The following is a 72,089-nucleotide window of genomic DNA, read 5'->3' on the forward strand; positions in this document are numbered from 1 at the left end:
TACCTTCACGCTCCAATACCGAGTTTGCCTTGAAGTAGCTTCGCTCGGTGATATGGAGTTAGCTTAGCTCTTCCGTAGCAACCAGTCTGCGGAAGCTATGGTTATGTCCGTAGCTCCTCGTGAGTGTCTGCGGTTTTGCATTACCATATTCGCTTGAAGCGGGTGTGTTGCTCGGATGTAGCTCTTGAAGGTTCAGGAGACAGGGTTGCTGATGTGCGTGCGCGTACATTCCCTTCCTTCTTTATGTTAAAGAAGGTGTTCATGTACCCTCTGCGGTTGTGAACCGGACAGGAGGGATTTGAAGCTTGAAGAGAATGAAGGCGATACGGTTTACCTGTGTCTGAGATGTGGTTCAGTCCAAAGAACAATGCTGGTTCTGAGCATCTGACACACCTGAACGGGCTCGTGTGTGTCATGTCCGCATACTCCACGTGTGCTCGTCGGTAGTGAGGATAGGTATTATACCCCCTTATAGTGTAGAGATATATATTTTTACCTATTTTTAGGGGTATGTTAAAAAACGACATGCGGTATGGGTTACGGTTTGGTACACCAGAGAAACCGCATGCCGCTTATAATTGGATAATGTAGTCGCTTTTTGTTGCATACGTGGCTGATCTCACGTGTGAGTTGGTGGAAGTTGGTGAGATCTTCCTGGCATGTGCTGAAATGAAAGGACGTTTGCACTGCCCGAGGCATTAAATGCACTGTAGCAAAGAGTGTAAACGTCTCTTATGTCAGGCGCGTGGGCGGCCACGCGCGCGTGATAACCGTCAGCGAAAACGGCGCTTGACACATGGTGTCACGCAATTCGCTCTTTTTGAACGTGATGATTCGTTTTCTCCCTCCGCATTAATTGCGATGGGTATATAAGGGGAAACCGTTCGTGGTTTCCCCTCACTTGTTCGAAATTTCAAAAACTTGCCGGTGAGAGAAAACTTGTTCTTTGTCTTCTCCGACGATATTTCTTGAAGTTCCGGTGAGGTTTTTAGTTTTTCCACTCACGTTCTTTCATTTCTTCGATATTTTCTGATGGCTGAACCATCAAATCCACACAATGTGGAGGGTGAAAACCCAGAGCCATCCTCGCCGGTGGCGGCGGAGGAGGAGGAGATAACCGCCGGTGGCGGGTTACCGGCGTTAAAGTGGACCAGGAAGAGCTTTGATCGTCTGATTCTGGATGTTCAAATGCCTCCTGAATATGGGGCCTGTTACCCATCGGAGGGTGACACCGGTGCCGATGCTCCGGCCGATTACGTGACCATGTGGGCAGATTTTTTCGGTGACTATAATCTCCGGTTACCTTTGACTGTTTTTGTTGTCGAGGTTTTGGAGTGGTACAAGGTCCACATTTCTCAACTGAGTCCGCTTGGTATGATCCGGATTCGAAATTTTGAATTCATCTTTCGTGCTCTTGGCATAGAGCCTACCGTTGGAGATTTCCGACGGTTTTATCAAATGACGTGCTCTTTGGGGTTCTTTTCTTTCCGTCAGCGAGAGGGTAGTCCCAAGCTGATGACTCCTCCCAAGGGGATGACGATGTGGAAAAAGAAGTTCTTCTACATCAAGGCTGCTGCCATTGTTGCAAAGATGACGTTTCGGAACGTGACCGAGACGATCATAGCAGAGACCATTGGGGTCCCCAGTTTGAAGACGGTGGAGTGGTTTCCGCGGTTGCAGACCATTGAGTCTGTGAAGTTGACCAACACCCAGTTGTGGGTGTTGCGCATGATGTTGACACGGAGGAATAAGAAGTCAAAACCCGTGGTGCGGGAGAAAAGTGGTGGTACGTACTTGTCATTTGTTTATCTTGCTAATCCCCGTATGCGTTACTGATTTGTGCGTTTGCTATCAGAGGAGGCTCCTGTATGGAGGATGTTTGCCCCGGACTTCCAGGGTCAGGTGGAAAAAGTTGTTTGTGCGGATGGCGAGGAGGAGTTTAATGTTATCATTCGAGATAACTTCCGAGTGCCTACTGAAGCCGCATTAGCAGTTGAGTTGCCGTGGGGTAAAGGTATGTTTAGGAATCCTTTATTCTTGTGATAACAATAATGGTTGCACTGACTCACCTCTTGCATGGTGTTCATGCAGGTGATCTTGGGGCCTTAGGGGACCCTGATGCGAAGGGTGTGCCTAAGAGGCAGACAGTGAAAGGCGTGCGCTTTCGCCAAAAGAAAATATCGGAGGTCCCTGCTGTGCCTCATTTGGTACCGCAGGCTGCAGGTATCTCTCACTCTTCTTTTCGTAGATACTTGGATTATGTGATAGTATCTGATACCCTTGAGGGTTTGGGTACAGCTGCGGGCTCGCAGTCTGGTGTTGGGAAAAGGCCAGTAGAAGAGACGGCTGCTGGTGCCGGTGGACCGAAACGTCGGAGGTTGCAGTCTAAGAGGACTGTTCCGACGTCGAAGAAACCTGCGGTTACTGTTGGTAAGTTTTGTTTAGCTGGTCTCAAGTGTGATGTATAACACGTGTTTTGACAGCTATTTGATTTTGTTTTGCAGAGCTTCAAGATAAGGATTTCTCTATCTTTGATGCTCCAGAGTCACCCCCGCATGACGCGGGTGCGGGCGTGACTGAGGAACCTTCAACACCTCCTGTCAAGGTGGTGCCCGAGTCAACCGTGCGGAAGGAGGGTACCGCAGAGAAGGTTGCGACCCAGATATTCGATACCGTTGACTCGTCCAACAATCTAATCTCTCCCAATGAGGGAGATAATTTGAGTGTGCGGTTTGCGGATTCTGAGAAGCAACAGTCTGATGCAGAACCGCAACAAACTGATGCGGAAGTGCGGCAGCATGATGCTGAGCCGCGGAGGTCTCCTGCTGGTGAGAAGGGTACCGGTTCGTCTGCCGGTGGTGCGGGTTATGATGGGCCTCCAATTCAGCCTGGGGAGTCTGAATTGGAGTATTACTACCGCACCTATACCCAGGGTCGAAGTACTGTTTATCACCGACCCCCCTGGACTGTTATGCAGGGGGATAATATTTCCAACGACCCTTCGGCATGTAAGGAGATTCTGGGTGGTCTGGGCACCCCCTTCGAAGTTGAACGTGCCCGTGCCGCACCTCGTGAGCTGCGTATAAACCAGCTCTCAACAATGTTAATAGGATCTTCCATTGTGGCGAATGCCATTTTGGAAGATTACAAGGTGTTGGGCCGCCGCGAGGAAGAAGCTGCTCGCATGCGGGCTGAAGCGGAAAAATTGGCCGAGGCTGCTCGTGCGGGTGCGGAGCAGCTTGAGAAGGATAGAGCTGCTTTTGAGAAGCAGAAGCAGACCGCGGAGTGGGCTGCCGCTGCTCAGCTGAAACAGGTGCGTACTCTTGCCAAACTTCTTTCTGATGAACGCAAGAGTTGGAACGAAAAGTTGTCCAATGAGCGTAAGAAGTGGAATGAATCTTGGGCTAAGCAGAATGACACTCTGTTTCGTGCTCGGCAGGAGTTAACGAATGCCAAGGCAGCGAACGTTGCCTTGGGCAAGGAAAAAGCTGCAGCTTAGGCCATTGCGGTTAAAGCGCAGCAGGCGAAGGCCGAGGCCCTAAAGGCGCTTGAAGACGCCAAGGAAGCCGGGGCGCGGGCTGCAAAGGCCCTTGAAGAGACCGAAGAGAAGGAGAGCCGTTCTTCTAAGGCTCTTGAAGAGGCGAATGTGGAGCGCATTCGTTTGGATAAAGTTGTTGCCAGCCTTCAGGCATGTTTCGTTACCTCTGTTGTGTATTTCCTTCATCGTTTTGAAAATGTTTATCGAGTAAACTGTTTTCTGTTTTTTGACAGGCTGAGATTCAGGCCCGGGAGGTCGCAGTTGAAGACCTTACTGCCCGCGTGTCGGTTGCGGAGGAGCGGGCTGAGGCCGCTGTTGAGGCCAAGGATGCCTTGGTGTCCTCTTTTGACCAGCTGAAGGCTGACCGTGAGTGGTTGCGGACTCATGGTATCGCGCGTGTAAGTATCCGTTGCCTTTATATTTGCTTGGATTATCATCCGAGACTTATGATCTTTTTATTGCAGATTGTGGAGGCTATCATGGATGCCCCTGAGACCGCAGCTGGCTTGGACTTGGTCAAGCAGCGTGCTCATGACGCTGGTTTTAAAGCTGGTTATAACCGCTGTATTTCCCATATGAACGTCATGTCCATAGGCGGTGATATCGAAGAGCGATCCGGCTTTCGGGACGTGGATACCGAGTCGCTTCTTAAAGCGGCCGAAGTTTCCTTTTATGATACGTCCCTTGCCTGTGTAGAGGAACTGGACAATTGTTTAGAGGCTGCGGACTATGTTGATCGCCTGCGGATGCTTTATCCGGATGCGGAAGAGGAAGATCCCGCTGGTGGTGCCGGAGGAGATGCGGGAACCAGCGGTACAAAATAGGGTTGAGGTTGGCTAGTGTGCCTCCGTTTTGTTTTCCTCTTGTATAGAATAGGAACTTTATGTAAATCCATTAAGCATCACGTGGGTGCGTGAATTTTTTGTATATAAAGTTTTTTGTTCAGTTTGTACAAGTGTTTGTAATTCTTGCGTGTCTGAACGTATGTATGCGTAACTTTACCCATTTGTAAATGGGGTCAAGTATACTCCATACCTTTGTCGTATAAGTACGCGTCAATTCTGTTATTTACCGCGTTAGGGTTTTAGAATTGTGTAAGCTTTGTAAAAGCTTATATATCCGGAACTCTACCCATTTGTGAATGGGGTCAAGTGTACTCCATACCTTTGTCGTATGAGTACGCGTCAATTCCCTTGTTTGCCTTTTTGGGCTCAGGAATTGTGTTAAGTGTTACCAAAAAACTTGTTTATCCGGCCGGATAAATATGCAAGTCTTTTTGCCTTCTGCTGGCCTATTACAATATTTGTGTGTGGTTACCACTTTGTATGGGTATCGCGAATGAAGATTTTGCCAATCTGTTTTTGGGATACCGCAAAGTGGAACACGCATTTGTAATAGTAGTAACAAACAATAATGTATAAAATTGCTTATTTATTTATTTGCAAATGGCCTGTGGCCCGATAGGTTACATAGAGAAATGTAAGAACATGGCTTACATATAACAGCGTCGAAGCTGTTGTGCATTCCATGTGCGTGCGATAGGTTCGCCTTCTAGCGTTTGCAATTTGTACGCGCCTTTCCCTAAGACCTCTTTGATGAGGTAGGGTCCTTCCCACTTGGGGGCAAGTTTGCCTAGGCGCTCGACATTGGATGCCTCATTGTCGCGTAGGACGTAGTCTCCTGGGTTGAAAGTACAAACGCGGACGCGCGTGTTGTAGTATTTTTCAAGTTTGGATTTATATTTGGCCTCGTTGATGGCAGCGTTTTCGCGCCTTTCTTCCAAGAGGTCCAAATCGATCCTGCGTTCCATGTTGTTGTCTAGTTTTTCAATAGCCAACATTCTAGGAGAGGGGAGACCTACTTCTGCGAGGATCACCGCTTCTGAACCGTAGACTAGGCTGAAGGGTGTTTCCCCATTGCTTGTTTTTGGGCTTGTACGGTGAGCCCATAAGATACTTGGGAGTTCATCGACCCAGCCACGCCTGGCCGTTCCCAACCGTGCCTTGATCCCTTCGACTAGGCTTTTATTGATACTCTCAACTTGGCCGTTCCCTTGCGGGTGTGCGACTGATGAGAATATGTGCTCAATATGTAGTTCTTCTAGCCATTTCTGAAATTCGTCGGCAGCGAAGTTGGTGCCGTTATCGGTGACAATGCACATTGGTAAACCGAAACGGCAGATGATGTGTTCCCAAATGAACTTTCTTGTTATCATAGCGGTGGTTGAGGCGAGTGGTTTTGCTTCTACCCATTTTATGAAGTAATCAACCGCTACTATGATAAATTTGACCGCACCCGGAGCGTTAGGGAATGGTCCTACAACGTCAATTGCCCATTTCTGAAAGGGCCATGCGGTTGTGACGGGGACTAAGTTGTTCTTTGGCCGCAAGGTTTTTGGAGCATGACGTTGACAGTCGATGCACTTGCGCAACTCTTTGACGGCGTCCATGTGCATGCCGGGCCAGTAATACCCGGCATTCATGATTTTGGCCACTACCATGCGTGGTCCAGCATGTATGCCACATATGCCCTCGTGTATCTCTCGGATGAGGTATGTGGCATCCTGGGGGTTGACACATCATAGTAGTGGCCCTAGGTATGATTTGCGGTACAAGATACCGTCTCCCATTTGATAATGGCACGCTTTGTATTGTAGCTTGCGTGCCTCTGACTTGCTTTCGGGGGTCATACCTGATTGCAGATATGTGATAATAGGTGTCATCCATGATGTTGAACCGTATTGAATGACGTTGACTTGGCGCAAGGGTACCGAAGGATTTTGCAGAATTTCGATGCGTATCTCCTTTGCCAAGTGTTGGAAGCTGGTAGATGCAAGTTTTGATAGTGCATCTGCGGACTTGTTTTCGCTTCGATTAATATGTCGGATATTAAACGAAGCGAATTGGGATGTTAGTTGCAGGGCTTGTTCAAGGTAGAGGATCATGATGTCCCCTTTTGCGGCATAGTCACCGCGTATTTGTCCCGCAACCAACAAAGAATCGACGTGCGCTTCCAAGTGTTGCACGCCGAGTTTGACTGCTAAACGTAGTCCCGCTAACAGGGCCTCATATTCTGCCTCGTTGTTTGTGCTTTTGAAATCGAGGCGGATTGCATATGTAAGCTCTTGGCCGTCAGGGCTGACGAGTCGCAGACCTGCACCCGCACCTTCCTCGTTGGAGGCACCATCGGTGAATAGTGCCCATGTTTCTGAGGAGGATGGCGTTGGTGCAGGAGTTTGTGCTTCTTCGCATTCTTGGATGCGATTCACCAGTACTTCGGCGGCGAAATCAGCTAAGATCTGGCCTTTAATCGCGGGGCACGGTTTATAGTGTATCGTGTGCGCGCCCAGCTCGATTGCCCATTTTGCTAATCTCCCAGAGATGTCGGGTTTGGATAGGATCGGGCCGATCCTGTAATTGGTTAGCACTGTGATGACGTGGTTTACGAAGTAGCGTCGTAACCGTCTTGAAGCGTGCACTAATGCTAGCACCAATTTTTCCATTATTGAGTATCTCGTCTCTGGGTCGTTGAGCATCTTGCTGATGTAATAGATGGGTGTTTGAACCCCCTTTCGCTCCACTATCAATACCGCACCCACCGCGTTATCCGCGGCGGATAGGTATAATATGAGTGGCTTATCCTTGCGTGGTGCGGTTAGAGTTGGGAGTTTTATCAAACACTCCTTCATTTCCCGGAAGACCTGTTCAGCCTCTGCGGTCCACTGGAATTGTTCTTTCTTTGAACAGCTCCGCAGGGTCTTGATGAACGGATAAGACTTAGCTGCATGGTTGGCTAAGAATCTGTTGAGTGCCGCTAGCCTGCCGGCTAGCCGTTGCATATCTTTCATCGATGAAAGCGATGGCATGCGCTCGATCGCCTGGACTTTCTCCGAGTTTACCTTGAATCCATCTTTAGTCACGATGAACCCCAGGAATTTGCCTTCTTCCATTCCAAACGAGCATTTTCCTGGATTGAGCTTTATGTTAACGCTTCGCAGAGTTTGGAATGTTCTTTCAATATCCGTGAGCATGGTATCCTCTTCCATGCTCATGACGACCAGGTCGTCCATGTAGATCTCGACACTTTTGCTTATTTGCCCGCGGAAAGTGTCGTTCATCAACTTTTGATAGGTTGAGCCCGCGTTGCGCAACCCAAACGGCATCTTTGTATAACAGTAATTTCCGGTGGGAGTCCGGAATGCCGTTTTGTCTTCATCCTCGATTGCCATTTGTACTTGATGGTACCCTTTGTAGCAATCGAGGAAACACTTCCACCTGAATGGTGCGAGATTATCGACTTTTTCGTCGATTTCTGGAAGCGCGTAACAATCCTTGGGGCAGGCTTTGTTAAGATATTTGTAATCGACGCACATGCGCTAGCCCCCGGACGGTTTTTCTACCATGACTGGGTTGGATAACCAAGTCTGGTATTTAACTTCCCGCAGGATGCCTGCGGAGAGCAGTTCTTCGATCTGCTCTTGCATCGCCTGATTTTTAGCGGACCCAAGGTGGCGTTGGCCTTGGATCACTGGCTTAATACCTGGCAAGGTATTCAAATGATGTTGCGCGATATCACATGGGACCCCGGTCATGTCCGCGGGTGTCCACGCGAAGATGTCTTGGTTTCTGAAGAGAAGCTGCTTCAGGTGCACTTTGGTGGTCGGCGATAAGGCGTGACCCAATGTGACCTTTTGTTCTGGGTATCTCGCGTTGAGAACTCATTTTTCTGGTTGGTCGTTGGGAGTGGGCCTTGCGACCTTGGTCGGACGTACTTCGTCCGACATCATGACGTCCCTGCGGGCATAGATTATCGCGACCCCCGATTCGGTTGGGAAACCAACCGCAGAGTGGGGGACGGACGTAATCATATTGAAATCTCCTTGGGATTCTCTCCCGAGGAGTACGTCATATCTGGAGGTGTAAGGTAAAACCATGAAGTTTACCTTTTCTGTCCTTGTGCGATTTCCGCTGGAAAGACGCACAGGGAAAGTAATTTGGCCCAGGGGAAAGACAGTTTCCCCTGCAAACCCAGCCAATGGGTAATCTACTGCTTGCAAACGATCTTTGTCCTTCTGGTCGAACTGGTTGAAGCATTGTTCGTAGATTATATCAGAAGTACTGCCCGGGTCAATGAATAGACGCTCGGTGCAGTAGTGTGCCAGTTGGCCTGAAATAACGACGGCGCTCCTATCGCGCGGTCCGCCTCGGACTTTTGGAAAGACGACTTGCTCGTCTTTCCAGTCACATTCCGGCCTTCTCGCCGCTTTGCGCGGCCTGCCTTTGCCTCCGTGGATCATGTGGGTGGAAGCCACGTACATGGTTCTCTTCCCGGAGGAGGTACCTTCGCCATGAGAGGTGATGCGCTTGGTGGGTTTTTGCCCACCTGGCAAAAGGTGTTGCAGTTTCCCCTCCTTTAAAGCCCGCTCAATCTCCAGCCGGAGACTGATGCAGTTGTTGGTGGTGTGGCCCGAGTCCTTGTGGTACTCACAGTAGAGTGTGAGGTCCTGATTTTTCTTGAACTTCATTGGTTGGGCCGGTCGCAAGAACTGTGGGTCTGCAAGGAGGACCTCACTTGGCGACATGGTGATCTCGGTCTAATTGCGGTCCCGAGAATCTTTTTTTGATGCCCGACTGTCTCGGGCGGGGTTGTAGTTCCTTGGGTCGAACGTGTTGGTTCGCGGGAAATACGGTTTGGAAATATCACGATTTCCAACGTCTCGGTTGCGTTTATTGTTACGCTTGTACCCTTGGTGAGACGTTTCGGCTTGGGGCTTTGCCTTTGCCACGTGCGGTTCGAGTGACCGCTGTGTCTGGGCGTATGTCTTGACCGCGGTCATGACATCCTCCCATTTTTTGGGCAAGCCCTCCTTGCCAGAGATAGTCATGATCATCTCTCTGTCTTTGACGGCCCGAATGAAGTGGTTCCGTGCCATCTGGTCTGCCACGTCACCTATCTCCAGGCACTCTTTATTGTAACGGACGACGAATGCCTCGAGGGATTCGTCGTCCCTTCGTCAGATGTTCATGACGTCCAACGAGTCACGTTCGTGGCGTCGCTGCTGGCTAAAATGGGCGAGGAACTTGGTACGCAAGTCCTCGAATGAATCCAGTGATCCCACTGGCAAAGAATCGAACCATGCCCTGGCCAGGCCCGTAAGGGTCTGGGGGAAAAAATTACACCAAGTGGTTTCATCCCACTGGCCGTTGATGCCCGCGCCCATGAAGATGTTCATGTGGTCGTCCGGGTCGGTCGAACCTCTGTATTTCCCAACATTGAATGGGAACTTTGTCGTGGTGACATGGGCGTTGGCGATCCGCGTGCCGAACTTGAAATTTTCGGCCGCTGCCTTTGGCCTGTATGGTTCATTCGCAGGGTGCTTAGCCGCCCTGAGGTATGTGTTGCGGGGGTGACTGGGAGGAACGTAGTTGCGTCCTCCCGGTCTGCTGCTGGTGTCATGTGAATCCCCGCGGTAGGTACAGTCGTCAGGGTCGGTATGACCGTACCCTTCGGTGTATGGTTGTGGGCCCAATCGGCTCTAAATGCCTGGGCCGCGTCGGGAGGTTGATCGCCTCCTGTCCTCGCCATGGGGGCCAAGGCGTGTATGCACTGGTCCTCTGGTGTGGGACCCGTATGAGGAATCGTCCTCGTTGAGGGTGTGGACCGAACAGTAAGACGATCCGCGGTCTTCACGTCGGCTTCTTGAAGCCGGGCGTGAATGTATCCTGCCGTCGTATTGTAAAATACGCTCAGCAGGGGTGTGCGGTGCTGGGGTAGGCCCAGCTTGTATATTCGCTTCCGTACAAGCGCGGTTGTATGCTGCTGTCAGCAGGGCTGCCTGCTGCTCGTACCAGGTATGAACGGTCATGCCTGGTGGGATCACAGATGCGAACTGTGATAAATCATGTCCAAACATAAAGGAGGGACTCCTTTGTGTGGACGTGCCGATGTGTCCGGGTTGGGAGGTCGAGGCATTGACCCCTACCGGAGGTGGGATTGGGGGATTTGGGTTATCCGCAGTGTTATTTTGGTGATCAGTCATAATCTTGAGAGAGGGAAAAAGATAGATGAGAAAATGCTAAGAGTAGCGGTGGGCGCCAATGATGAAACAATGGTTAACCGGGCAGGGTTAACACACTGGTCTCGTCAAGAAGGGTTAATCCCTTCCTCTCGAGGATCGCTGGCTGGATCACCGGTGGTTGATCTCCTGCACAAGGAAACAAGCCGTGACTCGTAACAAGGAGGATGGGGTGGGGGGTGCTCCTTGTTACCACTCTCCGGCGTGAGAATCAGTAGTTTGCTTGGGAAGCAAAGTAAGATAGTAGTAGTAGTGAGAGAGTTGTGGAGAGATACCTCAAACCTGGTTTGGGGTTGGTATTTATAGCCGAGGAGTGAAGGAGGATGATGATGGATGGACTGACGACGTGCTGCACCTTTGCAGGTGTGTCAGGCTTGTCGGTTGTGGAGGTTACGCCACGTCAGTCCATTGCTTACGTAGCTCTGACAGGTAACTGCCATTGGTGCCACTTGCACTGTGGTGTCAGTCCCACTTGTTGAGTGCATATGACGCGGTGCAAGCCGCATCGCTGCATGTGGTAACGTCTGAAGTTACCGCGTCTCCTACTTGTGATCAAGGAATACGCGAGATGCGGTGCTAGCCGCATCGTCGTCCGCGGAGACTATTTGCCTGCATCCCTTGTCGTGACGAAAATGCCCATATGGTGCGGTGCCAGCCGCACCGTTATGTTCATCTTCTTCTATGCCTAAGGTAAGGCTTTCTTGTATTGATAGAAGTGTTCACTGGATGCGGTGCGAGGCCGCATCGCTGTGAATACTTCCGTTTTCATACACCAGATGTGATGCTATGTCGCATCACTCTACCGTTCTCATGTTCCATGTAAGTCCTCCTTCGTTACTAGATAGATTGGATTCAACCCTTGTGCCGACGCGTTCTCGCATGGGCACAAGTAGGTTGTTAGCTAGTGGGGGTTTTGATAAGGGTAATGGTCACTCGCGGTCGATGCTGACGCGAGATCTGGGACCATACCCCTTCAACCGGCCATGGTCGCGATTCCAGTGACTTGGTCTCCGGTTCAAGTATCAGTGGCGGCGACTATGGTTGGGTTGAGGACAATGAAAATAAGAGAAATTTCTGAATTTCTTTTTGGATGTAATGTGATGAAGTATGCCTCGTCTTTTTCCTGTATAAGATGTTTTTATGAATCAATCAAGCTTGGGACTTCATATCTGCGGAACGGAGAATACTATTGAACTTCATTACAGAACGAATAAGATAGCTGATGGTGAATGAGGAAGAAGTGAGTTTAGGGTTTGGTTTGTGCTTTAGAGTTATAAAGAAGGGGAAGAAGATGATATTTTTTTAATTGTTTTGTTTTTAACCTTAAGGGTAATCTAGTCATTTCACACACATTTAACTGGATAACTTAACAGAGGTTAGTGATAAGGACCACCCGAGTGCAAAAATTGCAACCACTGGGACCACGCGTGTAATTAGTGAACCACTGGGACTAAGTCTGCAATTTTCACAAACCACAGAGACCAACCAAGCATTTAACTCAAAATAATAATTCGAGCTGAATCGAGCGGAACGGACCTTTATTCATGGTTGGCTCGTTTACAAACCAAACCGAGCGACTAGTTTATAACCGAGTGTCAAATCAAACGAATATTTTTCAAACAATTTCCAAACGAGCCGCAAACGATTTAAACAACCGTGGATTCAGTCAATTAGCAAACCACCTAACTTTCAAAACCTATAAATAATGGGGATGAAAGCAAAGCAAAATGATGACATCATGTGACAAGGTACCCAATTACACAAAATTCAAAGAATCAGCATCCAATAATCGTTAGATCCGTTCACGATTAAACTTCACGCGGGCTTTTAACGACCAACTAACATCATTCATTTTCCCCAAATTCCCCGTCGCAAAAATGTCGTTTCTTGAGGATTTTCAAGCTAGTAATCTTCAATCCCTCTTCAATTTTTTTTAATTTCGGTTTGTTCGAGTTATAAAGTTGTTTAATTTAGCAAAATATTTGACCCCTTGTCGTCAATTTACAGTTTGGTTGAGAAAAAAATCGAAAATTTATTCGAGCCCTAATTTTTTAGGGTTTTTAAATTGTTCTTGAATAGTTACCAAAGTGTTAAATTGGTGGATATTATATTATTCAGTCGTTATGTTTGATTCTATTTGCTTGTTAAAGGGAGAATTTTGAGTGATTTTGATGCATGATTGTAGAGTTTAAGTATTAGGGCTTCATACTGGAGTTGTTAATTGAGGTTTTTTTAATTTTTTTTTTTATAGAATTTAAATACTGGGGTTTCATACCAGAGTTGTTAAATAAATTGGGTTTTTTTTTTTATTTGTGTATTATTATTTTTGATGTAGGTTTGGAGCCACTGCCAAACATTTTACAGAGGAAGTATGCGTTATTACGCGATTTGGATAAAAGTTTGCAGGGTATGGTTTATACACAGACACTATTGAGTTCAAGTGCATGTATACTGCTTTCTGCAATTTTATATAGAATATAATAAAGTTAAGGGGTGTATGTCTGCAGGTATTCAACGACAAAATGAGCAGCGTTGTTTACAGGAAATAGAGGAGTTTAAAGAGGGGGTTAAGTCTGGGAACATTGCACCGGGTACTTCACTTAACAAGTTCTCAGATGATGCACAGGATGAGCAGAAACATGCCATTAGAATTGCCGATGAGAAGGTTGCTCTGGCTGTTCAAGCATATGACTTGGTACCGATACTTTTATTATGTTGTTTTTGTTCTTGAGTTTGTGCCAAATTTTGAGATATATAGTTATGCGGTTATTTCCTCTATTTTAAGTGACGTGTTGAAAATATTCGTACGCAGGTGGATGCTCATATTCAACAACTCGATCAGTATCTTAAAAAATTTGAAGAGCAACGGCGTGGTAGATTTCTTCTTATTTTTTAAAATCTGTCGTACACAGATGTGATGTAGATAAGCCTGACGCTCCTGTTTGTGTTGTGTAGAGGTGGCGTGTGTGTGTGTTTACACGGGTTTGAGGGGGGGGGGGGGGAATCATCATTTTGGTACTGGTGGAAATGGACAAGTGGGTTGGGTTGACCGCAAACACATTCTTATTCAGTTTTTTTTTTTTTTAGTATTTTATTAATCTATTTATGATTACAAACACAAAATATTTAGAATAATAATATGAATTCTTGAATAATAACAACTTAGGAGTTCATGCATTACAATTAGAGTTAAAACAATTTTCAACCCGTTTGAACTCTTGTGTAGTCCCCCTTCAAGCTAAATTTTTTATTTGATGTGATTTAGATAAAACACAACACAGATCGACCCATTTGTGATTTATGTGTGGTGGTTGCAGAAAAGGATATTGCTGCAGCAGCCGGAACACCTGGTTCGAACCCTGATGGCAACGGGAAGCCTGCAAAGGAGGGTGGAAGAGGAGGACGAAAAAAGTAATAATCTTTTTAACATAAACTGTTATTTGTTTGCAATAAGTTGTTAAATCTGGTCACAGATGCCTCTTTGGGTGGAGCTTTAATGGTCAAAGTTTTGACTTTTTTTACTATTCAGGTCCCGCCTTGCTGCCGCTGCGGCTGCTGCTCAAGTAGCGGCTGCAAACCCGCCCAGTATGGACTTGGATCTACCCGTTGATCCTAATGAACCGACCTATTGTTTCTGCAACCAAGTTAGCTACGGGGAGATGGTTGCGTGCGACAATCCTGATGTAAGTATTTTGGAGATTGCAAAATGAATAGGTGTAGTAACGGGTTAGAATGGGTACTTTTGGTGTAAAAAAATACTTTTTTTTAATGTAAAATGCCATTTTCGCCCCTGAGGTTTGGACAGTTTTGCGACTTTCGTCCAAAGGTTTGTTTTTCTGCATCTGGATCCAAAAGGTTTGAAATCTTGCCATTTTCATCTGGCTCGTTAAATCCATCCATTTTCTCCGTTAAGCCAGGGGTATTTCCGTTTTTTTTGTTAACTTAAAGGGCAATTCAGTCTTTTCAGAGGTATTCGTTCTTTTACATAAAGTGAAAAGACTGAATTGCCCTTTAAGTTAACAAAAAAGACGTAAATACCCCTGACTTAATGGAGAATGATGGATGCAGTTAACGAGCCAGATGAAAATGGCAAAATTTCAAACCTTTTGGATCCAGATGCGGAAAAACAAACATTTGGATGAAAGTTGCAAACCTGGCCAAACCTCAGGGACGAAAATAGCATTTTACTCTTTTTTTTTTATATAAATAATTCATGTGTCAAATATGATGTACAATTTAAGTTTAAACCACAATGATCAACAATAGTTTTTTAATAATAATAATAATCAGTGTTTTGGAAATCATCAAGGGTTTTTTTATGAATTAAAAGTACACTATGGTCAATTTTCGACCAGTTTCCTTTAATCTACTTTTTCTTTTCTTATACCCATTTAGCCCGTTAGAGATAAAATATAACCAACTCAAGTCAACCCATTTATAAGTAAATGGGTCCAAATTGCCATTTTTATCACTTTATAACCGACCGACACTAATGAGGTGATAATATTTCCAGTGCAAGATCGAATGGTTCCATTATGGCTGTGTTGGTCTGAAAGAGCAACCCAAAGGAAAATGGTACTGTAGCGATTGCAGCGGGATGCAAAAGCGGCGAAAGGGGAAATAAATTAGTGTGCTTTTTTTTTTCTGGTATTATAGGAAGTAACTGAAGATCAGTTAACTTGGGTTTTGTGCCTTTTTAGGGTTTGAATTGATGTTTTGGATTACATTTTGGTGATTAGTAATAAACTCTGCTTATTTTAACCTTTCGTATGACATAGAGTTCATCACCTTTGTTATCATAGTTTGCTAGATGTTCACTAGCGCCAAAGAGTTTGGCCCGTTTATTGGTAAATGGGTCGATCCATAAACAAGGTGATCCAGGTTCTTCACCTAAAACTAGCTAAAATAAAAACAAGACTGGTGGCTCGACAAGTAACGTAAAGGTTCAAACTCAAAATTCACCAATAAATACAAGTTTTATATATGCATATGTTGCTGACAAAAGTAATATGTCAAGTTGTGCATATATCTTTGTTAGTAAATTGCATGTCAATCGGTTACCGTACTCCTAAACACCAGTCAATGGTAATCGAGTTTGATTTGATATTGATTAAAACGTGTAATCGAGTAAGTTTAGATAGCTAGGTTTTCGAATCATAGTGTTTCATGACTTCATCTCATCTTAGTTTGTCCTGTTCAACTGTTTGTTTGATTTTTGCTAAAACAAACATGTAATTATTCACTCAATAATATGTGGTTTATTACATATAAACTTATTCACTTTTCACATATAAATTTGTGTTAATCAACAAATCACAAATCATTTAATCCAAAGACTAAAATCATTTTTACTTTAATAACATAGATACTAATTTTTTATTCAACACATAAACAAACTTTTAAGGTATCCAAGTTTATACCCTAATTAGCAATGTTTTAAACCCGGGCCAGTCAGTCTGGCCCGGGTTTAACAACATTGCCCGTTCTAGGTTCGATACTTCCAATCATGCATCTTCATATTCTTTTCCTTGCCTTTTTCCCTCCGGTCCACGAGGTAAATCCCATCATTCCTAAGCAACCAACTGCATCTCCAATAATTTGCCTTAAAGTCCAGCTCGCGACAAAGCGGTTTGATCGTATCTTGAGTAAACACGTCGAAAACTAGTTCTTGATGCTGACCCTTATAAGCATGGCAGAAGAAAAGAGTAGTTGGACCAAAGATATTCTCACAGAATTTCCAGGTTGTTGAATGTTGATATTTTATTTTGTGGAAGCCGATATCGTCGTTTTTCGATTTGCAGTGGGCATAAACATGGTCTTTGTCTGTGCCATTGACCTGGTTGACTACATTGATGGCCCAACCACCTAACCAGCATGGCTTTGCAGCAGTTGCTAATGCAATGACACAAAGAAAAGTTGTGAAGAAGATTATGTGTTTGTTCATGTTTGTTTTGTTGATGGTTTGAAAATGTGGGATTTTGTAGACTATATAATGGTTTTTAACCTTGTGTATTAACGGATATTCTTGAAAAGATATGAAGATATTGAATGGTAATTAAGGATTTTTATAAGATTAGAATGCTATCATGTCTATATATGTGACACAAGAGTTTTAGGAAACTAATGAAGTAATATGTTTTAGAAATTTTTTAAGTTGCATGTTAAATTAAATAAATAAATAATTATCAACTTATACAGTATTTATTGAGTAAGAAATGTACTAAATTTGAAGTTTATGGATGTTTAAAAGGAAATGAATGTGGAGTTTTGATTATTTTTATTAGTGTTAAAAAGTGACTTTAATGAATAACATTATTTAGTTATTTTAAAATTTGATAAAGGGGTTTCTACCATGATTTTTTAACGGATGTTCTTGAAAAACTTATGAAGAATGAATGGTAATTAAGGATTTGAAAAGTGCACCACAAAATCATATTAGAATTGTATCATGTAACACCTCGAACTTTAGGAAACCAATGATATGATAATAACAAATAAGGATGTTCTTGAAAAGATAATGAAGATTAGAATGCCATGAGGCCAATACGTGTAATAACTTGAATTTAGGAAACTAATGATGGTAGTTATAAATATTGAAAGTATTTTTGTTGAACTTATTTTAACATTTTATTAAGATAAGTGTAAAATTAAATAAGTAAATGCAAAGTAAAATAGGTTTTTAAGTAATAAATGTACTAACTTTGAAGTAGGGATGGCAAATAAGCCCAAGTCCGACGGATATACCTGAAACCCGAAATATACGGGCCGAGTATACCCGAAGCCCAGTGGGTATGGGCCGGGTACAGACTTAAAAGAAGAAAAAAATCGGGTACGGGTACGGGTATGGGATTTAGTGATACCCGCCTGATACCTGGCCCATTTACCCGAATAATACCCGAAAGTATCATATTATAGATTTCCATACGTATAAACTTAGTACATATACTTATTACCTTCTCGATAGTCATATGTGGATATGTATTTGGCAGATGCTTAGTGAACAAATAACTTATTTTTGAGCATGTATATTTGATATGGAAGCTATCACCCTTTATTATGCGGATGTTTATGCAATTAGGTGGTCCTAATACAATTACTTAATTAAGTAATCGTTTTGATTTAGTTTGGTATATGTAGTCTGAATATGCTATGTAAGTTATTAATCATATTTTCATTTGTTATAGTCATTAAAATAGTAAATTATATAAACATCAAAGTAAAAATTGCACATATTTCCCAACGGGTATTTTTATGAAATTAACGGGTATACCCGATACCTGTGGGTATGCCCGATACCCGACAGGTAATTACCCAACAAATACCGGACGGGTAGGCCGGGTATGAGACAAAGAATTACAACCGGGTATGGGCCTCAGATTACCAATACCCGGCCCAAGCCCAGCCCATTTCCATTCCTACTTTGAAGTTTATGGATATTTAAAAGGAAATATATTTATTTAATTCTTTTAAAACATACTTCTATAACCAATCAATTCTTTTTTTCAACTCCAGTTATTTATTTCGTATTCGTTCTCTGTCTAATGTGTTCTCTGCCTAATGTCTTGCTAGTCTCTTTAACGAACCAATTGAAAAAGTCGTCTCATGTAACCAACAATATTTTTAATTGGGATTCAAATCCTATCTTAAATATTATCATCTCATGTTAATGACCAAAAGAGTTGAAAATTTTGGTGGTTACCAATATATAACAACTTTTGATTGGGAGTCAAATCTTCTCTAGAATGAAAATGAATTGAATACTTGGAAGTTTATGTAAGGAACGATAATTTTGGCAACTGTTATTTGAATTAGGCAAGGATTTGGATTCACCGAAAACAATTTGATGCTAGTTACTTAGTTAGTGGAAGGTGAATAGCATTTCTATTGGTGGACGGGTCACCTTGATAAAGTCGGTTCTTGATAGTCTTCCTTCGTATTACTTATCCTTGTTTAAGGCCCTGGTTAGTATCATTAATAAACTTGAACAATTCATGAGAAGTTTTCTGTGGGGTGGGTCTGAAGAGGTGAGAAAAATGGCTTGGGTTGCTTGGGATAAAGTTACGCTTCATAGAGAAGAAGGCGGCCTAGGTTTAGCTAGACTTGATGAATGTAACAAGGCGCTTTTGTTGAAGTGGTGTTGGAGGTATGTTACTGAGACTAAAGCTTTATGGCGCAAGGTGGTGGAATCTATTCACGGCTCGGATCGAAAGTGGGGTTTTCTTCCGGTTAATAATAGTGTATCCGGGGTATGGAAGAACATCGTATCGTATTCTAGCAAGATCAAAGTTGATGGGGTGGGAGCTTTAAGCATGTTAAAGGGTCGGCTGGGAGATGGTAATGATCTTCGGTTCTGGCTTGATCCTTGGCTTTGCCAAGCTCCTTTAAAAGATTGTTATCCGAGTTTGTTTGCATTGGAGACAGACAAGAAGTGCTTCGTTTTCAACCGGTGTGAACGTACAGATCAAGGCATTGTGATTAAGTGGCGCTGGAAAAGGGCTCTTGACTCTTTGGAGGAGGCGGATCTTCGACAGGACCTGGAAAACCGATTGGCCGAGACTTCTTTTTCAGAGCGGAAGGATGAATGGTGCTGGAACGATAGTAAATCTGATCAGTTTTCGGTTGCTTCGGCAAAAAGGTGGCTTCGCGGTAAAGGTAATGAAGAGAGATTCGGTTTTAAGTGGTGTAAATGGGTCCCGGCTAAATGCAATATTTTTATGTGGCGAGCTTTTCTAGATCGTCTTCATACTAAGATTGCGTTGCAAAAGAGGAACATTATGGTTCATGATGATATGTGCGTCTTGTGTGATGATGGTATAGAGTCTATGGATCATATTCTAACGGGATGTGCTATCGCGGCGGGGGTGTGGCATGGTATTTCTTTGTGGTGTCGTGTTCCTACGATGTTTGCGTTTTCTGTTAAAGACATTGTCCGGGCATTTGAGCTTTATGGTATTAGTGGTGAAAAGAAGATCGTTTTACAAGGCATTATCATTACCACGAGTTGGAGACTATGGAAAGCACGAAACGAGAAGATTTTTTTAAATAAAGATGTCAAAGTGACGGATATTATATCCGACGTCAAAGCTTTGGGTTTTCTTTGGTATAAATTCAGGGCGCGTCAGGGAAATCTAGATTGGGAGAAATGGTGTAATTGTAATGTAATGTAAATGTACTCGTTTTCGGGTTCCTATTCCTTCTTGGAATAGGGTGCCTTTGTGTTTTCAATGAAAGTTAACCTTCAAAAAAAAGTTACTTAGTTAGTGGTTAGGAAATACACTTGGAATAATGAATTATCAATTACTGTATAATGATACTAGGTTATAGACCCATGTATTACATGCGTTGAATAAATAAAATATCTTACATAAGTTAAAGATGATAAATCTCACACAAAAATTACTTAAATTAAATCACCCATAATCAAAAAAATGTCAGTTTTTTTCTTTGAAATTTAAAGAAAAATATAATAATTTTGAAATAAATTTACACATATTAAAAAGCCAATATATAACGGATAACTACTGCTAATTGTCATTAAAAAACATAAGTTAAACCATATAATTTAAACACCTTGAATTATAAATAATTTGAAATGGAACGCTAACATGAATAACATGTTAGTACTTCTATGTGTCAAACATTTATTAACGGTCTTCACTTTAATATAATGTTTTCTTTTCTTTTGTGTTTTTGTGACAAGAATATTAAAGTTTAAACATTTTTTTTTAAAATGACCACAAAATTTGTATACTCTGAAGTTTAACGGCTTTATTTCTTTGGTTTTTTCTTTTCGTTGTTATACAGAGTGTCATTACCGTAATGAACCAAACCATATCGCTGGAAATTGAATTCCCACCGAATCGCACATGGGATTTTAGTAATTATTCTTTAAATTATACATTTGTTATGGTTAGTAACTAAAGCAAATCAAATATGTCTAATTAGTTTATCAAACTTAACTGAAGATGCTATATAAATATCCTCTACAATAATTAGAAATAACTTAATTATTATTCATCATCAATTAAAATATAAGTTAACCATTATCTAAATCTAATTTAAATACTCATTTAATCATTTATCAATTTAATTTAAATACTCATTTAATTATTTATCGGTTTATCATTTAATATTTTAATGAAAACAAAGATAAAATCCATATAATCTTTAAAAAATAAAGTTTAAGAAATTAACACAAAGATAAATTGGATAATGTATAGCAATTATTTATATTTATATATTATTAGATGTAACAGTAATTAATAATATTAGAACTTAAATCCGTTAGTTCAGATTAATATTCAATCTTATCCTACTTTAAATATAAAAAAATCCGTTAGTTTTTTTAAATATATTTTTTATTATTTGGTATATAAAATCATATTTATTCAACCCATGTAATACACGGGGGTTTTTAAAAATATAACTTTTTTTTATTATTTGGTAAACAATATTACATTTATTCAACCCGTGTAATACAATGGTTTTAAAGATATAATTTTTTTTTATTATTTGGTATATAATATTACATTTATTCAACCCGTACAATACATATGGTTCTTATAGATATAACTTATTTTATTATTTAATATATAAAATTACATTTATTGAACCCGTGCAATAAAGGAGGCTTTTAAAAAGATAATGTTTTATTATTTGGTATATAAAATTCATTTATTCAACCCTTGTAATACACGGGGTTATAACCTAGTATTAATATAGTATAATTTCATGTATAAGTAAATTAATTAAATGAGAGGATGCCACATGGCATTATATAAATAAATTAAATTAGAAAATACCACATGGCATTATATGTATTTCTGTATTAGTATTAGATATTTTATTTCTCATCCAACTTTTATATTTTCTTATTGTTTTACTAATAACCTTGTTCTCTTTGATATCTTCCTATACTAATAAACAAAAATCTTTTTGTACACGTGTCACTCTCTGGTGCCTCCTTCCTTCTAATAATAATATTACATATTAATTTTTATACACAAAATATAATATAATGTTAATTAATATAGTTAGAGATAAACATATAAATTCAAATTTAATTAATAATTATCTATAACAAATATAAATGTATCAAATAATATAATAAGTATAATATTATTTAATATAGTAAATATAATATAATATTAATTAATATAGTTAGAGATAAACGTATAAATTCAAATTTAATTAATAATTATCTATAACAAATATAAATGTATCAAATAATATAATAAGTATAATATTATTTAATATAGTTAGAGATCAAACGTATAATTTCAAATTTAATTAATAGTAAATTACTTTTTGAGTCCCTATGTTTTAGTGGTTTTAACCACTTGAATCTAAAATCAAAAAGTTTAACGCCCTGAGTCTCTAACCGCTCATTCACACCCCCTGTAAAAAATTCAAAAAACTTTTTGTAAGACTGAATTCTCTAAGTTCTCACAACTTGTAGAAATGTAATAAAGTATAAAATCACATGTACAAGTACTTATAGTATATAACTTAGAAGACTAAAATTACAAGCGGATTAACTAAATAAAGTACCAAATTATCTTTAAAGCGAACACTAAATGGTTTTTAAAAGACATATTTTTTTTGTTATTAAGTATATAACATTATATTTACTTAAACCGTGTAATACACGTGTTCAATATTTTATTCCAATTTTAAATTTATGTTAATATCAATATCTTTTCATCTTAAAAAATGGTCCAACTTCCTAATAACATTGAGTTTTAAATATTAAACTTAGTTTCAATCATATTACGTAACTAAAAACATTAACATCATGCTAAATAAAGACATTATATAATATTATAAAAATTTTAATTTGAATATTTAAATGTCGACTACTAATTAAAATGTTATTATAGACGCTCAAATTTATAGTTTAAAAAACTTAGTCCTATTTTTTTAAACGTGTACTTTATTTTTAGTATGATTTTTTAAATGTAATATTTTCTATACAATGATGATATTCATATATTGTCTCATGGTCCATATATCTAAAAATAGTATTTATATCAAAAAAAAATTTATATCAGTAATATACATAGTAGAATTTAAGAGTAAATTGCCATTTTAGTCCCTGAGTTTTGTTCAAATTTGCCATTTTAGTCCAAATAGTTTTTTTTGCCTCTGGGTCCCTGACTTTTCCCTTTTGTTGCCATTTTGATCACATACACTAACTCCATCCAAAAACTCCATCTTTAACCAGGGGTATTTTGGGGATTTTCATTTTAAATGTTTTCAATTGCCATTTTGATCCAATTCCAAAAAATCAAAAAAAATTACAAAAAATCAAAAAAATTCCAAAAAATTCTAAAAAATAATAAAAATTCTAAAAAATCATAAAAATTCTAAAAAATACAAAAAATCCGTTTCGGCGCGAACCGTTTCGAACCAGAACCGTTTCGAGCTGAATCGTTTCGACGCGAACCGTTTCGACCCGTACCGTTTCGACCCGAACCGTTTCGAGCCGAACCGTTTCGAGCTGAGCCGTTTCGACGCGAACCGTTTCAACCCGAACCGTTTCGAGCTGAGCCGTTTCGACGCGAACCGTTTCGAGCTAAACTGTTTCGAACTGAACCGTTTCGAGCCGAACAGTTTCTAGCTGAACCGTTTCGAACCGAACCGTTTCTAGCTGAACCGTTTCGACCCGTACCGTTTCGAGCTGAACCGTTTCGAACCGAACCGTTTCGAGCCGAACCGTTTCGAGCTGAACCGTTTCGAACGGAACCGTTTCTAGCTGAACCGTTTCGACCCGTACCGTTTCGAGGCACGGTTCGCGTTGAAACGATTCAGCTCGAAACGGTACGGGTCGAAACGGTTCGCGTCAAAACGGTTCAGCTCGAAACGGTTCGGCTCGAAACGGTTCAGCTCGAAACGGTTCCGCTCGAAACGGTTCAGCTCGAAACGGTTCGCGTCGAAACGGTTCAGCTCGAAACGGTACGGGTCGAAACGGTTCGCGTCGAAACGGTTCAGCTCGAAACGGTACGGGTCGAAACGGTTCGCGTTGAAACGGTTCGGCTCGAAACGGTTCGGCTCGAAACGGTTCGGCTCGAAACGGTTCGGGTCGAAACGGTTCGGGTCGAAAAGGTACGGGTCGAAACGGTTCGCGTCGAAACGGTTCGGCTCGAAACGGTTCGGCTCGAAACGGTTCGCGTTGAAACGGTTCGGGTCGAAACGGTACGAGTCGAAACGGTTCGGCTCGAAACGGTTCGGGTCGAAACGGTTCGCGTTGAAACAGTTTAGGTCAAAAAATTTTGGAATTTTTTAGATTTTTTCGGGTCGAAACGGTTCGCGTTGAAACGGTGTCAGTTTAGAATTTTTTAGAATTTTTATGATTTTTTAGAATTTTTTGGAATTTTTTTGATTTTTTGGAATTTTTTTGATTTTTTGGAATTTTTTTGATTTTTTGGAATTGGATCAAAATGGCAATTGAAAACATTTAAAATGGAAATCCCAAAAATACCCCTGGTTAAAGATGGAGTTTTTGGATTGAGTTAGTGTATGTGATCAAAATGGCAACAAAACGGAAAAGTCAGGGATCCAGAGGCAAAAAAAAAAAAACTATTTGGACTAAAATTGCAAATTTGGACAAAACTCAAGGACTAAAATGGCAATTTACTCTAGAATTTAATTACAATTCATTTACCATAACCTAATAACTTATAATTATTTTTAAAAATACTTACAATTTTATGATTTTTTTTTTTATTTTTTAGTGTTACTTCTTTTTAAGACATAAAATAAAATGGATTGTAGTATCTCAAAAGAGAAGTGAAAACTTAGAAAATTATTTTGAATAGCGAAAATATAACTGTTCTTTTGTTTAACTATTTTATCTAAATAAGTCATTTCATTAATAAGGATTATATACAAGTTTATAATTTACATTTTTTCGTCATTTAACCCGTGTAATACACGAGGTTGTAAGCTAGTTATTATAATAATGAAAAAACAGAGAAACGGTAAAAATAAGTATTTGATATGGATTTTTACTAAGAAAAGGTTTGTCCCAAATATTGCTGTGGATGGATATGTTTGCTATGGTTTCAACCATAAATATTTTGTCGCAAAAGAAATCCGTAAAAAATCATAAAAATAAATGTTTAGAAAATAAATTATTAAAATCCCCAACAAGGCACATCATCCTCGACTAAAACAGTGATGACCCTTTGACTCATCAAGACATGTATGACCCGTTATAACTCATTACAATTTATATTGGTCAACCAAAGTCACTATTGGTTAATCAAAGTCAAACTTATTGAAACAATGTGAATTTTGGTCAATCATGGATATAAAACCTTTTTACCCTAATAAGGCCCATCATACCCCCACTAAAAGCTATGATAATGATAGAAGCCGGATTCGAGATCGGCGAATCTCCCAAATAAGCGAAACAAATAAAACTTGAAAGCAATGACTGTAAAACAATTTGTTCTTCAAATTTTCTTCTCTGCCATTTTCAATTAACCAACAACCTTTAAATACTAAAACAAAGTGTATGGAAAGGAAACGTGCATGTGGGAACATGGGCCACTAACTACTAAATGCATGCATAACTAACAAATAACTAATCACACTAACTGGAAACATGGAAATATGAAATAAACATGGGCAGAGGTTGCATGGTGACGTGGGTTAACCGGGTCATGGCGGAGAGTCCGTATCAGATAACTAGTGAAAAGCAATGAGTCTTTAGATATGTATTATAACTTTTTTACTTCTCACTTATAGACACATCTAACACATTAAGACCTAAAAAGACCCATCATGATTCTCCACTAATAGCTAATATGAGAATCATGATCAAATGTGGGCTATTAGAAATTGTAATCCATTAAGAACTAACATAACAGACTCACTACAACATGTTGTAGTAACCCTTTAAGAACTAATATAATAATATGACACCAAAGCCCATCACACTTCAATTAGAGCACTTGCCAATATGATAACTCGTTACAATACAATATGACTTATTACAATCCAAGATCTAATATTAGTACAACATGAAATGCCCCAAGTACATATTGACAAATAAACAACTTCAATTGCATCACTATAAACTTCTTGCTCTATAGGGGAAGGAAGTTATCTTCACCAACCTTTCCTGCATAAGAGAGCTTCTCCGATGGCTGTGGGTTCGCAAAAACTATTTGATAATCTCCATTCCACGTGTTCTTGAAGAGCTCTCACAATCTACAATGGCTGCTGCTGGTTTTTGTAGCATTTAAGGAACTCCTCCTGGCGCTTGATTGATTTTGCCGCCTTAGTTTGAAACATAGAGCCAATAGCCAGTGTAACTGATGAAATCATGTTTCATCTAATAGACCCGATGGTCTTGTACAAAAGCATGAGGTTTGGTGGGTTCGTGGGGTTTTCGAGGTATAAACATTGGTTGAGGCACCTACCAAGATCCAGACCGAAAGAAGTATGTATGGCATATTTCGGCTCGAGAAAATATGAAATCCGTTGTGTTATCTTATGGGTGCCCAATGCACCAAGATTCCTTAGTCTGGGGTCAGGTCAGGAATATTTGACTTGTAGACGTGACCCGATCACAAAAGAGTAACCGAACTAGAAGCAATGCAAATAGACCCACAAGCCTTACTCCAGTAGAAATTGAAACTCTGGTTTTTCAAGGAGTTCAGGGCTAGGTTTCATGTTTGAAAAATCTTTCTCGTTAATGGATTTACCAATCTCCTCAACTGGGAAGGCCATGCTGCAAATAACAAAAGTAAAAACAATTCACCCATCTTTGACGGTGTAAATTAGGGATGAGATCTTTTTCCCAAATACCTGTACCCGTACCGACTCAGTACTTTCAATATCAGTACGGGTACTGGTAAAAATGGTACTGGTACCAAATATTATATTAGAACTTTAAGAGTTTCTTTTATATCATGTTTTATTTCGTATGATGGTATTACCTATTTGGTATCCGTGTCATATCGTATTGGTACTCGTACCCATTTTACCTATTTGGTACCCGTACCGTATTGGTACCCGTACCGATTTTACCTATTTGCTCTACCCATACGAGTGCTCAAAAAATAAGAAAAAATAAAATGGTACCAAAGCGGGTACCGTACCGAAATACCCGTACTGTACCGTACCAATATATATGGTACGGTATTCAGTACCCAGTTTTGTTCAAATTAGGTACCGGTATTTTCTGTACGGGTACAGGTATTGTACCGATCCCATCCCTAGTGTAATTATATTTCATTGCCGTATATATAGTTTAGTGTATACCTAGAAGTGTTGTCATCTACCAAATAGGAGTCACTATCAGGATCACTGGAGTCCTCTGACATTAGACCTTTTAACTTGGAAATAAGCTGTCAAAAGTCGATTATAAATTAGTAGTTTCAGACGTAAACGAATAGCAAATGTAATAGTGTTATCCTTACATCTGGGGCGGCACTATCTGTGTCATCCTTATTATTTGAATAAAAAGTGCAGAGTCTGTGAAGTTGTTGGATACTTAGAACCTGATACCGAAAATGTCAACTTAAGTTAAGACACTTCCGTTCATGGTGTAGAAAAACAACAGTGGGAGACTTACAGGACATAGTTTAGTTGTGAATTCATCGTATGATATTTTAGATTTCTCTTTTGAAACCTGAAAAGAAAAGGTAAATTCAAATTTTGAAAGAATCGTTACTGGAAATTGAAAAAAGAAAATAACCAAAAAATATTAAATTTGTTACATACCATAAACCCAATCGCCTGCCTTACACGGTTAAGTTCATCCGATGATGAGCCTGCATACTGATTCAGTGAGTCGTTAGGCCTACTTACTCTGACTTACAACAATAATATTGGAGGAAATTTCGACTTAGGCTTATTTTTTTAATTTTTATTTTTTGTCACAAATGGATCAAATAAAAATTTAGAGGAAAAGGGCTGAATAAGTCAAACAGGTTGAAAGTCATCCGTAGTGTATGCATAATGCAAAAAAATCCCTTTAACTGCTGTATTAAAAGATTTAGATTATTATTGTAACTAGGATTTCGACTCGTGCCACGCTTGTGACCTTGTTACACGTGTTACGATGATGATGATATTAACGTGAGGTACATGCGTGTGACGTGACACGTCACACACGTTACATTCGTGACATTAACATGGTTAGGCATAGATAAAAAACTAGTATAACGTCTCGCACGTTGCGGTGTAAAGTTGTAAAATTAATTCAAACAAATGAATTGAAGTGGTGTAATGTTGTGAAAGTAATTTAAAGGAAAGAATTAAAGTGTTGGAGAAGACGAGATGTGAAGTTATGGGTTAGAGTTGTTTAGGGGACATTATGTCACTTACCAAAAGATGGGGGGTTAGATGTGTAGAATTTATAAAGTCGGGGAAGTTACCAACCATGGTCTCCATCGACTAGGGGTGTTCATCGAATCGAATAACGAATTTTCGAATTTTTCGAATTTTTATTTCTTAAATGAATTCGTATTCGATTCGATTAGTATTTGAAACTCAAATTCGGATAATTCGATTTAATTTAAATTCACCCTAAACAATAAATTATTTTACTTTCATTTTTTAAAACTACTACAAATAATTATATTCAACATAAAATATAATAATCTGCTAAATTAATTAACTATCAATATGTCAAAACACAAAAATTTAGAAGATAGGTTGGTTATTGGTAGCGATTTAAGTTAGGTAAAATTTGGAAATAAGTAGTATGTGTGATTTATCAGAATGTTTGGTAATGTTATGGATAATAAACTATCACTTATGGAGGTAGTTCATACTTTGGCCAAGTTTAGAAGTTATGTGTGTGTATATACATGTTTGTGTGTGTATATACATATATTGAAAAATATATATAAATTGAATTCGAATTTCGAATCAAATTGAAATCATAAATCGTATTCGATTCTAATTCGATTACTGGACTCGAATACGAATCAACTCGAATTCGAACATTTTTAATCGAATTCGAATCGAGTCGAATTTCGAATTTTTTGAATCCGAATCGAATTCTGAACACCCCTACCATCGACCATGGTTTTTAATAGATATGGGAATGATATTGTTATTGTAACCATATTTAATGCATTACTTATTTATTAATTAACATATAAAATTGGACAAAAATGTGTTTTCAGGTCAACCTATATATAATAGCGAAGGCCTGTAAAAATACCTCTGCTGTGACTTTAGAGCACCAAACCTCTAGTTTAGATAATCCTGCCTTCACATACTCCCCATTTGCGAACGTGCAACACTCTTTGTGTAGAAGAAGGCTAAGGTGACACATAAAAAAAAATTACGATTTAAGAAACGAGATAACTAGTTTGACATGGCCAGACTTATAGGCCGTTTTAAGAAACGAGATAACTAGTTTATACCCATTTACTTATAGTGGATAAATTCCGGTTATATTTTCTCTAATTGGCCAAATGAAAAAAAGGAGAAAAATGCCATTTTCGTCCCTAAGGTTTGGTCAGTTTTGAGACTTTTGTCCAAAGTTTGTTTTTCCTGATCTGGATCCAAAAGGTTTGAAATCTTGTCATTTTCATCTGGCTCGTTAGCTCCATCCATTTTTCTCTGTTAGATCAGGGGTATTTTCGTCTTTTTGGTTAACTTAAAGAGCAATTCGGTCTTTTTTCACTTTATGTACAATCATTTAGCATAATGTGAAAAAGACCAAATGGCCTTTTAAGTTAACAAAAAAGACGGAAATACCCCTAACTTAACAGAGAAAAATGGATGGAGTTAACGAGCCTGATGAAAATGGCAAGATTTCAAAACCTTTTGGATCTAGATGTGGAATAACGAACCGGATGGAAATGGCCAAACCTCAGGGACGAAAATTGCATTTTACTCTAAGTAAAGATGACTGATAAATGGGTAGAAAGTCGTCTACGCTTTTTTATTCTAATTCTAAAATTAGACTATTACCGAATTACGATGATACCTGTGATCATATATATCACACGCTAACTAGTTATCATAAATAATTGTTACTAAAAGTGTTACAGGTCACCCAAACCGTCCAATTTGTAACCTCTAGTCAGACTTTCTAGCTATTTAGAACAGAATTGCTACCTGTTGAAAAGCTGTACATCAGTGAAAGAGAAAACTTGAGAAAATATCTTCTGGATAATGCCTAATGGCACCTGAAAAAAATACGGCTGAGATGGTTAAACAATGAGCATGCAAGTGATAATCAATTCTCATTAGAAACCTTAATAAGAATTAAAAAAATACACTTACATTGCATTCTTTTAATGTATCAAGCAGGCCATCTAAGCGTTCAATGATGCTATCCCAAAACTCTACCGGAAAAACTTTACCATCCGATGTTATTGGCGCCTGAATTGTTTACAAGTTATAAAAAATTTAGCAACATATGATGCTTTTAATTGCGATCGAAGTTATAGTAACATACGGTACCTGAATACAAGAGGCAAGAAGTTGTGACATATCCTTCTTTAAGTCATTACGAATAAATCCGTATAATTTTTCAACATAGGCAGCAAGTTGCTTCTTAAAAAGCAAAGCCGGGTACTTGACCTCCACATGGCACACTATACTAATAATTGATGCTGATCGAAATCCCTATAAATATAGTAATAAGAATTATAATAAAAATATTAACAATAACAATAACACTTCTTATAAATGATTCACAAAGGAGTTTTGTAGAGATGGAGATCTTGACCCTTACATACAAATGGGTCAAAATGGGTTGTCTTTATCTCAAAGGGTCAAATGAGTCAAATGGGTCAAACAGGTTGAAAGTTGCCAGAAGTTGAGTATTTAAAGCATACAACTTCCTCTATCATTTTTACTCAAAGATTTAGATTACTATTGTAATTTTATTGTTTTGTAATCATAATAATTATAAAAGTTATAAAAATCAACAAAAGTGTTTGCAGAGGCAAACCACCCAATGCTAAAAATGAACCTATATCAACATGAACCTGTTTCAACTTATTACCCAACCTGCCTGTAGAAAATGGGATTGTATTTAGGGATAGGAGTGTTCAAAATGCTGCGGCTAGCTCGAAAAAAGCTCATTTCATTTTCCATCCGAGCCGAGCCAGCTCGTTTTGTAATCTAGCTGAGCTCGAGCCAGGGGGGCTCGGCTCATGGCTCGGCTCAATGGCTCGACTCGTGGCTTGACTGTATGGCTTGGCTTAGTGGCTCGACTCGATGCTCGTATGTATGTGTGTGTGTGTGTTTTATAAATGTGTGTTAATTTTTTTTATTTTTGTTTTTATGTTATCAATATTTGTACAAAAATTAATAAAAAAATAACGAGCCGGTTCGATTGGGCTCGAGCTGTTTTACAAGCCGAGCTCGAGTTCTACTTTTCAGCTCGAAAAAATAAACGAGCCGAGCCGGCTCGTTTAAGTTCAAGTTCGAGCCCAATCTGGCTCGGCTCGATTACAGCCCTATTTAGGAACAGAAAGTACTTTGGTCATCCTTCCAAATAATGATGTTGGCTGCTCGGGTTTGGGAGGACTTGGACTTAAAGTCCTCTGAATCAAAAACAGCAACGTAGATGTGACTGAGAGCCAATAAGCCATATGCTTAATCTCCTCACTTTTCTGGAAAATATAATATATTTAATTCAATTATTAAATATATAAATATCAATAGGAAAACTAATCATGATATATGTGAAATTTAAACATATTCAAACATGGACCTCTATTGCAGAACCCATCATCTGGATAATCCTATCAAATACGGTAGTTATATCTGGTTCGAAAGCTTTGCAGTGCAAAAGACTTTTGTATATAACATATGTAGCTACTGGCTTCCCTTGAGAAAACCCAAGATCTTCTGTAGCAGCTTTCATAACATTATCAACCAGCTCCTATATGCATATGCAAGCATACAATTAGGTGATGTCATTTTACCATCAAACTCCATTATGCTCTTGAAATTATTTTTGACTCTTAACAGTTTACATTTATAGATTACCTTTGTATGCTGATATAATAACTTTGCGAAAAAATTTAAGAGGTTTTTTTTTTTTTTTTTTTTTTTTTTTTTTGTGGATGAGCAAACAAATCCAATTGACTAGTTTGCCCATTTGTGGGCTTTGTGAACCAAACAACATGAATGTGGTCGCCTGGTCGGAACAGTGGGTCTTTGGGTTTGGGTGCGGGTTAATGGGTGACCCAGTAAAACTAGCTACAGAACCGAATCTACAACATCTGAGATCTGTCCAGTCACCTGGTTTGACCCTTATTCTTGAAATGTAAGGTGTGGAGAAAAAAAGTTACGTAAGTGTCATGATTAAAGTTACGTAAGTGTCATGATTCTCATTCCTTGGCTTACTGATATCAAAGAGTCAGGGAAAGGTTGGAACATAGAGAACAAACGAAAGGTTCAGGTTTGGGAAAGTTTGATCCAACGCCAACGATTTCACATGAAGATCCATTAGCAAGTTTGACAGATTTATGGAATATATTAGTATTATTAAGAGTGGTTATAAAATATGTGTTCGATTAATGGCACCTGAATCAATAACCTAAGTAGCACCAGAAGCAGATGAAGCCTATCCAGAAAAAAAAAAAAAAAAAAAAAAACGTGATGGATTGTGTCAAGTTGCTATCAAATTTAAAACGGAAGTTGGTTTTGACTATAATAGGAGAAATGACTTCAACATGAAAAAGAAAGGAGACAGGAGGCTGTCTAGGAGGACCTGTAGGCGCTTAAAGAGGTCTCTGTTCTCACAGAGTTATACATATGGAGAAAGGCAGATCCAATTAAATTAAAGAAAAACATAAGGAAATATATGTAAGAAAAAAGCATGTCAAAACATACACGTTCCCTTCCTATGGTGGATTGTGTCAAGTTGCTATTAAATTTGTTTGAAGGACTGCCGCTTTGATGTTCCTGCAAATTGAACACATCTCCTTTAGCTTATCAAAGAGAGTAAGGTTGATAGAAAAACACTATGAGATATGCATGAAATTGTAACTAAAGGCCATTCAGATAAAAAATCATGTAACTATTTAGCTTTTACTTGTGTGTCTACTTTTACCTGCCTAAGCCTTAAATAATTTCATCCTATATGCAAATTTATAAGCGAATAATAAACATATACGAATCTATACGCAATATGGTGTCGCATATCAATTAATTTAAGTCATTATTGAGGGTTAAAACTTAATAGTCTAGTAAACGAGTAAAAGAACAATTTGACTCTTAGTCCGTATCTTATGGCTAAATGAGTAATTTCTTCATAATAATTACTTTCATGATAGGTCTTCAGTAAGACTATGGTGATAAATGCATAAATAGCATTGTACGTTATGGCAATGAGTTAAAGCTTTAGCCCGTAACCCATAATTATTTGATTTGTTATGGTTTTCTGTGTTGTCTTGTTTACAAAGACGCCATGCGGCAGCTGACATGGAAATTTAAAATAAATATTTTTTTATTTTTAAAACCGCATTATCACTATTAGCTGTTTCAACATCACCTTCTGCCTCAGAATTTGATCCTCTGCTTCCATATCAGCAATCTTTTCTTGAAGACTAAAAAAGAACCACAAAAACATACAACTAAGCAAGTCACTTCATCAGCTACGAAGTGAAATAAGTTTTGATATAAAAATATAACCATTGCATGTCGAGCTTCAAATCAATTATCTTTGCTTCTGCATCCATAGCCTCTTTCAACCTATCTTCACTTAATTTACTCGTCTCTTCATATTTCTTTTGTGTTTCATTAATTTCCGATTCCAATGAATTAACCACATCCTGCGAGCGTTCAAGATCAAGACACATGAAATACAACAAATAATATTTTGGAAGATTATTTAAAAAAACCTAGTCAACTTTATAATATTTGAAAGAGTTAAGTACCCGGATGGTCCCTCTGGTTTGCACTTTGTAACGCATTTAATCCCCAGCTAACAAATCTAAAGGTTTCAGCAAGTCCAGATTATGGACTAAATGCGTTAAAAAGTGCAAACCAAAGGGACCATCCATGTACTTTTGACAAAAATTGGGGACTAAATGCCAAAGTGCAAACCACAGGAACCATTTGTATAGTTTAGGAAAGCTAGGGACCAAATCCAAAATTTTGGTCAACCACAGGGACGATCCGTGTACTTTACTCTATGGGAAAAGAAGACATGTTTGACTTCAAAACTTGACCTTGAGTTTCTCATTGTCAGTAGTAAGCGTTTCTATTTTCTCATTGTCAGCAGCACGAAGTTGCTCCATTTCTCTCGTAAGTGTTTCTATTTTCTCATTATCGGCAGCACGAACTTGCTCCATTTCTCTCGTAAGCGTTTCTATTTTCTCATTGTCGTCAGCACGAACTTGCTCCATTTCTCTCGTAAGCGTTTCTATTTTCTCATTGTCGGCAGCACGAACTTGTTCCATTTCTCTCGTAAGTGTTTCGATTTTCTCGTTGTCGGCAACACGAACTTGCTCCATTTCTCTCTTTGCAGCTTCAAGCAGTTCTTTAATTTCTTGAAATTGAACTTCCATTTCTTCTATAGTCGACTGCAATTTTGCATTTTCCTTATTTTTCGTTTCCTCCATATCAGCCTACAAAATTTTAAAGCCCTTCAACAAATGAAAAAAAAAGCCAATAAAAGTAAAAACTAAAGTTTTGCTTTCTATAATATCTATATTCATGCTTTATGTATCAAAAATATTATGGAGTACCAATTTATTTTCCATCTCCGTTATAGCTGACTGCAGTTCTGCAGTTTCCTTTTTCTTAGCTTCCTCCATATCAGCCTACAAAATTCAAAAGCAAATCGAACTATTAAAAACAAACTAAAAAAATTAAGAGTAAATTGCATTTTACGTCCTTTAACTTTAAGCGAAATTGCAAGCGTTGTCCTTTAACTAACGAAATTACACCGGATGTCTTATATGTTACAATTTCCCATCAGGCGGTACCCTTTTGCCCTAACCCAGTTAATTTTTTCTGTTAACTCTTAACACATGCCACTCACATAAGGGCATAATGGTTGTTTTCACTTATTTTGTTGTTAATATATCTTATTTTTAGAGTGAATTTCAAGGATTGTCCTTTATCTTTATACCCATTTTCAGGCGATGTCCTTTATGTTCAAAATTGACGTGTTTTGTCCTTTATGTTTTCATATCATACACGTTTTGTCCTTTAGGCCTAATCCAGTTAGTTTTTTCTGTTAAATTTGGTCATATGCTTTGCACATGAGGGCATTTTGGTCAATTCAAAGGTTGTAGAAGCTTTGAGATGTAAATCTGACGTTGAACTTACCTTTGAATTGACAAAAATGCCCTCATCTGCAAAGCATATGACAAATTTAACTGAAAAACTAACTGGGTTAGGCCTAAAGGACAAAACGTGCATGATACGAAAACATAAAGGACAAAACTCGTCAATTTTAAAAATAAAGGACAACGCCTGAAAATGGGTATAAAGATAAAGGACAATCCTTGAAATTCACTCCTTATTTTTATTTAATTTTGTTTTAGTTATTAAGTCACTTATTTTTTTGTTGATATATATTATTTTTATATAATTTAGTTTTAGTTATTAAGTGAAAAGAACCCTCATGTGAGTGGCACGTGTTAAGAGTTAACAGAAAAAATTAACTGAGAAACAGTAACATAAACTATAAAGGACATCCAGTGTAATTTCGTTAGTTAATGGACGTAATATGCAATTTACTCAAAAACTAACTACAGTTTCGGTTTGTGTAATGTGTGATTTTAATGTTTTTGAGTATTAAGAAATGTAACTAGTTATTAAGAAGCTACAAATTACCAATTCAGCTTCCATCCCCTTTATAGTAGATTCCAATCTAGCCTTTTCCTCATTTTTAGCTTCCTCCATGTTAGCCTAGAGAATTTGGAAGCACACAGAAAATTAAAAAAACAAAAGAGTTAAAATTAAGTTTTCGTTTGGTGAAATGAGCACCAATTGAACTTCCATCTCTTTTAAAGCAGACTCTAGTTTTTCTTTTTCCATATTTTTAGCTTGCTCCATATCAGCCTACAAGATTTGAAAGCATTTTAAACAATCAAAAGCAAACAAAAGGATAAAAAAAACTTGTCAAAACAAAAAGGATATGTAAACGAGCCGAGCTTGAGCTAGGCCTGGCTCGGCTCGTGAGCTTGCGAGCCGGCTCGAATTATTTTATTCTATATAGATTAATTCTGATTTTAAATTTATTAAAATAAAGAAAATATGTGGGAGGGGATTGGAGTGTTAACATTTTAAGTTTAATTAATCAATAACATATAAAAATATGGGAAAATAAACGAAAATTATACATATGATACTTTTAATATGCCTTTGGTCTTTAAAATATAAGAAAAATAAAAATAATACATATAGATATATGTTTGTTTTTTTTTTTTTTTTTGTTATTTCTGTTATCAATATTTGTAAAGTAATATTAATGAGCCGACTCGATTTACTCGAGCTGGCTCGAACATTTTACGAGACGAGTTCGAGCTTGATTAAATAAACAAGCCGAGCCGAGTTGACTCGTTTAAGTTCGAGCTAGAGCTCAACCTGACTCGGCTCCGCTCGATTAAAGCCCTATATGTGTAACAGGAAATAAAAGAAGTTCTTGAAACATAATAAAGCACCAATTGAACTTCCAACTCTTTTATAGCAGATTGCAGTTTCGCATTTTCGTTATTTTTAGCTTCCTCCATCTCAGCCTACAAAAAATCAAAACAGATCAAACAATCAAATAATAAACAAAAGAAAAAATATATATTAAACCAAGTTAGTATTATCTTTTTTAATGTTTTGGGTATCAAGAAGCAGAAGCAGAACAAAGTGTTAGAAAGGTATGAAGCACCAATTGAACTTCCATCTGCTTTACAGTAGACTGTAGCTTCAGAGTTTCCTTCTTTTTAGCTTCCTCCATATCGGCCTACGGAAATTGACAGAATAATAAACGATCGAAAAATAAACAAAAGAAATCAAAAGGTTAAGACTGAAGTTTTGGTTTTTATAATATTTACATCATGAAATAAAACAAGTTTTTTATAATTACACAACACCAACTATTTCTTCATACAAACTTATTTCGAGTCCGGTAAATCCATACAACCAGAAAAATATAAATCAAAACCAAGACCACAGTATATGAAACATTTTGACCCTTATGGCCAGAGAAGAAGCAACCAGTACAATCGTATATATTAACTAGAGAACCGCATAAGCACTTGTATGTAGTGATGTGCAGCTATAGTTGAAGAGAGAGAAATCTATGCAGTTACATAACCGCCTTATGCTTAACAACTAAACTATAGGTACAAGTGTTTATGTGGAACTCACAATTCTCTACTTATAATTGGCTCTGTATTGAACAGTCCTTTCTCTCTCTCTCTCTATATATATATATATAGAGAGAGAGAGAGACATACATACATACATATATTGATAGTTGATGTTTCTGGCTCAAACTAGTTAGGGTGAGCAAAAACCAAACCATAACCAAAAAACCGAACCATCAACCGAAAACATTAACCATAACCGACAAAACCTATCAATTATGGTTAAGTGAATCTAATTAACCAACAATTCGGCTATGATCATGGTTAATGTGTCATCGTTAATCGATTTTAACCGAACCGAACCTTCTATGCCTATGATTTACAACCTTTTATAATGTAAATTGGATCTATTTGAAGTGGTTGCTAATTTGGAAAAAATAGTGTAAAGTTATTGTTTATTTTGTCTTAGTTTGCTCATATAAATTTCTATACAAAAATACCTTTAACTTTTCGAGAATAATATCTTCATCAATTGATTTACTTTCTATACAAAATACCTTTAACTTTTCGAGAATAATATCTTCATCATTGATTTATGGTTACAATCGGGCCCCATGATGCATAATTCCAAATTAATTAGAAAAAGTCGGGCTTAGAATAGCATAACCGAACTATTTTTAGCTATAATATAACAAAAAAGATAATTAAAAATACATTAGATATTTAACCAACCGATCCACAACCAACGATTAACTGAACAATGATTAATTGACCATCGGTTATGGATGAAAGTATACTTACCCTGTTGCGTTCCTCCTCCTGTAATCGCATGGCCAGTTCTTTGGCTTCCTGTTCCAATTTATTTTTGGCATCTTGGAGAGCACTAGTGTCACTTGCAATCTACAAATATACATATTGATCAATGCAGAGAAATGATTGTTCAAACCAACTTCCACATTTATGTTATGTTAACCAATTTTCACATCAAGGTGTTTCATAACAGCATTTTTAAAGAATATGCAGAATTTGGTGTAACTAAGAATAACTTGAAAAAAGAAAGATATCAACATGGTTGCGTTGTAAACCGATATAAATCTAGAGCCTAAAATTTGAGAACAAAAAACATGTGAGAAATATAGAGTCACCTTTTTAAGCCTCTTTAATTCTATGCGTGCCAAGTCTTTCCTTAAAACAGACTGTGCATAAACTGCTACTTTCCTCATTTTTACATAACGACGCAATGCCAAATGTCGTCGGCATCGACTCTGCAAATTCATTTATGGAGCAACATTGGTTTAAGAATAAAAAAGCCTTTGACATGATAACATTATGAACATGAAGTCTAATGCCTTAACTAAAACAACTTTAGCCCCTCAACTTTAATAATAAACAGCTTTAACCCCTCAACTTTAATAATGACATCTTTAGCCCCTTGACTAAAACATCAAACAACTTTAACTCTCGTGATTTGCTTATTTTTATCTACGTTTCGACTGCGGAGCGCGGGTGGTAACCCACGAGTTTCAGAAAAAAAAAGGAAGAGGGGGGGGGGGGGGGAGAATTTATACAAAATTGATTAAAAAAATGGTAATATGAAAATATATATATTCTGTGGAAAAATGTGAGGTCAAAGATTATATAAGTTTAAAAGATATATATATATATATTCATATTTGTAAAATATTAAAACTTAATAAAATTGTTTTACAGTAGTTATATTGTTTTAACAACTCGTTTGATTTCATGTGTCCTTTCAACCTCGGGTTGTTTAATTTGTGTTTGGGTTGGTAGTGCAAGATTTAGATAACATACATGCTTCCTAAAAAAATAGGTATACCTGGATACCAATTGCTGCTTTTGTTTTCCTTTTATAATTATATGCATTGCGTGCAGCCATGCCACGCATTCCATTTTGTATAAAAATAACTGAAGAACTCATGGATTTGTAACGAGTTCTCTCACGATGCATGCGTGCGTTTTTCTGAATTCTCAAACATGCCCTTTCTTTCCTTCGACGCTCATAGCAAACACGTGCAACTTCCCCTGTAAGATTATATTTTAAGTAAGCTAGATGTTACAATTGATAATGTTTACTTATTAAATGGCCTGTTTGGGTTTTGTATTAAATAAAAAAGACCTAAAAGACGATATGTTTAAATGCATACAAGTTACAACCTTATTTCATTCTACTCAAAGATTTAGATTATTATTATTATTGTTATAATACTTTCTTTGAAATCATAAGTACCCCTAGCGAGATTTCCCTGTACGATGCGGCGGGAAATCGGATGGTATCGATTGGGTTCGTGACGGTATCGGTACGGTACCGGCGCTTGGTTTAAAGTCATGTTACGCGCAAAAGAATACATTTTACATTGAAAACCATAAAACGAATAACGGTTCCGATCCCATTAATAACAATGTTGGTACCAATGTTGATAAAAAAATAAAAACGAATACCGGTACCGGTTCTAGATAATAACAATACGAGTACCGATGTCGGTATAGGTTCGATTCGTCATAGTACTATCTTGAATAAAACTCTTTTTTCAACAAAGTTCATACAGGAACACCGATAAAAAAAATTAAACACAGTCACGTACTCATATTTAAAATCGTATATCATTTATAGTATAATGGGTGAAATTTATATATTCCGTGCGCGATTATTAACATAAAAAACTTATTCCACGCGCGATGTGGCGGGAATTCGGTTGGTATCGGTTCGGTTCGTAATGGTATCGCTATCGTACTGACATTCTGTTTAAAGTCAACGATATACACAAACAAATGTGTTTTACATTGAAAACCATAAAAACGAATACTGGTAACAGTTCTGATAATAACAATACTGGTACCGATGTCGATAAAAAACAATAAAAGCGAGTAATGGTATCGGTTCCGTTAATAACAAACATTACCTTTATCGATTTGGTTTATCACTGGTATCCCTTTGGTTTATCACTGTACTATCTTAATAAAACTCATTTTTCAACAAAGTTTATACAGAAACGCCTATAGAAAATATTAAGACCAGTCGATTATTCAGCTTTACAAAAAAAAAAAAAAAAAAGATAAAGAACACAAGTTACTGGAAGAAAATCAGATAAAATAAAAACTAAATGGGGTAAAACCGTACATTATTTAAAGTATAAGAGGTGACATCAGAAATTAAAAAAAATGAATATAATTACATGAAAACTTTGTTACTATTCATCGCGAGTTCAAATTCATATGTATAATAATAATAATAATAATAATAATAATAATAATAATAATAATTTTTTTTTAAATGGAATGAATGTGTGTGGTACTGTGGTTCAACCTGACCCGGCCTGTTGTGAACAAAATCAACCAGAACCCGCTCACAAAGCTCAAGTTTATAATACTACTAGAAAGGTAAGAATTGTGTATACCTCTACATATAGTCTGTATCACTATTGCTGAAGATCGTAACAAGGTATATTTGTTGCACGTAGAATACCCACGAAATCTTTTCTGGATTTTGATAGCAGATCTTCCTAAAACCTCACTTCTACGAGCATCTATTTCTGCCATTTGTCCTGCTCTCAGGAACACTTTTGTTTTACCGATCTGCAAGATTTTTAATCAGAAACATTGCACCTGTAAGAATATTCACACCATATAAAAATCTTAGCACCTGACGCTGCAACTTAAAAGCAAATCTTTCAAGTACCTGATACCCTTCAAGGTTTGCCTTTTGTAATAAAATCTTTGAAGCTTCTATCTCATCACTACAGTTAAATGCAAGATATATGTTTGTTATTATAATCATGTTTAAATTAAAATATTTTCAGTAAAACAAGGAATTTGAAATAAATACTAGCAAATTCACGCAATAAAGAATGAAAAGAAATACTTTTAAAAATCCAATACTTCAAAACTAATTTTATAAAGAGTAAAATGCCATTTTCGTCCCTAGGTTTGGCCAGTTTTGCGACTTTCGTCCAAAGGTTTGTTTTTCCGCATCTGGATCCAAAAGATTTGAAATCTTTCTGTTTTCATCCAACTCGTTAACTCCATCCATTTTTCTCCGTTAAGTCAGTCAGGAGTATTTCCGGTTTTTTATTAACTTAAGGGCAACTCGGTCTTTTTCATTTTATGTAAAAAGACCGAAGACCCTTGAAAAAGACTGAATTGCCCTTTAACTGGAAAAATGGATGGAGTTAACGAGCCGGGTGAAAATGGCAAGATTTCAAACCTTTTGGATCCAGATGCGGAAAAACAAACCTTTGGATGAAAGTCGCAAAACTAGCCAAACCTCAGGGACGAAAATGGCATTTTACTCTTTTATAAAACATAAACATATACAAATTTTCATTTATACATGTAAAATTAATAGAAAGTAACGAACTACATTAATGTCAATGGTACTACCTCATTGTTAAAACATTAGGTGAAAGGATCTTGAAACGGTCTATAAATTCATGGAAAGGTTTACGGGTTGGGAAACCTGCACAACTGATCCTAATTGCCTCCATAACACCCTGTAACAACATGACTTGTGATCTCAATATGCAAGAACACATGAACAAAACTGAATACACGAAAACTGTAGAAATACTAAACTTACCCCACATCTAAGTTGTTGCAATATATTCGGATTATCAAAAATGGCAGGCTTTAAAAGATTATTTGGTTTTACACAACGAACATAATGCGGCTCGGTATGACTGAGTGTCTCGAGCAATGCTTGTAATTGTTGCTGTGAAGATTGGACATTAGAAGATGAGCTAAACTCAAAATTGGCCAAAACGGGTCAAAACGGGTTCAGGTTGAAGTGGTCCTGTCTGGTTGACATGCAACACTTTTTTCTCTATTTCTAAAAAACTTTTCTACAAAAACAACATTATTACAATTATAATAAGCTAAATCTTTGAGCAAAATGACTTAGGAGGCTGTAATCATAATATACACTTTGGATGGCTTTCAACCTATGCAGTTATAGCGGTCCAAAATTAAATAGCGGTGAACGGCCGATATTTGAAATATTGGTTATCACGGTGGGATAATGGTAATTTTATATCATGCAGAATTTATATGCACACATATATACAACGTAAAACATACATAATATTAATAGTAACAGTAAATTACGATTTTGGCCCCTGTGGTTAATTCACTATTACCCTATAAGCCCAAAAAAGGAATCTTTTGACATTTGTACCCCCAACGTCATTTTTTCTAACCATTTTGGCCCTCATCACTAACATCATCCAATTAAATGGTTACATGTTGGTCATGTACCCCTCACATGAGGGGCATTTATGTCATTTCACCCACATAAATATATCTTCCCCTATTAAAACCCAATTAATGTCGCATTTAACCCCAAACCCTTCATCAGAATTCTCTGGTTGTCTTCCTCAACCCAACCCAACCCAACCCAACCCCAAACCCTTCCATCTGAATTCTTGTTTTTTTGGACAGCAAACAACATTTATTCCTTTAATTTGAATTCTTGTCTTCTTCTTGCTTTTAAGTTTGAATCCTTTAATTTTTAAGATATATATTGTTTTTCATAAGAGGTTTATCGATTAGTAATGACCTCTGTTTTTATCATTTTTGTATTTATTTTATATATATTTCATAGAGTAAATTACGATTTTGGCCCATGTGGTTATATCACTTTTACCCTTTTAGCCCAAAAAGGAATCTTTTAACATCTGGGCCCCCAACGTCTTTTTTTTTCTAACCCTTTTGGCCCCCAACGTCTTTTTTTTTCTAACCCTTTTGGCCCCTAAAAGTAAATGGATGGGGTTAGTGTTAGGGGCCAAAAGGGTTAGAAAAAAAGACGTTGGGGGCTCAAATGTTAAAAGGTTCCTTTATGGGCTATAAGGGTAAAAGTGATATAACCACAGGGGCCAAAATCGTAATTTACTCTATTTCATATATAATTGATGCATTAAATATGATCAAGGCATTTGTGAACACTGCAGTTGTTGTGTATCTTGATATAGAAGAGCAAATTTAATTGCATCAAAAACATGTTAAGCATAAAGTTAATCATGCAAGTTTGAATTTTTATGATGGCATATTTTCTGAAACGATTGTAGTGGAGGAATCGATTATTTCCTAGTTAAATTTGGAGTGTTTATAATTCAATTTTAAGTTGTTGAAACTTTGACACTGAACTGATTATCACAAAAGATTTAGGAGATGAAATTGACTTTTGATTCAAACATATTTCAATCCATATTTCACAACCGTCCTGACCCGCCCATTTTGAGTGGTTAAGTGGGTTTCTAGGGTTCTAAGTTTGAAGAAGATGAAGTTAAGTTTATATGCAGGAGTTTTTTTATTTAATGGGGATTAAGTGGGTAGGTGAAATGACATAAAGGGCACATGACCATTTAACCATTTAATTGGATGGTGTTAGTGATGAGAGCCAAAATAGTTAGAAAAAATAATGTTGGGGGTACAAAAGTCAAAAGATTCCTTTTTAGGCTTATATGGTAAAAGTGAATTAACCACAAGGGCCAAAATCGTAATTTACTCTAATAGTAATACTAAAAGTCAAAACGCAAAAGTGCCAATATTTGAAACATGATCTAATCGTAAGCCCTGAAATCTTCCTCCGAATCCACATCAACATAGGCATCTAAAATAATGGTCAATATCGGTCAAATATCAGATAAATAGCGGTTCTGCTATTCTGGACTGCTATTTAACACGGCTATTTTGGAAGGCCCGATAACCGCTATCCCATCACTATTGACTACTTAGCTTTCAAGACATTCGACCGTAGGTAAGTTTTTCTATAACCCATTTGGGGTGATACACGACCCAAATTGACCCATTAATTGCCGTATCTATATAAAATGGAAGAATAATGAGAAAAATTAGACCTTGAATTGGGAACCAATTGATATGAACTTTGAAGCTTTAGATGAATCTTGCGCAAGAGGTGGGAATAAGCTCGATACAAAGAAACATTTAGAAGCATTCATGAGAGCCTGATGCTCAGCAACAACATAGTCCTTGTTTTTATCCAAGAAGAAGTCACTTTGATAAGTGACCTAAAACAAAAATACCTCAATTAGTTAAACAAAATATATCAAACATTTTGCTTTTTCTCTAGGTTCAAATGAATTAGGGGTTTTTTCGATTTGCATTTTGAAGCGGATTATCTGATAATAGGGAGTTGTGGTTGCAATAATCAGTTTCATTTGTTTGGATAGACAGATTCTACTTATTATCTGGTTATAATAAGTTTAATAAAAGCTGCAACCAAACTGTTTTTTAAAGGATAAAAAACTTGAGACTTTTACTCTAAAGTCTTCTTCTCTTCACAAAGGCTTGCCTTTTTTTTAATTATGAGGAAAGTACACGAATGATCCTGGTGGTTTATCAAAATTTTGGATTTGATCCCTGTGGTTTGCACTTTGTAATGCATTTAGTCCCCAGCCAACAAATCTAAAGGTTTTATTTAGGATGTCCAGGTTAGGGACAAAATGTGTTACAAAGTGCAAACCACAGGGGCCATCCATATACTTTTGGAAAAAGTTAGGGACTATATACGCTACAAAGTGCAAACCACAGGGACCATCCATGTACTTTTGGAAAAAGTTGGGGACTAAATGCTCTACAAAGTGCAAACCACAGGGACCATCTGTGTACTTTTTGAAACTAGAGACCAAATCCAAAATTTTGGTAAACCACAGGGACCATCCGTGTACTTTACTCTTTTAATTATTTTGTGTATTAATTTCTGAAATTTACCAAACACTTGAACAAAACTGATTATTTGCAATTTTAATCAGCAAAAGCATATCCAAAGGCTATCTCCTCCGGCATGTTTTACTACAGTTGATTCTCTTTATTCAGAATCTCACATAATCAGTTTCAAAGTGCACAACCGAACACGTCGGAACACCCCTTAACAACATTTAACTATTTTGTTTCAGGTATTACTAATTCACTATGCAGTAAAATGAAACAAATATGCATACATCACCAGCATAATGGCAGATGGTGAAGTCTGTATTTGATAGCTTTGGTTTGCTAAAACGTTTATGATCTTTAAATGTCTGGTAAAGCTTGTCAGCAAAGGTAGCGTGAGTGGATCTTGGAAACATACTGCATGAATTGGCATGACTAGTTCAGTTTTGTAATTTTAAACACTACATTTTGCCTATTCAAGTATCATAAAAGGTGCCTCTATTTGAACTAGTAATCTTACACCTTGAACAACTAAGGGGCTGTTTGGCATCCTCTGAACCAGTAAGTGCTGAACCAGTAAGAGGTCTGACCGGGTAAGAGGCTCTGAACCAGTAAGTGTTTGTTGGCGGTGTTTTTGGTGGGTGGTGGGTGGTTAACGGTGGGGGCGGGTGGTGGTTGCCGGTTGGCGGTGTTGGTGGTGGGTGGTGGTGGCGGTTGGAGGTGACAGGTGGTGATGATGGTGTTTGTCATGGGTGCTGGTGGTTGGCAGTCGCGGGTGGTGGTGGTTGGTGATGTTTGTCATGGGTGGTGGTAGTGGTGGGTAGTGGTGGTGACTGAAGTTTTAGGGTTAAGGAAGTTTATTAGTCTAAGTAACTAATAGTAATTGTTATAGTGGGTCTTAAATGTAACTTATCTTGCCTTTATATTGCCTTGTATTCTCATTCCAAATCAATACAAACAAACCTATTGGTTTCTTTTTTGGCAACCTCTGAACCAGTAAGAGTAAGTGCTGAACCAGTAAGAGGTCTGACCGGGTAAGAGGCTCTGAACCAGTAAGAGGTCTGACCGGGTAAGAGGCTCTGAACCAGTAAGTGTTGAGCCAGGAAAGGGATGTTTGTTGGCGGTGTTGTTGGTGGGTGGTTAACGGTGGTGGTTTCCGGTTGGCGGTGTTGGTGGTGGGTGGTGGCGGTTGGTGGTGGCGGGTGGTGGTTCGCGGTGTTTGTCATGGGTGCTGGTGGTTGGCAGTCGCGGGTGGTGGTGTTTGTCATGGGTGGTGGTGGTGGGGGGTGGTGACTAAAGTTTTAGGGTTAAGGAAGTTTATTAGGGCAAGGGTAAATCTGTAAGTGCTGTTTATTGGCGTTGTTGGTGGGTGGTGGGTGGTTAACGGTGGTGGCGGGTGGTGGTTGCCAGTATTGGTGGTGGGTGGTGGCGGTTGGCGGTGACAGGTGGTGATGGTGGTGGCGGTGGCGGGTGGGTGGCGGTGGCGGGTGGGTGGCGGTGTTTGTCATGGGTGCTGGTGGTTGGCAGTCGCGGGTGGTGGTGGTGGTGGTGGTTGGTGGTGTTTGTCATGGGTGGTGGTGGGTGGTGGGTGGTGGGTGGTGACTGAAGTTTTAGGGTTAAGGAAGTTTATTAGGGTAAGGGTAAATTCTGTCCCTTAACCATTCAGCATCATTTATCACTTAATCATTAAGAGGTCAACTGAACCATTAAGAGGTGTTATTTTTGTGAACCAAACACCCTTACCTCTTACGAATTCAGAGGTAACCTCTTAATGGAATCATTAAGAGGCTACCAAACAGCCCCTAAGTAATATTAGTACGTGTTAACTATATAAAACTGTGTGTTATTTGTAAAAAATGCATACATACCAAGCTTCATCCAAAAGAGCAAGGATTCCCCCTGGTTTCTGAAACAATCAAAAACTATATTAGACCAACAAAGGAATATTATACATACTGCGAGAGGTGGCGGGTTGGGTAACAGGTTCAGGTCAAACAAATAATTTCGCACGGGTTCGAAACACGTTTTTGTCCAAAATTTTACGTTTTTATAAATAACAAACAAAATGATTTTGAAGGTTTATACATTAAAAATACACTTGGATGACAATCTACTTGTTCAACTCATTGCGCCTGTTCCCTTTTAGGTATTGTTTATTTTACTCGGGGAGCTCTTAGAGATTAAGAAAAAAGAAACTGAACATGCACGGACCTTTTCAATGAGGTCTAGAATGTCTTGATTGTCCACAAACTCTATATAACTCCAATTAATTTCCTCCTTGGAGTATTCTTCTTGCTCCATCTTGAAAACATGCTGCCAAAAAAACATTTTACCCACACCCATATTAAGCTGCTACTATACATGCTTAAAACACTTAAAAAATTGCTTATATGAGCAAACCTGATTAAAATGTTGTTGGAGTTTTTCGTTAGTCAGATTGATGCAAAATTGCTCAAAACTGCATACAACGAGTTAACTTGTATGTTAAACTAAAAAAAAAAAAAAAAATCAGCAACTTATATCTCTATCAAGCAAATAACATATTACCTAACATGTTTCTATAACTTACTTTAGGCAAGTCATAATCAACCAGAATCAAACTTAGATTATTATTAATGGAACATTGGAACCATTAACCTATTTTAAATAAAGAACCAAAAGCATACCGGTTAAGCACCTGTTCGTCTTGAAACTCTCAAATCCATATATATCCAGAACCCCGATCAACAATTTCGAATTTGCATCTTGACCTATAGAATTATTAATCCTGGTGACAATCCTGGGTGATGCAACAAAGATCTTGAGCTATAAACGCAAAGAAAGAAAGAAAAAAAAAGTATGGTAATATGGCAAAATGAACAGGTCAAACGGGTTGGGTAACATATTAATACAATAGTAATCTAATTCTTTGAATTAGCCATTTAGGAGGCTGTATACATTAAGTATAGACATTTGGGGGACTTTCAACTTGTTTGACCCGTTCAACCCATTTGACGTGTTCTCCTTATGGCTATTTTTATTTTAGAGTAAGATGTCGTTTTTGTCCCTGAGGTTTGGCCATCTTTGCGACTTTCGTCCAAAGGTTTGTTTTTCTGCATCTGGATCCAAAAGGTTTGAAATCTTGCCATTTTCATCCGGCTCGTTAGCTTCATCCAATTTTCTTCGTTAAGTTTGGGGTATTTCCATCTTCTCTGTTAACTTAAAGGGCAAGTTAATCAGCCGGATGAAAATGGCAAGATTTCAAACCTTTTGGATCCAGAGGCGGATAAACAAACCTTTGGATGAAAGTCGCAAAACTGGCCAAACCTCAGGGACGAAAATGACATTTTACTCTTTATTTTATTTTGACTGCTTGAGATAAAATACAAGCCAAGGAAACCCATTCATTAGTAAATGGGTCAAAATCGCCACCTCTAGCATATGGTAACAATCTTGCATTTAGATCAAACTTACCAGTCAAACAATTTTGAATAAACAATTTTGGCCATAGCATCTCTACTGATAGCAGCAGAATTTGGATCGAGAGACTTTTTAATGCTCTCGCCACGAGTTACCATCACACGCTGGCAGAAAGATTCTTGAAGAGCTGTCTCGTCACACCTAAAGAGAACATGCCTATGTTACAAGAAATGTTTTCTTTATTAAAAAAAATAGAAATAAAATTTAGAGTAAAATGCCATTTTCATCCCTAAGGTTTGGCCACTTTTGCGACTTTCGTCCAAAGGTTTGTTTTTCCGCATCTGGATCCAAAAGGTTTGAAATCTTGCCATTTTCATCCAACTCGTTTAACTCCGTCCATTTTTAACGTTAAGTCAGGGGTATTTTCATGTCTTTTTAATCACTTTTTGTGATGGTTGAGAAAGTCAACTGAGGTGGATCTTTATTTCTTATAGTGGTGTTTTTTTCATTTTTATAAACAAATATCTAAAAAGACAGAAATGCCCCTCATTTAACGGAGAAAAATGCATGGAGTTAACGAGTTGGATGAAAATGGCAAAATTTTAAACCTTTTGGATCCAGATGCAGAAAAACAAACCTTTGGACGAAAGTCGCAAAAGTGGTCAAACCTCAGAATGGCATTTTACATTAAAATTTATAAAGACTAACTACATGAAAAGCTCAGCTGCGGTTTTCAGATGAAATCGAGATTTATCATCTTTAGGTTGAGAGGAATCTGGTTCACTCCCTCTACTAAACTCAATATTCCCTAAGTGGAGTATTGCAGCCACAACACGGAATATAGCTTCCTGTAAGGGATAAAACATTTCAGATTGCATATTATGGATACATAAGAATAATGAGTAAATTGTCATTTTCATCCCTAAGGTTTGACCACTTTAGCGACTTTCATCCAAAGGTTTGTTTTTCCGCATGTGGGTCCTCGTGGTTTCAAAATCTTGTCATTTTCGTCCTTGGGGTTTGGCAATGTATTGCAACTTTCGTCCCTTTTGGCCCACAGGGACGAAAATGACAAGATTTTGAAACCACAAGGACCCAAATGCGAATGAAAGTCGCAAACATGACCAAACCTCAGGGACGAAAACTGAAAATTTACTCTAAGAATAATATATATCAAATGTTTTGATTAATACCTGCTCATCAGAATTGATCCCAACAACACCCATGGCGTGTATGGTTTCAAGGTACTCTTTAGACTCATCAACTCCTGTGAGTTGATAACAATTTGATTGATTAAGGTAATGAAACGTTCTTGGGTCCCCTAGTTTATACTTTTCGGACACCTGAAAAATGCACCAGTGAAGGTTGTAGAAAAACAAAAGAACATTTAAGCTCAAAAAAGCGTAATCCAGTTACAATATAATCGACATATTACTAAAATCCATTTATCCAAAATAGAAAGAAATCATAATTTGGTGGATTGAAACTTAGAAAGATTACCAAGCCCATATAAGCACCAATAATATTCAAACATCTGAATTACTAATTTACTATATCTACTCACTGCCTGGTTCTCCTCTTCTAATATATTAGAGTAGAATGTCATTTTCGTCTCTGGGGTTTGGCCAGTTTTGCAACTTCCGTCCAAAGGTTTGTTTTTTCGAATCTAGATCCTAAAGATTAAATCTTGCCATTTTCATCCGGCCCGTTAACTCCATCCATTTTTTCTCCATTAAGTCAGAGGTATTTCCGTGTTTTTTGTTAACTTATTGGGCAATTCGGCCTTTTTCAGGAGTATTCGGTCTTTTTACATAAAATGAAAAGACCAAATTGCCCTTTAAGTAGCAAAAAAGACAGAAATACCCTTGACTTAACGGAGAAAAATGGATGGAGTTAACGAGCCGGATGAAAATGGCAAGATTTCAAACCTTTTGGATCCATATGCGGAAAAATAAACCTTTGGACGAAAGTCGCAAAGCTGGCCAAACCTCAGGGACAAAAGTGGCATTTTACTCAATATAAATTTCAGAATGTACACGCACACAAATATTCAGATTTTGATTATACAAATAACTGATTACCTCAGGTGGTGCGGCACAGAGCATGTAAAAGCAATGATAACTTCTCTCAGGGTCAGAAACTTGACAAACCCGTGATCTTTCTAGCAAATAAGTTCTTATAGCAGCTCCAGATATCTTTCCTATTTCGTTGAATTGGAGCTCAACGAACTTACCAAATCGACTGCAATATTAGAAAATTCTAGTTAAATAAAGTTAATTAACCAAAAAACACTCCGTAGCTGAAACTCTCTCCACAAAAGGCCTTCGTAAACCTCGAATTGTTGTTCCTGACAGTCTTTGCGTTACCAAATGCTTCTAAAACCGGATTAGACTGTCAAAAAGAAAAACCAAAGAGGACACGTAAGAAAATTAAACACGTTTCTTATTAATGTGAGATTAAATGTCCTAACAAAGATATGACATTATGACCCCCACAAATGATTAGAAAAAGTACAGTGATAAAATGGGCGGGTCAGTATGATTTCAAAATGAGCAACTATGGGCCATTTTTGTAGGAACATGAATGGTCGGGTTGACCCGAAACAACTTTTGCCCAAAACTATTAAACTTACTATAAAGAGTAAAATGCCATTTTTCTCCTTGAGGTTTGGCCAGTTTTGCGACTTTCGTCCAAAGGTTTGTTTTTTCGCATCTGGATCCAAAAGGTTAGAAATCTTGCCATTTTCATCCAGCCGTTTTCTCCGTTAAGTCAGGGGTATTTCCATCTTTTTAGTTAACCTAAAGGGCAATTCGGTTCTTTTCACTTTAGTAAGGGTATTTTGAATACTTGTATATTATGCTTAACGCTTGTACTTTGAATACTTGTACATTATGCTAAACGCTTGTACATGAAGTGAAAAGGACCGAATTCCCCTTTAGGTTAACAAAAAAGACGGAAATACCCCTGACTTAATGGAGAAAACGGATGGAGTTAACGAGCCAGATGAAAAATGGCAAGATTTCTAACCTTTTGGATCTAGATGTGAAAAAGCAAACCTTTGGACGAAAGTCGCAAAATTGACCAAACCTCAAGGACGAAAATGGCATTTTACTCTACTATAAATAATTGGTGTCAAATATGATAACAAAATTTTTACTATGTCAGTAATCATAAAACATATTAGGAAAATATGCATTGAAAATATGCTTTGGGTGACCATTGACTTGCTTGGACCATGGTATTTTTTACCAAAATTTCTAATCTTACCCGATTGACCCGTTATAGATAAACCATAACCCGAATCAACACATTCATAACTAAATGGGTCAAAGCTGTCACCATTAAGTGACAACATACATAACACTCATGCCAATTTTGTATAGATAAAGCATACTTCTAGAACTTGTTGCTCCACGCTCCTTTCATCAGCTCCATGCCGACCTCCCATATAAGCAAGATATTGCATAAGATTTTTTGTGCTTTCGGTCTTACCAGCACCACTTTCTCCACTCACTAGAATTGACTGGCTTATTCCTTCATTAACCATCTGCCTGCACTCAAAAACGTTTTTATTCTTCATGTATATAATAATGTTTTGACACTCATTAATTACAGGTGGCATAGTTGTTAACAGGCGAATGGCGGACGATAGCGACAAGCAACCTATACGCTACGTAGTGATAGCGATGAAATAGCGGACGCTATTTTACGTTTAGCGATACACTAGAAGAAAATTTTAGAAATATTTTATACGTATATTATATCCAAATACGGTGTTCCTATACGTATATTTAACAAAAACCTAAAATCCAGCTATTGTATACGTATAGTTTATCGCTATATATAAAAACCAAAAAAATCCTGAAATCCGACTATTTACTCGCTACAGAGGCGCAAATATCAGATAGCGAGGAATGAGCGCTTCGCTACGCTATTCGCTATAGCACTCGCTATGAGCGCTCTTAACAACTATGACAGGTGGAACTCTTGATCCATATATTAATGATCAATGAAAGGGTCAATTCAGGTTAAACTTTATTCCTAACTGTTCCAATGGTTCAAAAGTTGCCTACGGTGTTTCTTCAATGCATAAAACCCTCTAAATCGCTTTATTAAGAAAAATAGTTGTTGTAACCATACTGAACACGTAATTATACACAAAAATGGGCAAACTTGGCCTGGCTAAATCCGTTTTGACATGTAACACAACCTGCCCGACCAAAGAAGATAAAGGAAAAAAAATGCCTGTATGCCATATCCGCAATAGCATAAGGATGTGGATTCAGTTCCCCAAGAGCTATTCCTTTGTATTTTTCCATCACAGATTTGTCGTATAAATTTGGTATTCGTTTGAAAGGGTTCACCGCAATCAAAATATTTCCTGTGTAAGTCTGGAAAACCAGTAGGTTACCTGAATTTAGTTCTAGTTATAAAATACAGTATCTAGCATACGCTAAACATGTACTCACGTAAATTTCATCCATGTCAAACCGACTTTTTAAATTCCGTAGAACCCCAGGCTCATGCAAATAAGCCAACTTTGTCATATCATCCACTCCACCTTCCGGAAACTCGGGATCTTTTGGATACACACTCGACAGAACAGCCACAACCTATAGTAACAATCGCAAAACTTTCAAAGTAAGTTGATCAAATTTTGTAAATTTTAATAACACAAACTTGATAAACGAAAAACGTACTTCTTTTCCGGATGAGCATTGTACTTTTATTTCTTTGTCATTGATTTCTAGAACTTCACCGTCTATCCAAGATACCTCATTATCCTCCACCCATACTTGAGATCCAACTATGATATTAGCTGAAGTAGACTGCATGACATGTATTTATTAATCATCAACAAAAACTTTCATCCCTAACAAAATAAGCTAAGGGTGTAAGGAGTGGTTAAACACTTGAGAGTGGCAAACTAAAAAATCAACCAATGAGAGTGTGCCATGTCAAAGTGGTAAACTATGCTCAAAAGTGTTGGCAATGGTTAGACACTTGGTGAAGTGGTAAACTATTTTTTTTTTTTTTAAAGGAAAAAGGTGTGATTGGTTGAGATTGGAATGGACCCCACCCCACACTACCCTCTCTCTCTCTCACTACCCTCTCTCTCTCTCTCATGATTCCCGAGCGGCAAGCCTACACCGATTGATCAACGAAACCGAGAGGCAAAGGGCTTGGCGGCGGTGTTGCCGTTCGGCAAAAGCCTTTGCCGACACCCTTTGCCGCACCACACCGGACACCCTAAACATAAAGGATCAACTAACCTAAACTTAACAAATAAGTAACTAGTTGCGTCACATTTCACAGTTATGTGAGCCCAAAATTCTTTTTCCCACTTCTCTTATCTCACCCATTTCACCCATTTGTGTTCCATCTCTTATTTTTATAAATATATCTTATCTCAAAACATCGTTTTATAACACCTAAATCTTCATTACTAACTATTTGATATTTCCTTTATTCAACACATGTAATACACGCATTTCTAACCTAGTAAGTAACAGATCAAATCAATGATAATCAAGTGAAAATACTAAAACAAAAGTTCCATTGCTCCCAACATATCATTCATCATCCATGATGATCTAGTAGCATCTCACTTTGCAAATTGAAACATAAATAAATAAGTAACTGGTTGCGCCACGTGTCATAATTCTGTGAGTTCAAAATTCTTTTTTCCACTTCACTTATCTCACCCCTTCGTGTTCTATCTCTTGTTTTTGTATATATATCTTATCGTAAAACTTAAAATACTGTTTTATAATTCCTAAATCTTCATTGCTAACTATTTAATATTCCCTTTATTCAACCTGTGTAACACACGGGTTTATAACCTAGTAAGTAAAACAAACATTCCATTGTTCCAACATATCATTCATCATCCATGGTGATCTAATAGCATCTCACCTTGCAAATTCTAACATAAACAATCATAAACACGCCTTAACGACAATAATTAGGGCTCGTGAAATTAGGTTAAACAAATCTCACCATTTGGGGATAACAACAACTCCGATCTTCTCAATTAACGAATATATATCTTCTGAACCTAATCTGACGATAATCAAACGAATATATATATATATATATATATCTTCTGAAGCGTATTCAAATTCTGTTAACCGTCGTCAATCAAGAAAAAATGAAGCGGAATGATTGTAATGAAATTGTTAGTAGGATTGGGGAAACGATGCAGAGAGTAATGACGATGAAAAGCCCCAGGTTACGGAGATGAAAAAGCTCCGGCAACGTTTCCGTCGTGAACAACCGTCGTGGGTGACCGGAAACCCTAATTTTGACAGATTGTTTGGTTTTTGTGATCTCATTGCCGATATTTGTGGGTTTGTTTTGATTTTCCTCCAAGAAGCAAATATAACGGAAACGATGACTTCTCTTTCGATTTTTTGAGTTTCTTGCTCTTATATACTCTCTCCCTCCATCCATTTAATAATAATAATAATAACAATAATAATAATAATAATAATAATAATAATAATAATAATAATATGATCGGGTGGTTCCTCTGTTAGCATCATGATACTTCATGGTCTGACCAAATTTGTTCTTACACAAAATATTATATAAAAGATTAAAGGTTAAGTTATATATTTTATTTTATTATCCTTTTTTATGTCAGGTGTGTGTCGCAAGTACAACTTACTAGTTATAAAACCGATCAAATTCAACTTAAAGGTGATTTGTTTTTGAGTTACTTGACTTGTATAGATATACCAGACTACGAGTTGGAGTTGTAAATAGCTCACCAGGTTATTACTTGGATAATAAAATCTTTGAGAACAAACAAGGAATCATATGATTGAACTTGATGGTTTCAGACGTGACTTAAGAGAGAGTAAAATAAAGCAAAAGTTTGGGCCTTGCTTCTTTAGGTTTTCAAATTCTAGAAAAAAATCTATATGTATACATAAAGATGATAATAAGTACAAACAAGGAATCGTACAATTGAACTTGATGGTGCCCAAGGTGGCTTAAGAGGGAGTAAAATAAAACAAGGGTTTTGGGCCTTGCTGCTTTAGGGCTTCAAATCTAGAAAAATAAATCTATATGTATACACACAGATGATACATGAATTATAGGATTGATAATTTTTGTGACGAAAAAAACCCATGTATTCATTATCTGCTTTGGACTCACAAGCTTAAGACGGTCCTAGGTGGTGCAGTTTGGTTCTAGGATCTTTTGTTGGTGACGATAAGGTTGGTTAAGAGAGCAGGAAATGGAATGGGATTTTGAACGGCAATTACGTCTTCCACTGTTTTTAAAGTTATTATAGAAATGGATACTGGATCATGTACAAGACAACATTCACATACGAAGTATACACGATGGGGAGAGGAGAACAAGTGTCATTGGCTTGAAGGGTGTGACAACCGTCAATTTGCATGTATCCGTACAATTAATTAATTTTAATTATGTGCTTAATGACTGTGCTTGATTTCAACTGACACCTTAAACTGCTTACTGATTTATGTTACATACATACATGTGCATCACCTTACATACAGTCGCCCCATTCATTTCATACAGACTCTTAGTGACAAACCTGATGCACAAAGCACAGTTAGCACCGTGAGCGGATAACTCAGACACGTGCTGACAATGCCAGCACATAGACAGACACTATATTGAGGCCAGTATGAGCCAGGGACAAAGTACTACACTAGTATGGGTGTAGGGAAGTGAGGACCATAAGACTGTGTCACTAGGTGATAGTTTGAGTGCTGAAAAGTGCCTAAAACTCATTTTAAGTACAGAATTATGCATTTTCAGTAACAATTCAGCTTTTAAAGCACTCGTATTATACAGAGAATTGATTAAATGGTCCTGAACTCTTTCCTAAGTGTTGGAAATTAAATTCGTTACAAAAAGATGCATAAAAGACACAAGGCGGCACAATTTAACACTTTAACGGAACGATACTTAACCGAACAACCGGACACTACCCAGGACACCAAAATTTTGGCCGAAACATTACTTCGTTATTCTTAAATAGTTATGGTCACAAAAATCCCCACACACTATAGAAACATGACATACACTCACTATTCTAGAAAATACCCTTAACCTCCTAATTATTTACCCACTAATTATCAAATTTTACAATTTACCCCCCCCCCTAACAAATTTCGGCCCTCATCATTACCATATATTTTGTTTGGATTTTATTTTTATTCCCTTAATTTTGGTTGGCCAAAAATCTAAGTAATCATTTCTCTAGGATTACCTAGGGTGGCTTATGAGTTCCACTGCACTCTATATCATCACCACCTTCATTCACTCTCTCACCTCACTCCTCTTTCTCTCTCTCATTTTCGGCTCCCCCATAGCAGCCACCATCACCACCATTTTAACATCACCATCTTCTTCATATTCAAGTTCCATTCAAAGCTTTGAAGGATCCATGAAGGTTGCATCTTGAAGAGCATTCAAAGGAGCTTGTTCTAGCTTTTTCATCATCTTTTCTCAACATTTTTCTTGCTAAAGATTCATCCCTAGCTTTAAACTAGTAGTAAGTCCTTGCTAAACCTTAGATCATCTTGTTTTGTAGTTAAAAGTTGTAGTATGATGCCATTTACAAGAACATTGAATGGATTAAACAATAAATAAACATGCTAATTTACATTTTCAGCCGACTTCAACAGGCTGTAACTGGACCATTATAAATCGAAAAACTGATTTTCTGAAGCCTAAATTATGCATTTGAACAACCGATCAAATCGCATTGGAATCGTAATTTTTCGAGGTCGTTTACTATTTTTAAAGGACTGTTTTTGGAAAGCAGCTCAAGCTGTGTTTTTACTGCAGAAAAAGTGTGTTGTATTCGGAGTCATAACTTGAAACCTGAGTAGAATCAGCTCATGGGATTTTTACTGTAGGTGGTTACTGTTGTCGCCGTGGTCCTCCAACTGGAATTTCGTCAATCGGACTTACGATTAATTTTTAGTGAATTATTCCGTAGACTGCAATTAGAAAGTAACAAATCTAATTGCAGTCGGGTAAATGAATTTCTATAAAATATTGTTGATGAACTGGACCCCGATATTTTTACATAATAAAATTTGGATCGTGTGAGACATTCTGTAAAAATTTGGGAATTTTTGGGAAAGGTTAACTATTTTATAAAAATCCTCGAAAACAGTCCAGTTTTGATTAATAATGCTGAAACAACATAAGTAATGCGTTGCATGTCTAAATGTCGGGTTGGCTATTGAGAACGATCTACGGGATATATGTAAAAGAAAATGATATGCTATTAAGCATGGACACCTCCATTTACAAAGGAGACCATGGCGAAATTTTCCGAAAATCTTAACACTTAGTAAATATTTTCTAGACAAGAGTTTACTAGTATATTTTCGACTATGTTTTTCGAACATAAAATTCGCCATAATTTTTTTTGTAACAAAATACCGTTACTAGTATATTTTGGATGGATAACATTTTGATAAATGTGATTTATCACAACATATAACGTATTCATGAAACAAGTAGAAATATATTATTTTGAAAGCTATGATATATTTTTCTTAGCAGACAAGGAAATATATATTATGGGTGTGTTATTCTTAGATGAATAAGCTGTTGTATATTTAACTAAAGTGGGACTTAAGAATGTATAATGTCAATACTTTAATCACAAAATACATGTATAAATACCCCCATCTTTGGGAAGGAAATACGAAGCTAAAATACTTGAGAAGTATTAATACAGAATTATTGTATAAACAATTATTCCAAAGCTAATGTTAGGCCCTAAAGTGTGAGACTGACGCATCAAATTAACACAACGGACTACGGTTACGAACTGGTTTTACCGGGTTAGTTTATATTAGGTTTTGGACCTTTATAGGTCACTTGGGCCAAGCTTTAGGCCATGTGGGCCAAGCAGGCCCAAGGGGAGCCCATGTAGGGACTTGGGCTTAGGTATGTATATAAACAAGTTTTCTACTTGTTTTAGGGTGGGACTTTCACAATTACAGATTTCCTCTAGAGAGAGAGACGATTGGTTGCAAGCTTGTACCAGACGATTTTGCTAATTGATAGTAATAGAATCGTGTGCAAGTTTAAAGATTATTCGGTATTGTGTTCTTTGATTTTCATATTTTTCGATTTATCTTGAATCATCTTGTGATTGGATTCCGCACTCTCACAAGATTGGTTGATATCATTGAAAGATCCGGTTAAACGGGACTTACAAGTGGTATCAGAGCCTTTAGAACCTATTTCTAGGCTCGGTGTGGTATCAAAGATTCAAGATTTTCGTTAATTTTTGTTCGGTGTTCTTCGTGTTCTTCGCGTTCTTCGTAGTGTTCATCGAAATTTTGTCAAAAATCACTACATTTTGGTGTTTTGATTTTGAAAAGGGGCTGTTAAAAGGATAAATCGTAATCTTTAAAATTTTGGAAATATCTTAATTTAAAAAAAAAAAAAAATCTTTACAAATTTTCGGTAAATTGTTATTTTGACAAAATCTTTGAAAATTTGGTTACTTTCCAAATTATTTTAACAGTTTCAAAATAATTTTCAAACTTTCAAAATAATTTCCAAACCAACAGCTCCTCCTATCTCGTGGTCTCGAGTCCAATTTTTAAGGAAATAAATATCCACTCGCAATCATCCGTTTCCAATCCTAGTCGCAACCTCTTATCAGAATTGAAGATCGCGAGTCGCAACCACCTACACGATTTCGGTTCATCACGTTTTGAGTCGCAATCAGAATTGAGGAGTCGCAACCACCGTTTCGACTTGTCCGACTCGCAATCTCGAGGCGCAACCGCGTTTCTATTTGCAACTCACTTTCGAAATCATCTCCGGTTATCATCACCATCAACGGCCACGATATATCATCTCCGTTCACCACTGTGACGCATCATCACTGATCATCATCACCGGACATCTTCAGCAACCCTCGTTGTCAGACCTGCAACTTCTTCTCCGTTATCGTTCACCTTCTCCATTAAAACTCCGACCATTCATCAAAAATAGTTGTCAACCACATCAACCAGCAACAACCTCCGTCTCCGGTCGTCGCTGTCAATCACATCACTGCCATCGCCGATCAACCTGCGTATCATTTCCACCGTACCGACCATCTTCTCTGTCATCGACCCGCATCCTCCGGACTCGCAACCTCTATTCATTGCTCACAAAATTTCGAGTCGCAACCGAAATCTTTTGCAGGACGAGTCGCAATCATCGTCTCCACGTCAACCGTCATCGTTCTCAGTCAAACAGTCTTCGACAGACACCGCCATCTGATATCATCATCTCTGGCGGCTGGAATTACTGCTCTTTGTCATCATTCAAAACACAATCTTCTGTTGATTATCATCGAGCTCGCACCACCGTCATCATCAACGACCACAATCTCCGGAAAGGTTGAACCTCTTCACCGTCATTCACTGTTGAACCTCTTCACCGTCGTCACCGTCATTCAACTCCGGTGAAAGTGTTGTCGGAAAGGTTGGCGGCAGCGGCGTTTAGAAATTAGGGTTGCGGCGTGTCTTTTTTTGAACGAGGAAGACAGTGATTTTTAGGGTTTGTTTTTAAATAATAAATATTATAAATAATTGTTAATCATTGTATATAATCATTACAAAATCATTAGTTAATTATAATATTTATTATTTAATAATTATAATAGTATTAAATCTAAATATTAATTATAATAATAATAATTATAATTAGGTTTTTCTAATTAAAAAAAAATATAAAAAAATATAAAAAAAAAATAAATATAAATAAAAAAATTAATTAAAAAAAAATAAAAAAAGGGTGGGGGTTTGTTTGGTGGTAAACTCGGTTTGACGGGTTTTGAGGTGCGGTTTAGAAAGCGGGTTCGTTTCCTTCGCGTGCAACGAGTTTGAGTTAGCAAGTACACGGGTTCTCGTTTTTGAGCTTGTATTAAGCAAATTGTTAAACGAACACATTTTTGGGAATCAAATCTTAAAATGTCTTCAAAAAGAGAGATGCTTGAGCAGAAATTCGAAGGATTCAGTTACTTATACGGTGAATCGATAGAAGCTCTTGCAGGTCGGTTTACTGAACTGCTCTCTGAAATGGAAAAGGCAGAAATGGTGGTGCCTACTCGCGTGAGCAACAGAAAGCTTCTGGAGGCTATAAAAGGGAACTGTAGTTGGTTAATGAATGTTAATCAGATAATAGTGACAACCGAAGGCAACTGTTACAAAATGAAGTCAGATGAGCTGATCTCTCTCATCAAATCCTATGGCAATGCTGACTCATCACAAAATTCAGCATTTATGTTTAACAAACCCATGGCTCAAGAAGTTACTCGTGAGCGTGAAGAGATACTTTCTGTATTTTGCACTCCTGAGTGTAAAAATAGAAATGAGGCATATCGGTTAAACAATGCTGAGTTGATTCAAGAATACAACGACATAAAAAATAAAAATTTTACTTTATCAAAGAATGAAAAGCTTTATAAAGATAAAACTGAAGCTCAGCGAAAAGACATCATCAAACTTAAGGATGATGTTAGTGTAAAAACAGCCCAACTCTTCATGGTTCAAGAAAAACTATGCGATGTGACTAAGGAACTGGAGGATATCAGAGATAGATATCAAATAAATGAGCTAAATATTAAAAAATTTGATTCTTCCAGCAAATTAGTCAAAAACCTGTGTGATCAACAGCTAGCATACCAGAAAAGAAAAGGGTTGGGATTGGGTTTTAATCAAGTTCCTCCTCCTTACAATGACAATTACACATACTTACCCATGACTGAGGAGGAATTGATGAATGAGAACAAGATGACTTACGGTCCTAAAACTGATAAGTCATCAATCAACAGCAGACCTGTTGATAAAGAAGCGACTCCTTCGATAAATATTGTTTCCAAGGGTACTTTTGATCCTAATGCTTCGTCTTCTCTTGCAGATGAAGTTAAAGTTGAAGGTGTCGTTGAAAATGAACAAGCGTCAAGTTCTCATGTGTGTGACATTTTTGGCTCATTTTTGCAATCTATGTTGAAGAATGTCAGGCCTGATGGTTTGGGTGAAAACGTTGATGCTTGTGTAAGAAAGACTGAATCGGCAAATGAAACGAATGAGCCGGCTGAACCGTCTGATTCCAAACGCGAATCACCTGAAGCAGCTGATTCTGAGAAATTGGAATCAGTTGATTCCGGTGAATTCAGCTCAAGGATGTCATGTGCAGAACCGACTTGTGCTGAAAATTCGTCAAAGGTTTCAGCTGAAATTTCTGCTACATTTTCTGGTATTTCATCTGATAAACCAGAATTCTCTGACTCTGTCAAAGCTGACGACATGAAGGAAGAAGTGAAGATTGACGTGACCAAGGCTCCAAATGCGCAAGCTGAACAGTCTAAACCTTCTGTTAGTGACGAAAAGGCTCAGATCAAGCAACAAGAGCCGAAGCAAGCAAGTAAAGGACGCGGAAAGAAGAAGCCTAAACATCAAAGACAAGCAGGCTCTCCACAGTCCTCAACGGGCAGCAATAGTCCTCAAAAGGCCCGTAATGTGAAAAATACTTTTGTTAAGCCAGTCACTAAAGGCAAATGTGAAAAATATGCATTTGACTGTGCTAACAAAGTTTTTGGAAAGGCTGGTGAGATTTCTGAACAAAACTTGCAGTCTCATCAAAACAAGAAGAATCAAAAGAAATCTCCACCACAGAAGGCCCCGGCAAACGACAAGTATAGGCATCCAAATTCATCGTCGTCTGCAAGAAATGTGAAACAAAAACAAGCACAAAAAGGATCGGTTCATCCTTCAGGGCCTGCAAGAGCTACACGAGCTGATCAGAATGCCTTCTACGTGAAGAGACAAACATGCTTCAATTGCGGCATTGCTGGTCACATTGCTCGGAACTGCACAAATCGTCCCTACGTACCTTATTATGTGCAAAATCAGAGGGTTACACCTAAGGATAACTACCATTCTAAGCCAATGAAGGTATCTTCACCTAAGGCAATGAAGAATGTGAATCCCAAGGTTAAACCTTCTGATGGGGATTGGACCGCTGCCAAAAACAAACGCAAAGCTGTTCAAGAACAAAAATCTGTTTTCAAAACTAACAAGACTGAATCAGCTAAAGTTGCTCAACCGAAGGCAACAAACACGTTTGTTAAACCGAAGCAGATTTGGAAACCCAAATCCAAAGCAGCAATGTCTCCAATCCTTGAAACAAAAGGGGACTTGTGTTTAAAAGAAGTGTCTTATTTTGATGCTTCAGGAAATCCCAGGACCACGATGGCCTGGGTACCAATGTCTTACTAATCTCCTTACTATTCAGGAACAACCAAGGAGGAGCTGTTGACAATCTCTGGAATGTTGATAGCGGTTGTTCCAGAGATAAAAACGGGTAACATTTCATTGTTGCAAAAAGTTCAAATTTTTTTTACAGATGATATGTTTCCTTTGGAGGAGATAAAAGAAGTAAGAAATGATCAGCAAAAGGTACCGTTTAAATTCAGTACTTTAATTTGAATTTTGATTAGTCTTCAATCTGATGACAGAACGGTTAAACAAAAATATTTTTCTCTCTTTTTCTTAGTTTATAACTTTGTATATAAGGTGTCCTTTTTCTCGTAAAGGGTAAATTTGCGCAAAAATCCAAGATTTATGCACAAATTTAGGGGGAGAGAGAGACATATATAGGGTTTAGGGGGAGAAAACTCAGAAAAGAAAAATACAAAAAGAGTTTGATGTATATATGTATTGCTTTAGGGGGAGAAAATGAGAAAAACACAAAAACATTAGAAAAATGAAAAAACCAAAAAGAAAAATTGCATGATATGGGAAGTGAAATAAATGTTCGTGTTAAAGGGTTTGTCTAACACATGTAAGGTGCCATAGCTGAAAAGACTAGGATCTACTGCGATATGTTGATAGGCTTGACGCTCAACATGATAAAAGATACTAAGGGATATAAACATAACGAACTATGTACCATGTGGGTAACATACCAACGGCATATGATTTTATGGTCTTAAATCTTGCTTTGATTGATAGCCAACATCTGAGGTTTCAGGTCTTTATATTGTTGAATCATCCGGGGATATCTTAGTTGTCTTTTTGCTTAGAACTAAAATTGTACATGACCCCAGGAAAGAAAGTCACTTGGAATTAGCTCATTTCTATTTGAATGTCTGTATGTTTTCCCGATACACACAATTTTGATCTGATTCTAAAATCTTATCTGAAAAAGTCGTGTACCTCCTCTGCTGCATCTAGATACATGCTGACCTGGAGGTGCTAGGCAACGACAGCTTCTGCTGCATCCAGATACATGCTGACCTAGCTGTACGTTGTCGCGCTATAGATCTAATACACCCGAAAGAGGCCCTCTAGTGCCCAAAAGAAACCCCAATAAACCTATATCAAATTGAGAAAAACTCATTTGATCTGTATATTATATCATCTCTGCAAAAGATCTATTCTGTTCTCTTCTCAACCTACTCCCAGTTAAGATTTCAGAAATCTGGATTGGACTTGTGAAATATGTGGTAGGGAAGATACTTGCATGATAGAGTGTGCTGTTTATATTTCCGGGATTTGATTAGTATTTATTTGGGTGTTCATTGTTAAGAAATCAAAACATGATAAAACAGATTATATACAGACTGCACAATCAGGATATCTTAAAGGATGACATCAGTATACTCACCTGCTACGATGAATCGTTGTGCTTACCTTGATCGCGGGGGTATGCCTTGGAATGGGACACACGGGTATAATAGTATAATATTACCTTAATCATATCACGAAGTTGAAAAATTGAAAGTTGAGCGTTAAAGTTTAAGTGGACAAACATATTGGCAATCGCATAGACCAGTTTGATTAGGCTCGTACTGAAAAGTGTTCCTTAGTCTACCTGAGAACGAATTTTGATCCCATTGCAATTGTAATTGTATATTATGGTAGTTGTTTATATTTCGAGTTTTTATTTGTTTTAGTTCTTAAAAATTAAAAAATAAAAAAAAAAATTAAAAATTGTAACCGTTCTTGAAGATTTGACTGATCATCAAAAGTTGAAAGAGTTTAAATTGTGAAATCCGAGTACAAGTACTTGGATGTGCCTAGTGTTCATGTGGTACTCTCCCTGTTGCATAAGAAATGTTTGCTTATGAGTTTGTGAGCATGTGCAGAACTTGATTTCAATTAAGAACAGGGGTTGATAAAGACTGAGATGCTGTTAGTTGCTGAAGAAGCCCAAAGCATCACAACAACAAGATGTACCTGAGTCAGAAGAACCGGACACGAGACGCCGTCTGACAGTGAAAGTACATTTGAAGAAGTACCGTGAACCTGCTTGAAAGACAAAGACTGAAGAAGAAAAGAGCTGCTGAGAATCCTCCTCTCACATTCTTTTTGACAAAGATTTTCAAGCAAAGCTGATCGAGATCCTGATATGAAGCTAACCACAGAATCTGAAGAAAGAGACCCAGTGCTGAGAGTTCAGAAGTCAAGAACTTCCACAACATCTGCAGCATAGTGACAACCATAGATTTCGTTGAAGACGTTGCTGAATTCAAGTCATGAAGACAATTTGATGGCATCAGTCTAGGGGGAGATTGTTAGGCCCTAAAGTGTGAGACTGACGCATCAAATTAACACAACGGACTACGGTTACGAACTGGGTTTTACCGGGTTAGTTTATATTAGGTTTTGGACCTTTATAGGTCACTTGGGCCAAGCTTTAGGCCATGTGGGCCAAGCAGGCCCAAGGGGAGCCCATGTAGGGACTTGGGCTTAGGTATGTATATAAACAAGTTTTCTACTTGTTTTAGGGTGGGACTTTCACAATTACAGATTTCCTCTAGAGAGAGAGACGATTGGTTGCAAGCTTGTACCAGACGATTTTGCTAATTGATAGTAATAGAATCGTGTGCAAGTTTAAAGATTATTCGGTATTGTGTTCTTTGATTTTCATATTTTTCGATTTATCTTGAATCATCTTGTGATTGGATTCCGCACTCTCACAAGATTGGTTGATATCATTGAAAGATCCGGTTAAACGGGACTTACAGCTAAATATAATTATTATTGTAACATTTGTGCTTGAAATCATTGTGAACAGTTCAGTTATCAATAAAACAATGTTATTTGATCCCAATGTTTGTTTGGTTATGTTTTACATTTTTCATGTTTTGACTTTTGTTCAATTTTAAACTCTACATCGCTTTCTGGAGAATTATACGCAAACTAGTGCGTAAACGTACTCAGTTTAATGCGACAAATACTCTGTAACATCAACATATACTCAACATACCTTAAATAACCTTTACATAACTTAGAAATAAGTTTTGAAGGCTTTGGTATGGCAAAAACAAGTTAATTCACTTACAGGGACTAAATTTGACAAACTGCGAAAGTATGTCAATTTGAACTGTAACAGACATTCCGAAACATGACCATAAGTTAAACACACCATAAATATCCTTTACATAGCTTAGAAATAGGCTTTGAGGTGTTCGGTGTGCTAAAATAAACTTTTGGGTCATTCAGGGACTAAAAGTGTCAAAAAGTGCATAAGTTTGCACTTTCACGCATAACTTACGTTCTGAATACATCCGGTCATCCATAAATTTATGTAAGCATCATAATATTATGCCTTAGTGTTTGGCATGAGAAAAATCCATTCGTCGCGCAATTTGGATCGTTTTTCGCGCTTATGCGCATTCCGTCGTAATAGCGAACATCGCGATCGTACGGCCAAACGAACCAACATCCGGCATATTTTTGAGCATGTTTCATGTCCTCAATGTTTAAGCATCATTTTAGGGCCTTAAAGATGGCTTAACAGGCCTTAAACATGTCGGAAATGGCCCCAAACCACAACAGGGACCTAAACTGTCATTTCTGAAAGTTGGTTGCAGATCAGAACTCCCAGGCGGCCCGCGTAAGCCCAGGGTGAACTCTTACACGGCCCGCGTCAGCCTCCCAGACCAGATTCAATGTTTTTAATCAACTTGCAACACCCTTTCGATCACCCAAAGGGCAACGCCACTTGTCAAATCCCTATGGTGGGGGCAAAATAAGCCACCACAACATTGCGACAAGTGTACGGGTTAGATCGAGGCACGATATTCAAGAAACGATCCTAACGGTCTTGCATATCCTATAAATACCCCCCCCCCCAATTTTGGTGTAAAACCCACAAATCTGATCAAAGAGCTCTAAGTTGATGCCATTGCTTCATACCTGAGCTCCTGGATCAAGATTAGCTTTCGGGGACCCTTCGTAAGTGTTCTTTCGTTCTTTTATTCGCTTTTCGAGTTCGAAAGTCAAGCTTTGTTTGACTTTCTGTGTTGACCAGTTTATGGTCAACACGAAGTTCGTTTGAACTTCATAACGGGAGCGTGATCACGATGGTTATAGTCCATAGTGACTACACCTACTGATTACCACGTTATCTAGGCTCAGTGACGAGTCGTAGTTTCGGCCAAAATGCGCATTCTTGCGTATTTTGTAACCAAACTACTCATAGGTATCAAAACCGTTTGTTTTGATACCAAACATGTTTTCTAAACTTAGTTAAGCATGTTCTAACATGCTTAGCTCGTCACTTTTAGTATAGAGCTTATATAGGGTCGTAAGGTAAGCGATCTAAACAATCGCTTATACTTTCGAGCCCGACCCATTTGGTCGATCATTAGGATCCGACCAAACACATTAGGTGACCATAGTTGTATAGGGAATAACCTTCCGAGGTTATACCTTATGGTCACAACGTTAGGCATTCCAAACGCGTTTTACGCGAACGACGCGTTAAGGTAGCATAAGCTACCTAAACGGGTCGTAATGGGTCGTAAGCACTTAGGTTAAGTTTCATTTTAGTATGTGGGCTTTGTTAAACCATATTACACGAGTCTCCATACTCGTTTGGTTTACGAACCCTCATCCTATCCAATACTCCGATTTAGGTCCGGTATATTAACATAGTTACCTATATTAGGTGTCGTTTGATATCCGTGATCTCTAGCATTATTTGGTTGTTATACAAGGACTTCACAGCAATCTCAAGTGAGTACATTGAACCCCATCTTTTAAATGCTTTCAAGGTGTATATGCGAGTACATATACCCCTCTTTTACCATTTTCCAAACTGTTTTGGGGTGAAACACATGTGCCTACTTGCTACTTTCATGCTTTTCATGCTTTCATATCATATGCTTGTTATGTTCATTAGTACATTATAGTACATGATTTCATTACATTCTATGCTACGTATGTCCATTGTGAGCATACTTAGTACATTGTTTTACTTTACATTTCTGCTATGTACGTTGACTGATAGCATGCTAGCACATACTTAGTACATTGTTTTACTTTACATTTCTACGTATGTCCATTGTGAGCGACCGATTTACGACTGTGAATAGTAGGAAGTAACAATGCGATAAAGTTAATCAATCAATAATCAAGCTAATTGATTCATCAATCGAACTCGAGACTCGAATTATGCGAACTCTGGTGTTATTATACTTTTGTGTGTGCCCTATGTGTTACTTGTGCGTGTTTGCTTATATGTTTGGTGTGGTATTCAAGCGAATCAATCAAAAATCGAATCGAAACTCGAAAGGGAATCGAACTCAATCGAAACCGACATCAAAACATGACTTATAGAAGATTGTATGCTAGATATAGTAGTTGGGACTGAAAGTAATTTGACTAGGAACTCTATCGTATTCGTATCATCATCCATCGAAATCGAAACATCGAAAATCGTCACGAAATACTCAAAATGTGTCGCGGATTGAACAGGAGGCATCCTGATCGAACAGGCCAGCCGATCGGCTAGCATCTTCCTAGCCGATCGAGCAGCCCATTCGATCGGAGCTCCTGGCCGATCGGCTGCCACTTTCCCCCTTTGGAGCCTATAAATAGGGCTGTCATTGTCACACTTTCCATTTTTGGAAAGCTCTGACCGAACCAGCCTTCTTCTTCACCTTTTCTTAGATTTCTCTCAACTCCGGTAAGTTTTCACTCTAATTCTTGTACGTTTTCGATCATTGCATGATTCTACACCTTTCTATCTTTCAAAACTCGATTTCTAACCGTGAAATCATCAAGATCTAAGTGTTCTTGGGTGATGTCATCATAGTGTTCTTCAAGAACACCAAACTTTGGCCTCATTCAACCATGAATAGCTTAGATCTGACCAATTTCCTCATAAACAAACTAAGATTCTTACAAATCTTAACATTTTTATGAATAACTTCCAACTTTCTTCAACCTTTGACACTCAAAACCTTAAAACCAGTAGAAACGGAGCTTGAACCGGCTAACTAATCATTCTAACCGTTAAGAGGTTCAAGATCCGGATTCTAAATACAAGGTTCACCGACGATGGGTTAAACTCTAAACCGACGTTCCGAACCGTTCATCGGCCGAACTTGGGTGATTCCTGTCCGAGCCGAAGAAACGAGTAGGAACGGAGGATATCATAGTTCAACTCGTTATCAAACTACCTCTATATGGCAACAAATGAACAAACAGCCAAGTGTTAGACGAAAGGCCGACCAGGTCAGAAATGCTGGCCGAACGGCTAGGCTGTTCAAACAGCCCAGCCGATCGGACATACCAGCCGATCGGCCGGGCCAGCCGATCGGCTAGCACATGGTTCCACACTTTTCAATTTTTATGAAGTATGCTATTGACGAAGTGATGTTCGATCGAATACGCTACTCGATTGGTAAACATTACTATTCGGATCATGAGATACTATGCTTCAACACTTAATCGTTTTCACAACTCGTTCGTAGTAGGGAATGCCAGCCGATCGAACAGTCTGTTCGATCGAGTGACATCCTGTTGAGAACCACTTCAAAATTCCCAGCCGATCGATTAAGCTGGCCGATCGAACGGACCGTTCGATCGATTGACCAGAAAGGTAAGGACATTTTAGTGTTCTCATATACTACAACGAAAACTTCAAAAGTTCAAATCCTCAAACACAAACACACCAGAGGAAGAAACAATCCACTCGAATGGCCCAGCCGATCGAGCCTACCGGCCGATCGAACAGGACTGTCCAATCGGATATACCAGCCGACCGAACAGCCCGCTCGATCGATGTCACGGCCCCCGACCCGGTTTGACCCGTTTCAGGAGCGGCGGGACAGAAATCCTGCGGTAATTAAATTTAAGGCGACAGCGGAAGTCTTTTTAAAACATGATCTTTCAGTAATTTAAACTGCTCGCTTTATAACTTTAGGGATAAACTCCCGATATTTACAACAATGTGATTTCCCAGGGAAATCTTTATTTTTCAAAACATGTTTCTTTTATTTATTTACACTGAGCCACTTTTCTAAGCTGGGAGTGCTTCACGGCACTTCTCTTTCTTTGCTCACAACATATCACCTGAAACATGTTTGAAAAAGGTTTTGTCAGCGGGGAAATACTGAGTGAATCATTCATTTTACTAAAACGATCCATTAGTTATAATTCACAGTATTAAGAGCGATTACAATGTTTCTGATATCAAACCAACTACCCACGGTACTTTATCACTCGACCCACTGGCCCACCTGTCCAGTGGTGTCTGTGATTATGGTCATATCACCCATTGGCTGCCCCAATGGTGAAGATTATCAAGTAATGTATACAAAACCCCACATACCGGCTGTAACTTGGTGATTACAAAGACTTAATCCCTGTAATTATAACTTTGAAAATAACTTGGAGTTTTGTAACACAGTTGATAAAAAGAGAATGACTCACATTGCAGATTTTACGAGCAGAGTTTAAGCCTTACTGATTTGCCTGTGATTAACCTAATTTAATTAACAATGTACACACAAATGGGTTAGTAACTAATTCAGCAGTTACGTCAATTCACGAGATTAAACCCTCACAACAATTAATAAGTGCAATACTCAATAATTCAATGGATTCACAACGAATGACAGAGCATAGTCCGAATTCGAACAGCACTCAAACATTCAAGTCGAAATCACAATGAATAACAAAGTATCAACTCAATTTGAGCAGCACTCAGACAATCGTTGGATAGTTATAATCGATCGGACGTTGAATCGTAATAGCGATCGAGTTATTACCCTGATTGTGGCAGCACCTCGTGATCGTGTGTGTGATGTGTGAAAATGTGTGTATTAAATTCAAACAAGTTTTAAAAGGGAATCACAACCTAAACCACACACAATCGGCAAGTGCACCGGTCGCAGTGTAGTGTAGATGGCAAGACCGGATATCAATCCGTGGACACTATATGCAAACCCTAGATAATAAACCTCTGTCGAATAAATAGTCAATTTTTTAAGTTCGATTTTTAGATGGTTTTTAATAATTAATTAATAACTAAAAGCAAACACAAGACACGAAACAGGCAGACAAAACAAGCACGCGAACGAATGGTGATCAAATATATATATGAGATAAAGGCTACCTAGGCAAAGAATCCCTAGAATCATGCAATGCTAGTGTGACAGTGATGACGGTTAAATATCTATTTCCCTCAATTGACCCCCCGCTAGAGATGTCCCAAGTGAGAAAGCAGGACTAAGTGTGAAGTGCTAGAACGGACCGGCTCGAGCTATCGATACCAAATCCTACGAAATTAGAACCCTTTGACCTCGGAAACAGTGATGTTGAGAGAGGGTTCCAAAATCGCAAAGCAGACCTAACTTAGATTATTGAAATCCTAGGAAACCCTAAACGCGATGAAATAAACGAGCCCGAGCTATCGGTCACCCAATCTACCCAACAACGATTAGCTAATAACCTAGCTCACCTTTATCGTCTTTCGAGTCAAAAGATGAGGATGCAAGTTTTAGTAAATCAATTTTAATTATTAGTTGAATTGGTCAATTTCTCAACACAATACCCAAACCGAAAACCCTAAGATTAACGATTCAAATTAAACTCTAAGTTTAGGGGGAATTTCTTCGTGCCTAAACCGCTGAATTCATCAACCAAAAATCAATTAAAATACACCAACATGCAATACCAAGATCAATATCAAAGTCAAATCATGTAAATCACACCAATTAACCGAAATCAAGTCACAAATGCATTACAATCAACTAGTTCATCAAAACCTAGGTAGTTTCAACGTTTAGCTACTCATAATATTCAAAAGCATGACAAACTTGGTTCTAAAAATCAAACAAAACATGATTCGAATGTAAAAGATTAGAGAAAATAAGCTTAATATCGAACCCGTAATGCTACGCACGTGAACCGAATGTCTCTTTCCTTCTTGCGACAAAGAAACAGCCGTGTTCTTTTTTTTTTCTTGTGCCACTTCAACTGCCTTCTGCCCAAATATTATGCTGCCTCCACTTGCTGCCGCCCACTCTTCTTGCCGCCAATGATGTTTCGAAAGAACCAAACCCCCCTTTGTGCTTGTCTGCCGCCTCCTCCTAGTAAAAAACAAAGGTGCCGCCCACCTCTTTTATGTGCCCTATATTGCTGCCGCCAATTGTTATTTTCGAAGACCACTATCCCCTTTTCTTTTAATTGGGCCGCCCCATAAACCAATCAAACAGGCCGCCCACTAAACCAATAAGGGCTGTCCCATAATTGCCTCCATGCGCATAATATGATTAACTGGAGCATGTATTTATGGCCAACAATAATAATCGTTCCTTCTTTCTTTTGTGGAACACTTCAACAACATTCATTCATTCAATATCTTTAATTTGGAGTAGGCCTTTAACATAAAAAATAGAGATAGTGGCCTCGACTCATTCACAGAAAATAGCGGCAGATTTACTTCGGTCTCTGGTGCCATACTCCACTCAACTGGCTGGTCATTTCCATATTACTCGTTTTCACTCCATTTGCACCGAACCTGTCCCACAACACCAAATAATGTAGTCCAATACTAAAAACTAAATAAAACAAATAAAAATTATACAAAAACTATACAATTTACACGGGACAAATATGTGTATTTTACATCACATCAAATATCCCCACACTTAACCTTTTGCTTGTCCCTAAGCAAAATCCCAAGCAGCATGTCTAACTCAACCACTTTAACAAAAACGCAAATCTCGAACAAGTTTAAATGCGAACTACTAATCGTCAAGCACAACAGTTTCGCAAGACTTACAACGTTCAAAAGATTGACGAATCATAACATTTATATAAAAACGGGC

General features: G+C 38.0%; 4 protein-coding genes across 7 annotated transcripts in view; 1 reads left to right on the forward strand and 3 right to left on the reverse strand.

The window, feature by feature from the left end:
• The first annotated feature begins 12,310 nt into the window (after positions 1-12,310).
• LOC110890726 (PHD finger protein ING1) lies at positions 12,311-15,376 on the forward strand. The gene is made up of 7 exons (XM_022138350.2): positions 12,311-12,518; positions 12,949-13,020; positions 13,121-13,308; positions 13,426-13,486; positions 13,931-14,024; positions 14,143-14,296; positions 15,127-15,376. Exons 1-7 carry the CDS (start codon positions 12,491-12,493, stop codon positions 15,235-15,237), a joined length of 708 nt encoding a protein of 235 aa, XP_021994042.1. The 5' UTR covers positions 12,311-12,490; the 3' UTR covers positions 15,238-15,376.
• A 722-nt stretch (positions 15,377-16,098) lies between these two features.
• LOC110888549 (S-protein homolog 21-like) lies at positions 16,099-16,557 on the reverse strand. Its single transcript, XM_022136070.1, has one exon. The coding sequence runs from the start codon at positions 16,555-16,557 to the stop codon at positions 16,099-16,101; it is 459 nt and encodes a 152-aa protein (XP_021991762.1).
• An 8,978-nt stretch (positions 16,558-25,535) lies between these two features.
• Positions 25,536-52,779, reverse strand: LOC110890727 (myosin-7). Of its 4 annotated transcripts, XM_022138351.1 has the most exons (42): positions 52,645-52,779; positions 52,414-52,557; positions 52,190-52,335; positions 51,339-51,495; positions 50,277-50,335; positions 50,026-50,185; positions 49,138-49,287; positions 48,656-48,792; positions 47,999-48,145; positions 47,223-47,324; positions 46,946-47,003; positions 46,757-46,858; positions 46,414-46,451; positions 44,836-44,962; positions 43,732-43,902; positions 41,457-41,588; positions 41,261-41,370; positions 40,560-40,617; positions 40,279-40,456; positions 38,700-38,905; positions 38,008-38,127; positions 37,664-37,762; positions 36,442-36,516; positions 36,224-36,298; positions 35,547-35,621; positions 35,394-35,468; positions 34,298-34,372; positions 33,779-34,177; positions 33,240-33,379; positions 33,100-33,154; positions 32,439-32,510; positions 31,312-31,482; positions 31,076-31,210; positions 30,051-30,215; positions 29,871-29,969; positions 29,703-29,773; positions 28,798-28,897; positions 27,348-27,404; positions 27,199-27,255; positions 27,044-27,124; positions 26,886-26,971; positions 25,536-26,352 (listed from the first exon to the last, which is right to left on the reverse strand). In XM_022138351.1, the coding sequence occupies exons 1-42, from the start codon at positions 52,777-52,779 to the stop codon at positions 26,238-26,240; spliced, it is 4,914 nt and encodes a 1,637-aa protein (XP_021994043.1). In that variant the 3' UTR covers positions 25,536-26,237. The 4 variants fall into 4 exon arrangements, 3 of the variants coding, with proteins under 3 accessions (XP_021994043.1, XP_021994045.1, XP_021994046.1); XM_022138353.1 differs by lacking the exon at positions 36,224-36,298; XM_022138354.1 differs by lacking the exons at positions 35,547-35,621; positions 36,224-36,298.
• An 18,159-nt stretch (positions 52,780-70,938) lies between these two features.
• Positions 70,939-72,089, reverse strand: part of LOC110890728 — a 10,002-nt gene continuing 8,851 nt past the window's right edge. Inside the window, exon 1 of the mRNA XM_022138355.2 lies at positions 70,939-72,089. This exon is cut by the window's right edge and continues 8,851 nt beyond it. The gene's annotated coding sequence lies outside the window, so the exon portion shown is untranslated.

The sequence above is a fragment of the Helianthus annuus genome, chromosome 11 (assembly GCF_002127325.2).
Source record: "Helianthus annuus cultivar XRQ/B chromosome 11, HanXRQr2.0-SUNRISE, whole genome shotgun sequence".
NCBI lineage: Eukaryota > Viridiplantae > Streptophyta > Magnoliopsida > Asterales > Asteraceae > Helianthus > Helianthus annuus.

Bases quoted from the DNA above. Each gene is read 5' to 3' on its own strand.
- LOC110890726 (XM_022138350.2), top strand. From the start codon at position 12,491: ATGTCGTTTCTTGAGGATTTTCAAGCTA. The intron at 12,519-12,948 runs GTAATCTTCAAT...TTTTTGATGTAG, and splicing joins TCTTGAGGATTTTCAAGCTA to GTTTGGAGCCACTGCCAAAC. The intron at 13,309-13,425 runs GTACCGATACTT...ATTCGTACGCAG, and splicing joins CTGTTCAAGCATATGACTTG to GTGGATGCTCATATTCAACA.
- LOC110888549 (XM_022136070.1), bottom strand. From the start codon at position 16,557: ATGAACAAACACATAATCTTCTTCACAACTTTTCTTTGTGTCATTGCA.
- LOC110890727 (XM_022138351.1), bottom strand. From the start codon at position 52,779: ATGCAGTCTACTTCAGCTAATATCATAGTTGGATCTCAAGTATGGGTG. The intron at 34,178-34,297 runs GTACTCCATAAT...AAAATTTTGTAG, and splicing joins CGGAGATGGAAAATAAATTG to GCTGATATGGAGGAAACGAA. The intron at 27,405-28,797 runs GTATTTTTACAG...TCACTGAATCAG, and splicing joins GCTCTAAAGTCACAGCAGAG to TATGCAGGCTCATCATCGGA.